This window comes from Tachypleus tridentatus, chromosome 13 (assembly GCF_004210375.1).
Source record: "Tachypleus tridentatus isolate NWPU-2018 chromosome 13, ASM421037v1, whole genome shotgun sequence".
Classification (NCBI taxonomy): domain Eukaryota; kingdom Metazoa; phylum Arthropoda; class Merostomata; order Xiphosura; family Limulidae; genus Tachypleus; species Tachypleus tridentatus.
The window spans coordinates 125650533-125722621 of record NC_134837.1 but is presented as its reverse complement, the minus strand read 5'-3'; the positions used below and the strand labels follow the sequence as shown (position 1 = coordinate 125722621).

At 36.7% G+C, this 72089-nt stretch overlaps 1 protein-coding gene and 1 pseudogene across 5 annotated transcripts; both read left to right on the top strand.

Annotated features, from left to right (window-relative positions):
• Nucleotides 1–10281: 10281 nt before the first annotated feature.
• On the top strand, nt 10282–18442 carry LOC143239084 (hairy/enhancer-of-split related with YRPW motif protein 1-like; annotated as a pseudogene). Its single transcript, XR_013021018.1, has 5 exons — nt 10282–10537; nt 10927–10984; nt 12060–12143; nt 13339–13411; nt 17352–18442. The product of XR_013021018.1 is annotated as a hairy/enhancer-of-split related with YRPW motif protein 1-like (transcript).
• Nucleotides 18443–40039: 21597 nt separating this feature from the next.
• Nucleotides 40040–70136, top strand: LOC143239226 (blastula protease 10-like). Of its 4 annotated transcripts, none has more exons than XM_076480124.1 (15): nt 40040–40120; nt 47746–47926; nt 48049–48175; nt 49705–49771; nt 51340–51534; nt 54292–54424; nt 56347–56466; nt 58035–58138; nt 58571–58716; nt 60538–60680; nt 62592–62710; nt 65842–65960; nt 67213–67438; nt 67658–67803; nt 69183–70136. In XM_076480124.1, the coding sequence occupies exons 2-15, from the start codon at nt 47746–47748 to the stop codon at nt 69298–69300; spliced, it is 1944 nt and encodes a 647-aa protein (XP_076336239.1). In that variant the 5' UTR covers nt 40040–40120; the 3' UTR covers nt 69301–70136. The 4 variants fall into 4 exon arrangements, with proteins under 4 accessions (XP_076336239.1, XP_076336238.1, XP_076336237.1 ...); XM_076480122.1 differs by lacking the exon at nt 40040–40120 and adding an exon at nt 46694–46947 and having other exon boundaries at nt 67213–67354; XM_076480121.1 differs by lacking the exon at nt 40040–40120 and adding an exon at nt 46697–46947.
• The last annotated feature ends 1953 nt before the right edge of the window (nt 70137–72089 follow it).

Sequence of the window (72089 nt, the reverse complement as noted above, 5' to 3'; positions counted from 1 at the left end):
GCATCAAGATTTCCATTCATTGGAACTAAAGAGTCTAGTACAACCCATGAAAAACAGCCCCAGATGATTAATTCCTCCTTCACAAAACTTTAAAGTTGGCACTAGCGTTCTCCTGACATCCGCCAAACCAAGATTCGTCCGTCAGACTGCCAGACAGTGAAGCGTGATTCTTCACTCCAGATAACGCGTCTCCACTTCTCCTGAGTCCTTTACACCACTCCAGCCGACGCTTGGCATGGCGCATGGTGATCTTAGGCTTGTGTGCGACTGCTCGGCCATGGAAACCTATTTCATGAAGCTCCCGACGAACAGTTCTTGTGCTGACGTTGCTTTCAGGAGCAGTTTGGAACTCTGTAGTGAGTGTTGCAATTATGGACAGACGATGTTTACGCGTTGTGAGTTTCAGCACTCGGCAATCCCGTTCTGTGAGCTTGTGTGGCCTACCGCTTCGTGGCTGAGCTGTTGTTGCTTCTGGACGTTTTCACTTTACAATAACAGCACTTACAGTTGACCGTGGCAGCTCTAGCACGGCATAAATTTGACAAACTGACTTGTTAAAAAGGTGGTATCCTATGACAGTGCCATGTTGAAAGTCACCGAGCTCTTCAGTACGACCCATTCTACTGCCAATGTTTGTCAATGGAGATTGCATGGCTGTATGCTTGATTTTATGCACCTGTTAGCAATGGGTGTGGATGAAATAGTTGAGCCCACTAATTAGAAGGGGTGTTCACATATTGTTGGCCATGTAGTGTATATTAATATCAGTGTGTCTTCATTCGTAAGTGCATAAACCTGAAACTTCGTACTGTTCATATTTATATCAACGAAAATTAGAGAATCATTCAACAAGAAAAAAATGAAAAAACTTTGTAACTTGTGACTGATTGCTTGGAATTAAGCACAAAACTACAAAACGGGATTATCTGTGATCTGCACACCACAGATATTGAAACCCGGTTTCTAGCGGCGTGAGTCTGCAGAAATACGGCTGTGCCACTGACGGGGGAGAGCAGTAGCTTGTGACTGGTTAAATAACAACAACAAAATTGTAATGATGAATTTCTTTAGAAAGTCGCACAACCTGGGAGGGGTGTTGTCTCCACAACCAGATTTTCTTTAGCTAAAATCTTCACATCAAAATTACATCACTAGTTAATCATCTACTATAAAGACCGTAAAATTATCAATTATGTTCTATTGTACTCTAAATGAGTAGACTTTTTAAAACTGGATATTTTGCGTCAAAAATATTCTTTTCTGTAGAATCTAATTGATCTAATTATCAGCTCAACTTTGACACTTGTTTCAATATGTCATGTAACCCCGGTCTAAAGAACAGTATAGAAATGTAATCAGACCCCAGAAATAGTCCTATGCTAATACAATCAGGTTCCAGGGTTTGGTTTGGTTTGAATTTCGCGCAAAGCTACTCAAGGGATATCTGCGCTAGCCGTCCCAAATTTAGCAGTGTAAGATTAGATGGGAAGGCAGCTAGTCATCACCACCCACTGCCAACTCTTGGGCTACTCTTTTACCAACGAATAGTGGGATTGACTGTCACATTATAACGCCCCCATGGCTGAAAGGACGAGCATGTTTGGTGTGACAGGGATTCGAACCCGCGATCCTCGGATTACGAGTCGATTGCCTTAACCACCTGGCCATGCCGGGCCCAGGTTCCAGGGATAGTCCTATGCTAATACAGTCAGGTCTCAGTTGTAGTTCTGTGTTAGTAAACTCAGGTTCCAGTATTAGTCCTGTTTTGGTAACAGTCCTGAATTAGTACAATTAGGTCTCATTGGTAGTCATATATAAACAAAATCAGGTCGTAGTAGCAGCACAGCTGGGGTCTCTGGTAATTTTATGTTAGCGCAATCTTACAAAATATTTCTAGTTTATGTAGATAAAACACAATAACATATTCCTACCTAATAGTATGATTGTACATATAGTGAATAAAGGGTTAAATCCTTTAAATAAGCATCACCCTCTAACAGAAAATATTAGAAACGATACATCTCGTACACGTAAGAACATCAATCAATATTTCTTCTGTTCCATTAGAAGTTGTGTTTTAAGCCGTGGCATAACGGCCGGCCGATAGAATAGATCTGAAGTGTTTTTTGTTTCTTCAAGTACAAACTTTTAGCTCATAGCTCAATTTTTTGCCCAATTTAAGATCTAATTATAGTCGCGGCTGCTGACGATTCCCCCCATGTTAACTTGAGTAACACTATGTAACAAAACTTTTGCTTTTTCTTGTACCTGGGCAGAAAGTGTTATTTCCCAATTGCTTATGCTCAAAGTAAATGGAAAATACTTATTTTTCTTCAAACTTTGCTTTTGTGACCTGGGTAATGAAATTTTCAAATTTACCCATTTTCCAGAACCTTTCAGGTAGATTCAGTGCTCAATGACTTGATCAGATATCTTGGTCTAACAAAGTCGAATGCAGAACTTTTGACATCTAGGCTCAAGGAGTGGGATTTGTTAGATGAAAGTGTGCCAATCGCAAATCAGAGGAAGTGTCACCGACATTTTTCAAGCTTCTTCACTCGTCAAGATGGGCTCTTCTTCTGCCACAATGTATCCAGTCTGTGCGAGGCAATTGGAATTGCCTGTAACCCGAACGAGTAGCGCCTCTTCATTGACAGCTCATCCAAAAGCCTCAGAGCTGTGCTGCTCCATAAAGGGAATAAGTATCTATCTCTTTCCTAGCTCATTCGGTGCACCTCAAAGAGGAATACAACAGTGTCAAGACCTTGCTAGAAGCCTTGAAGTATGATGAGTATGGCTGGGAGGTTATCGGAGACTTCAAAATGGTGGCATTCCTGATGGGTCTCCAAGGAGGCTTTACCAAGTTCCCCTGTCATCTTTGCCATTAAGACACCAGGGACACCGCAGCGCACTACAACAGGAAGCACTGGTCACAACGGACCGAGTTTTCTGTGGAGAGGCACAATGTCAAGTGTGAGCCACTAGTGGACCTCCAGAAGGTGTTGTTCTCACCATTGCACATAAAATTGGGTCTTATAAAACAATTTGTCACAGCTCTCGAGAAGGAGTCTGCAGCCTTCAAGAACTTCGAGACTTCTTCCCTAAGCTGTTTGAGGCAAAGGACAAAACTGGTGTCTTCGTTGGACCACAAATAAAGAAGATTCTGGAGTGCACAGAATTCCCTAAGAAACTCAGTAGGAAGGGAAAAAAAAAAGCTTGGGGTAGCTTTGTCGCAGTGGTTTGAGGCTTCTTGGGCAATCACAAAGCCGAAAATTACGTGGAACTGGTTGAGACTCTGGTGAAGAACTGCTGCAGGATGTCCCTGAAAATCCATATCCTTGACGATCATCTTGATAAATTCAACGGGAACATGGTAACATACTCAGAGGAACAAGGCAAACGCTTCCACCAAGAAAGTGATTTACATTACAGTCGCAAATCTCGAAAAACTATTCACTTCTAAACATTTTTGTTCATTTTTTATAACTTTTGTATAAATACATGTAAATCTTGATTCATATGGTGTTTTATTCAGACCTTATGTAAATGAAAATGTGTAAATTTGCCCATTTTTACATAGAAAATAGGTTAATTTCAAATTTCACTATCCAGGTCACAAAAGCAAAGTTTGAAGGGAATAACGGCCATTTTATGTACTTTTACAACATAAGCAACTACGAAATAACACATACTCTCCAGGAACAAAATCTGTGTTACTTAGTGTAATATATTGTTTTCGATTTAAATATTAATGCCCTCTAACACCTAAAAACAATAAAACCTTACACAGACGAAAAATAAAAGTATGATACAGAGAAGTTCTTCTAAGTACCACTAAACCCCTTTATGTGGGATCAACTGTATTGTCCATACAATATAATAATACAGGATTAATGTATAGTGTATTTGTTTCTCTTATTCTTTATTCGTCTTTAATCGTACGTATTTAAAAAGAGCATTAATTGTTTTCCTTATCATTTTTTCTGTAATTTAGTGCAACTGTGAGTTAAACTACCAAGTCAGAGGTCCCAGGGGTCAAGTGTGGCCGCGCCCAATTTTGAATTACTGACCTGAGAAAAAACAGCCAAGTCAGGCGCACCAGAAATCAAAAGATTTCTGTTGGAATTTTAAAAATTGGATAGCAGAACTGGCTATCATTTTTGTTTGTTTGAAGTTAAGCAAAAGGCTACACAATAGGCGATATGTGCTTTACCCCCCACGGGTATCGAAACCAGGTTCCAAGTGTGGTAAGTTCGCAAGAGGGGTTATGACTGTTATAAAGCTGCAAATGCAACGTTTATTCGTCGGCATCACGTCTCGAACCTGGAACTCTTTGATTCGATACCCGATCCCGCAACCACCAGGTCATCCGTGTACCAGTGTATTTTATATTCACCACTACTTACATTCGTCGGTTGTTCGTGTTTAATACTGGAAGCTGTAGCACCGAAAAGCGTATGTAGAAACTCGAAAATAGCCAATACGCAAGCAGTGTTTTTTTTTTTTCCATTGTTATTAAAAACGTCCACAGAAAACTTAGCTGGAAAACTAATTGATATAATGAGTGTAAACTTGTAAGAGCTAAACATAACGCGCGGTTTATTCGAAAGACAACGGAAATAAGTAAGGGTTCTTAAAATTAGATAATAACGACTGCGGCTGCTCGCGTTTTCTCGCAGCATCTCATACGTTTACCGTAACCGCCCAGATATCCCAGAACTATAGAGTCACGCTACGGCGATTTCTCTGGTTGTTCTTATCTGGAATAATCCGTGAAACAAGGAGAAAGAACGTTTAATGAAACATTTACTGTAGAATGGCTCTTGTTAGATACGATAAAAACAATAACAACAACTACAAATGTTGGTATGTGTGCATGTTTGTGGACACATGGAAAAAAGTAATCGAACGAGATTCCCGAGATGTGGCGCTATTAACAGACTTAATAACGACAGAACGGAATACAGATCTGTCGTCTGCTCTGTACGTAAGCCAGTACATGACGTTCTTGCGAGGTCAGAAGTCAGGTAAGGTCATTCTTTTCCCATACACTGGTATTGTGTTCAGACAGCGGAACGAGAAATTAGTGGCATATCCGTGGTGCTTGCTGCCGTTCGCGGTCACAACTGGTTGAGAAGATGAGCACGAGGTTAGAATAGCACGAGTTTTTCACTTCTCTTGTAACGTCGTGCAAACGGTTACGACTAAATCGGTCACGTGCGTCAACGCCCTCAGGCGAAGAATAAATAAACAAAAGCTAGCGTGGGAACGATCAGCGTGAGATCAGGGTTGTAGAAGATGGCCGACAGCAAATAACATGCGCCCTAGCGGCTACGCCCTGTAAAAAGAACAAATTCGGAGTTCAGGTTTGAGGCTAGACGTGTCATTTACAAAAGTCGCCAAATAAGCGAAGAAATAACTATGACTTGTTGGAGTATTTGAGGCGCTTATCCTCAGAAAAAAATAAATCAAAAATGTAAGGGTGGAATTTTTGATGCAAGTTAGTTCATAAAATAGGAGATGACACATGTTTAATGACGTAAGTTTCTTTTTGTCTCTCTCTAAACATGATTTGACATAACCATTTTTTTATGTTTGGATCAAGTAATTCATTTCGACTATAACCACTTTTTTTGGTTAAAAAAACAAAACAAAACCAATTAAAAAAGGTCCGGCCTGGCATGGCCAAGTGCGTTAGGCGTGCGACTCGTAATCCGAGGGTCGCGGGTTCGCGCCCGAGTCGCGCTAAACATGCTCGCCCTCCCAGCCGTGGGGGCGTATAATGTGACGGTCAATCCCACTATTCGTTGGTAAAAGAGTAGCCCAAGAGTTGGCGGTGGGTGGTGATGACTAGCTGCCTTCCCTCTAGTCTTACACTGCTAAATTAGGGACGGCTAGCACAGATAGCCCTCGAGCAGCTTTGTGCGAAATTCCAAAAAACAAACACACAAACAAACAAACAAATAAAAAAGGTCCGGCATGACCAGGTAGTTAAATCACTTGACTCGTAATCTGAGGGTCGCAGGCTCAAATCCCCATCGCACCAAACGTGCTCGCCCTTTCAGCCGTGAAGGTGTTATAATGTACGGTCAATCCCACTATTCGTTGGTAAAAGATTAACCCAAGAGTTGGAGGTGGGTCGTGATAACTAGCTGCCTTTCTTCTAGTCTTACATTGCTAAATTAGGGACGGCTAGTGCAGATAGCCCTTGAGTAGCTTTGCGCGAAATTCAAAACAAACCAAACAAAAAACTAAGAAATCTGGCGATAGACCAGATACATTACTCGTTACGAGTATGAATACTCACGCTTAAGCCTAAAAAGTTACTCATTTTTAAATAGTGTAATTATTTTTACTTTCAGCCAAAAAATGTAGTAACATTAGAGCCCGGGTTTCGATACCCGTCGTGAGCACAGCACAGGTAGCCCGTTGTGTAGTTTTTTTTTTTCCGAGAATGCTATCCAACTGAGTCCATCAGCCCGCTGGGTGATTTTGTGTTGAAACATATTGATAGAGGTCACTCGCAATAGTTTTAAACCTTTTAAAAACTAACCAATTCAAAGAAATATAAGGTACTTTTCAAATTACAGTCTCGTGTGATTGTAAGCTAGTGCTAATGCTTTTTCAGGAGCGAGCTAATACGCTGATTTTTGAATCTTTATCCATAGGAGAGCTACCTTAGAAAATTTTCCCCGTCATTTGGATGGATTCTAGAAACTGGCGAATGAAAGTAATGGGAATTATGATGCATCATGTCAGCCACACATTATATGTCATATCTATTACCGACGATGCTTTTCGCCACTGTATGTTTGTTTTGTTTTATGGCAACGCTAGGGCTATCTCCGCTTGCCATCCGTAATTTAGCAATGTAAAACTAGAAGAAAGGCAGCTAGTCATCACCACCCACCGCCAACTCTTGGGCTACTTTTTTACCAACAAATAGTGGGATTGACCGTGACCTTTAAACGCCTCCACGGCTGAAATGGCGAGCATCTTTGGTGTGACGAGGATTCGAACCCGCGACCTTCAGATCACGAGTCGCACGCCCTAACCAACTGGCCGAGCCTCGCCACTGTAGTAACAAACCTTGTAAGGCAGGATATGAGAATTTGTTTCTGTTTGTTTGTTTGTTTTTTTAATTTCGCCCAAAGCTACACGAGGGCTATCTGTGCTAGCCGTCCCTAATTTAGCAGTGGAAGACTAGAGGGAAGGCAATTAGTCATCACCACCCACCGCCAACTCTTGGACTACTCTTTTACCAACGAATAGTGGGATTTACCGCACATTATAACGTCTTTACGGTTGAAAGGGAGAGCGTGTTTGGTGCGACGGGGATTTGAGCCCTCGACCTTCAGATCACGGGTCGCACGCCTTAACCCACCTGGCCATGCCGGACAAGGATATGAGAGATGCATATGCGGTTGAGGCGAAATAAATATAGTACATTTTATGAAGGGCAACTGTTAGGATGTGAATTAAATTACGCGAGTATATTTTAATTATTGTCAAAATTATTAAAATTACTTACCAATCAGATATTTAGATGAAAATTCAAAACACAGTATTACTTATTTTATTTTACGCTATCGGGATTTCATACAGACATAAAAATAAATGGTTGAACGAACTGTTAACATGGATACAAATAGCAAGAATGAACGGTGGCCTTTTTCTTTTTAATTAATTATTATTTTACATCTTGGAGTTACTGGAACCAATGCTATTTTAGTAAAGGTACGATGGTTATGTTGTTTATGTTTCATTGGTGAAATATGATTTACAATTAACGATTTTCTGAAAGTATAATCAGTATCGATTTTCCGTTTGTGAAGGATTCGTTCTTTTCTTTTGAATGACTCGTTCTGGTGAATCATGAGAATCGAATCCTGTTTGACTCACCAGATTAACAAACTACGTGACAGAAGAAATAGCTTAGATAACACTATGTAACACAAATTTTGTTCCTGGAGAGTATGTGTTATTTCGTAGTTGCTTATGTTGTAAAAGTACAGAAAATGGCCATTATTCTCTTCAAACTTTGCTTTTGTGACCTGGGTGATGAAATTTAGAAATTAACCTATCTTCTATGTAAAAACGGGCAAATTTGCACATTTTTTATTTACATAGGGTATGAATAAAACAACATATGAATCAAAATTTACATGTATTTATACAAAAGTTATGAAAATGAACAAAAATGTCCAGAAGTGAGTAGTTTTTTGAGATTTGTGACTGTAATGTAAATCACTTTCATGTATCAGTCCCCAAAAACAGTCTCCCATCATGTTTTCGTTATACGCTCACGGGTCACAAAAGCAAAGTTTGAAGAGAAATAGGTCTTTTACATTTTGTTTAGGCATAAGCAATTGGGAAATAAAACTTTCTGCCCAGGAACAAGAAAAAGTGAAAATTTATTATTATCGTAATTTATTACTATTGTCATAGTTTATAATTATTATGACTATAATTTATTATTATTATTGTTATCACCATTATTTAGTATTATTATTACCACCATAATTTATTATTATTATTATCACCATTATTTAATATTATTATTACCACAATAATTTATTATTACCATAATTTAATATTATTATCATCATAATTTATTGTTATTGTTATCATAATTTATTATTATTATTATGACCATCATATTTTTACTGCTGCTACTATTATTTCTACAGTGCTACGACAGAAATACACGATGGCCTCACTATTCGTTCGTAAAAGAGTAGCCCAAGAGTTGGAGGTGGATAGTGATGACTAGCTGCCTTCCCTCTAGTCTTACACTGCTAAATTAAGGACGGCTAGTGGAGATACCCCTCGTGTAGTTTTGAGCGAAATTCAAAACAAACCAAACCAATTAAATTGTATATCTAGTCATTATAGGTTCAAATAACCCTTAGTACCCAAGTGCTTTAGACTAGAAGTCTTAGCTTCGTTTCAGTGAATTAAACGAACGAATCTTCTGAATCGACTCATGAAATGAACAGGATTAAACGAATCAGAAATGTCTACCATTATCAAAAAACCGTTTTCTCCAGTGGTTATACCAGTTGACTCAGAGTGTTAGTGGAACAGTAACATGAGATTAATAATAAAACTTCGTCACACAAAGTGTCTTTCGTAAAATAACATTCAAGAAATACTGCTCTTAGTCCTTATAAATAGCAACACTTAATAACTAACTCATTGTTACGATGCTTTTCTGTTCACCGCTGGCCCAACGGTAAGTCTACGGATTCGAACCCACGACTTTTTTGTTTGGCCAGAAGGAAGTTTAAAGTAATCTGTGTAACGAGGTATTCTTTACCTTCTGCAACATTTAAGTTTTAGAGCATTTTGAGTATTATAAAACACAGTTTAGGGAAGGATAAATGAATTATTGGTTCCTGTATTGATCGGAGGCTTTAATAAGTGAAATATTGAGAGATATTTGTTAGTCAACTGCCTTCCAGAGGTTCAAAGGTAAGGCTGCATGAATACGACGCCAAAAAACAGGATTAAATACCTGTGGTAAGCAAAGCACTTATCTGCCGTCCGTTCAGTTAAGTTTCGTTATAAATACTTTGCCTAAACAATCTATCAAGGAACATAGATAGCTCATATTGTGTAGCTTTGACTTTAAATATAAACAACTACAGCATATTGGTAAAAATATATTACCCATGTTTCTTAAAACAAAAACTATTTTAAAAAATAAGACCAGAAAAAGCTTTAAAAATGACTCGTCCTTTTCTCAGCTTTCAGCACCTTTAAGGTCCAGCCTAGATCCTGACTCAGTAACAAGAGCCCACACAATATTTTACCCAAAGTTCCTCAACATTGTAGAATTTCTCGCTGAAGCGTTTGGGATTATATACTTTTAAAAAGTACATTTGTTAATTTCCTGATATGTTTGTGAAGACTCTTGCAGTCGTTTTTGTCTCATAAATATAACAGTCTGTCCAAATAAGGAGTAGCACTGTCAGAAGGGGTGCCATCCTCATTAAGTGGAAACTTACTAAAGAAAATATATGTAAAGCGCGTTGGTAAAACTGGTGCACTTAGCTTTTGCTGCTAATTTACATTTAGGGTGTATACAAATACATTGAAGCAGCCATTAGAGTTCCATTTAGTAGTATCTGTTAAAGCTGCACTTTATTAAGCAGACCGAGTATGTAACTTAAATGCCCGCAAAACGTCCCACGCTTTCTCGCATATCTTGTCCAACACACTTACTGCATATGGCCAATCAGTGCACATCTCGTGCCTTCAATGGGTAGTCACCGTTCAAACAAACCAGAGGGCGGGCCACAAGCGCACGAGGAGCTTTTTAATCGACCTACCGTGGGAAAGCTTGGATCAATAGAAGAACGACGCTGCACGAGAGTAGTCGTGTGTCTAAACAGAGAATTTCCGTTATTTGTGTATTCGACCACCAGCAACCTACAGCCTCTTACTGTTTGGATCGTTGCCACATGATGAAGAGGAACCTAAGTGACATGGATTCCGACTGTGACGATGTCTTTGCTAGCGGTGACAATAAAGAGTAGGTGTCTTTTTTTTTTTTCGTTCGTTATCTTGGACATTTCTAGCACATGCAACAGACACGTGTTAAATAAGGAAACGGAAATCTGATTGATTATTTGGAATTAACACAAAGCTACACTACTGGCTATCTGTGCTTTGCCTACCATGGGTATCGAAACCCGGTTTCTAGCTGTGAGAGTCCGCAGACATTCCGCTGTGCCACTGTGGGGCGAGACTGGAAATGAACTGGTTATATTTGAAAATGGATACGTAGGCCAGTATTTTAGAATCTATTTTGTGAATTTCACAGGGTGCTGACGGATTGAAAGACAACAGATTAGTATTACTAATATTAATTGTGATGTAATTCATAGTAAGTGGTAACACATTTAAATCTTATCTGTATAGGTGTCCAAGTCAAGGTGAGGATGGGCACTACATGATTAATCGCAAGAGAAGAAGAGGGGTGAGTGGAGTTTGTTTAAACCGTAACTAGCAAGAATATCTAAGAAAAACATAAGTATGTAATATCCTTATTAAATTTACTGTTTGTCTTTACCGTTCCTTGTTGAAAGTTAATACATTCAAATGTATTAGGGCTATATCACTTTGTACTAGTATCTTAACAGGACATAACGTGCTAATGACCAACAAACAGTAAAAAACACGTTTTATGGTTGAATTTCGCGCAAATCTACTCGAAAAGCTATCTATGGCGCTAGCTGTCCCTAATTTTGTTGTGATAGAGTGTAGGGAAAGAAAGCCAGTCAACACCAGTCACCGCCAACTCCTGGAGTACACTTTACCAACTAAGTTGAATGGGTAGTTACTTCATAACATTCTTTTGGATGAAAAGGCGAGAATACTGAGCGACGGGTTGTGATCCCGTATATTTCTTACCTGAGCCTTCTTATCACCAACTAAAGCCATACTTACTGAGAAATGTACCAAGTTGTTCGTTTTTCGCTTTCGTTTAAACTTCCTCTCTCTGGTGGTTTTACGTTGGTTTTTTCAGTACGTTTATCGTTTCATAAATGTTTGTTCTTGTTCCGAAACTGACTCTCGTCTATCTTGTTCTGCAACGTGTTATTTGATTATTAAAACAGAATTCTGCAAATTTACTTCCATTGAGCTTGTGCGCTACGACGTTATTGCTAGAACAATGATTTCATCTGGATTATATGACATTATCCTTAAGGAATTTCTGCCAATATTTGATGTTTTCTCTCTCTACGTAATTTTAAGTACGTATTGTACATTTTGGTGTTAATGCAAGCTGAAAGTAATCGTTAGTGCATATTTTTCAGTCGCGGGTCGCAGTTTCGCGCTAAACCTGAAGTTCAAGGCGGGCTTTACACATAATTTTAATACGATTAACGAGAAGCCTAAATAACATACCACAATAAAGGCTTACTTAACAAGCAGAATCCTCCTTTCATATTTGGCGTATTTTTAATGTTGTCTTACATTACATAAACCTGGATATTTTGATGGATTGCTCCAGGAACTGAGTTCCAGTTTTTATTTTCTTACTTTTTTAGGTTATTGAAAAACGAAGACGTGACAGAATCAACAACTGTTTATCTGAACTGCGGCGTCTCGTGCCTGCTGCGTTTGAAAAACAGGTAATTCGAAGCATATCATCGACTGGAATTAAAAGTACCCGAATGTGTGTGTGTTCGTTTACGTTAGGCTGAAATTAGGTCATTCGATGCAAATATCGACTTTTCTCGTCACGTTTGTTTATTTTGCAACTGGTTTATTTCGCATTTAAACTTATTAAATCGGTCTAGGTTTTTGTTTTTAGAACTTTGTTTATAAATAAGTTATTTGTTTCGAATATTGCATGGTTGCAGTTTAAATTTTGTAATGGGTTATAAATATGAAAACATATTTTGATATTTCGTTTATTTATCTTTTGTTACAACCACATACATATATGTCGGATTTATGATTAAAGGCCTTGAAACTTAGGCCTTTGTAAATTAAACATTCGATTAAAAGTTTTTTAACTACATTAACTCATCATTTCTGCAATGTCTTTTGTTATGAACCCCTGATTTATTTTCAAATACCCCTTTTCGAAATATTGTTCACCAAAAATATCATTTACAACCAATCGTGAGCTTTCATCCCCCCCCAAAAAAATACTTACAACCAATCGTGAGCTTTCATCCCCCCCCAAAAATACTTACAACCAATCGTGAGCTTTCATCCCCAAATATATTTACAACCAATCGTGAGCTTCTAGCAAGAATAATTATTTCCAACTGTTTCTCAGATTTCAATAGGTAGAAGATAGTCATTCTTTGGTTTCTAATGAAAAAACATCCATTCACTTTTTATCTCCTTATCAGGACTTTCCGATTATTTGAGTTGGAATTATGATTATTAGTAGAAAATAGTGTTTCTAAAACGCATTCTTTAGTTACAAGTCACGTGGGGGCTAGGAGGAGGGGTGTTCCATAGAAGTGGGCCTAAAGCAGAGAACAACTCCATTTGTGATCCGCTGGGACTACATCTTATGACCCATCGTACATTTTTTACGAATTTAGCGCTGGAATTTAATGTTCCTTTTATCGGACATAAAGATAGCTTTCTAAATTCTATCGTGCTGTTATAAATCCAACAAAATGTACTCAAGTAGACGTAAAACTAAGATTAACAGAAGAAAGATACAAGGACTAGTTGAGTAATAATACTTTGTATTTACACGTTGTATAATAAGGACTAGTCGAGTGATAATACTTTGTATTTACACGTTGTATAATAAGGACTAGTCGAGTGATAATACTTTGTACTTACACGTTGTATATGTAGGGATCAGCGAAACTTGAAAAGGCAGAAATTTTACAGATGACTGTGGAACACCTTAAACTGCTGCATGCTAAAGGTGAGTGGATGTAAGTAAGTCAATGTTTGGTGTTGTTCACTTCTTAAATACACAGATTGTACATATATTTCGAAAACGGCTGATTTGATTATTTGATTTACGAGAGTTCACGATACGCTAATAACAACTGTATTTTGAAACATTCTATATTTAACTGATCATGTTATAAAATGTTCCCCCTGTCCTGATTTCTACACTTACTTCTTGTTTGGATGTTCAGGTTATTCAATATTGAGGGTATTTGGAGATTATAAATATTGTAATTATCAAGTTTATTAAATCCAATTTCTCTACATATAAGTACGAATAATGTATGAAATCTGATGGTAAAAATGTTACTCCTTTTAATAAAACATAAGTGCTTAGCTTAGTTACATAGGGTACCAAGTTACATAAAAAATTACTTTAGAACTAATCTCTGAATACATATACTCAACACTTCTGTCACTTTTGAAAAGGTAATAATTTTATTAATCTGTCAGTGTGTATGTGTGAAGATAAAGCAGTTATATTATGTTTTTTTTATTCCACAATGTTATGGTAAAAAAAACAGAGTACTTTTCCCAGAGTAATATTATGTTGAATAAGATGTCGAACGTTTGAAATTAAAAAGTAAATTCTCGGACGAACTGCAGGTTTCAGGGAACTCTGTCCATCCTTGTCCCTTCTACGTTAATTGCATTCATTTAATTGCACGTTAAATTCTATCAGATAAAAAATGAAAATAACGGAATCCAGTTTTATGAAAAAAAACAACACGTTACTTTAGTGTTGGCCGCTTACCGGCTGCCACAGCGTGAGTTGGTCTGGTAAGCTGTAAAACTGTGGCCTCTTCCCGTAGCCGGGAGGCGCGGGGGGCACCTATCGTTAGCTTAATTGTTAACAGGCGCGAGAGATAATGGCAGGCTGTCATTCAGCGGGTGCGGACCGTTACGCATGACAGCCTCAAGAGCCCTGTAGTTCCCACGGTGTTACGCCTCCCTCGCGCGATTTGAATTGGCCACATTAAAATTACTGCAAAAAATACTTATTATTATCTTTTCATGAGAAGAAAAGGCCAAAATAAGTCCTGACACAAGCTTTCTATAAACTGTCAAGTATTTTTCTATCTCCTGAGAGAAGCAAGAAGTTTAAGTGTTTTCGAAACGAGCGGCTTTCACCGAAACCTGAAGATACACACAGTCGTCCGGAATAATGCGAGAAGTAGATTGCAACAGACGAGTTTTTGTGGAACAGGTACGTGTAGGCGCGTGTACCTCGTATGCGTGGGAACGCAGTTACCAGCCCGACTGAGTGTCTTTTTATACAAACAGTGCACGGATATCTACTGTTGTGAGGGTACAAGCTAAATCCTCCGAAGTAATTAAACACACCCACACATACACATGCTAGTTTACACTGCCGTAAAACTTCGGGGCATCACCTTTCCTTCTGCTGTGTCACCTATCAATATTCGAACCATATGTATAAGACGCTATTAACTGCTGCGCTGAACTAACATTACCTGACGTTTGAAGTAATCTTAGCTGATGTGTCGTCAATAACCACGAGGTTTAGCCTTTCTTTTTTAGCTACCTGTAATCTAATGAAACGTGCACGTGATGAATGCACGAATGACCCAGCTATCACGTTACTTCACGAACTCTTACATCCAGTGTACGTGCGTATCTGACGAAATGTATTTATCACGAAACTAGCGTATAAAGTTCGAAGGGTGAAATGAAAGAACGAAGGAGGGTGGAGGAAGATCTCTGGTCTTTCTCTCTGTGCAGCGAAATAAATTGTGATGATGTAAAAATTCAAAATATTTTGTGTTCTATTGAACCCTAACCTGTGGTTAACTAATAGTTTGCAAGACCGCTGGTGTTGATTTAAATGAATAGTCTTTACTTAAGTTCAAACCTTCGTCTGAAATACATCGCTCATCTTAAGTTGCGTTGAGTAAGATGAATCGAATTAAGTGAAAGGCTGTTGAAAAAAAAAATGAGATTCCAATGCACAATGAGAAATGTTCCATTCATTACACGCTTAAATAGGATATTTAACAAATAATAATATACACAGACTTCAGTACTGTCTGAAGGGAATATTTTGTTAGTATTGTTTGTTTGTTTTTGAATTTCGCGCAAAGCTACTCGAGGGTTATATGCACTAGCCGTCCCTAATTTAGTGTAAGAAGACAACTAGTCATCACCACCCACCGCCAACTCTTTGACTACTCTTTTACCAACGAATAGTGGGATTGACCATCTCATTATAACGCCCCCACAGCTGAAAGAGCGAGCATGTTTGGTGCGAAGGGAATTCGAACCCGCGACCCTCAGATTACGAGTCGAACGCCTTAACCATGTGGCCATACCGGGCCGATTTTGTTAGTATACCCTGACCTCGGTACTGTTTGAAAGGAATATTTAGTTAGCATACACTGAGTTCGGTATTGTCTGGTTGTAAGTATATAAATATAGTCGTCCATTGATTTTTACTTTAGAACTTTGACACTCGTATTTCAACATTTACACCCAAGTAAGTGTATAATTAACTTCTCAAGAGTGTAATCAATCAAATCACCGAAAGAAGCTAAAGAACCAGTTTTGCACCAACATTTGATCAGTGACGTATCCGGAAAACAAATTGGAGATGGAGTTGTTCAGCAAATAATTTAATGATTTGTGTTGTAAAGAAATTAAGAAACATCTTTCTCTCCGATTTCTTTTTCGGGGTTGGGTAGTTAAAGTCACGTCGTCCCTTAGAGGTTACATCTATATAAACTGTATGCTTCTATTTCAGTCCCAGCAGTAGCAGGTGTGCTAAGGGTCATCCACTTATTTACAGGAGGCAGATTTTGACAAGAGTAACCGGAATCGATTAGCACATATTAATTACTATTACGCCTCTCTGTACGTTAATTAATAAACCTCGTGACAGCACACTATTATTTTAAAGTACTGTTAATTGTAAACTGCCTTCTCTTCCATTTTTGTAGGTGGTCGTCGTTGAGCAGAGAATCAACATCGTGTGTGTTGTCTCTCTGTGTGTCTGTTTGGTTTTTGAACTTCGCGCAAAACTGCACGAGGGATATCTGCGCTAGCCGTCCCTAGTTTAGCAGTGTAAGACTAGAGGGAAGGCAATTAGCTAGTCATCACCACCCACCGCCAACTCTGGGGCTACTCTTTTACCAACAAATGGGGATTGACCGTAACATTATAACGCCCCCATGACTGAGAGGGCGAGCATGTTTGGCGTGACGGGAATTCGAACCAGCGACTCTCAGATAACGAGTCGAGTGCCATAACCACCTAGCCATGCCGGACCCTATAGTGTAAAGAGAGACCTGTGTCGAGTGCAAATGAAAAACAAAAACATTAAAATCACAGCAGTAGTTTGTAAACAAACGAAAAAACATACATAGATATATATTTGTGTGATGTAAGGATTTATAATGCTATGATGTACGTTTCTGATTATTGGACCATTGTTTTCGGTTGGGTTTGAATTTCGCGCAAAGTTAAACGAGGGCTATCTGCGTTAGCCGACCTTGCTTTAGCACTGAAAGACATGAGGGAAGACAGCTAGTTATCACCACCCACCATCAACACTTGAGCTACTCTTTTATTTACGAATAGTGTGATTGACCGTAACATTATAATGGTTATATTTCCTTCCGCTGCATATTAAGCAACAGTACTATAGGTCAAGTGAGTCTGCTCATAAAAACTAATTTGTGTAATTAATGTGTTAATTGATTCCGGTTACTCTTGCCAAAATCTGCAGCAGACGAAAAGATAACCAATACACGCTTGATCTGTAATAGAGTTTATTTAATATTATAAAATATTTTAAAACAGTTTTTAAAGCGTTTATCGAATTGTTCATATGAATATTTCTACACTTCCGAGGATTTGACTCCAAAGCTTATTTTATTCTTCTATTTTTGTTTCAGGGGTTGATCCGTTTTCTCTGGAACCCCACAAACTGTTTATGGATTACCACAGCATCGGATTTCGAGAATGTGCCTCCGAAGTAGCGCGCTACCTGGTGGCGATAGAAGGTTTAGATCTTCAAGACCCCTTGCGGCTGCGTCTTATGAGTCACCTTCAATGTTACTCTGCTCAGAGGGATTTGGTCATAAAATCTGCAACTGTCCACAGTCCGTGGAATACTTCGTCATCATCTCTAGCGACCCTTCCCCAACGCCTCAGTATCTTTCTCAACCAGTAGCGCCACCTGTTGTTCCAAATTCCTCTTCCATAAACTTAGAAGCGACACCTATAGCTCCCTATTCACCTAGTGAATTAAGAGTTCCTCACCAATCTCTTTCAGCTGACAATATTTCATCCTCGTGTCTCCTTCCACCACATCTGGAACACCAAGTACCTAGAGCGCTATCCAACTCGGTGACTTCCATATCGTCCTCCACAATGCAGCCTTCCATAAACTCTAGCAGCTCTCCAACGAATTCCTCTCATCTTCATATGGCGACCACTCAATACCCCACGACACAGGTATTTTCAACCAATGGTTATGGGTGGTCAAGTGGATCGCCACAGCCATCATCTTCCACGAAACCTTACAGACCATGGGGAGCTGAGTTAGCTTACTAGCCAATGGTTAAAACTGGTCACTTTAAAGGTTATACAAATGAGTCGACGTGATCTCGAAATTTCATGGGAAGAGAGTTGTTGGTACATTCAGATAAGATTTAGAGTGCGACCTCGCGTCTGGAAGGTAATCACAGACATTCCTCTAACAGTTTGTAACAAGACAGGTTCTGTGTGACTTGAAATCTGTCGACACGTAGACTGGTCTTTAGTTAGAATGATTGTTTTGATTTTGTTCTTCTCCTACAGATCTCATAGATATATTAATGCACTATTTTCTTCTTTTTTATGTATATAAACATTATATGTATTTTTCCAACATCAAAACTATTAATTTTAACAACATATATCGAGAAATTATTTATTTTGATTGAAATATCGCTTCTCATCGTGTTAAAAAGTGAATGTATTTGATAATAAAGGAAATCTAGTCTATTTAGATATATGCTTGAAATGCTCTTATTTTTAACGGCTCTCGAGAAAGAAAAAAGAAGCAAAATGCCAGTTTATTAATTCAGTCTGGACACTCGATGGTTCAAATCCCCATCCCATCCAACATTCTTGTCCTTTCAGCCGTGGGGGCGTTATAATGTGACAGTCGATCTCACTCTTCGTTGCTAAAAGAATAGATCTAGAGTTGGCGGTGGGTGTTATACGTTTTCACTGTTTAAATTAAAGACGGCTAGCGCAGATATCTGTAGTGAGCTTTGCGTTAAATTAAAAACAAACAATTTATTAATTTTCGAAAAAAAAAGTGTATATTTATTTTGAAATCAAATGGAACTTGCCGCAATCGTCTTTATTTTGGGGGCAGGCGTATCCTACTAGTAGCGTGCCCGGCTATGGATCAGAAGTTTCAAGTCACGATATGCTACTGAAAACATTGCGTCTATCAGGTTTATGTAGAGGAGGTTGGGCTTATTATATAATCATGAGAATGAAATTCCTGTTATTTGATTGAAAGTAGTCGTTTAAATGGACGATGCTATTTAATGTTCGTCTTCCCTCTGGTCAAGAGTTTTTAATTAGGACTGTCTGTGCATCATTCTTAAAGTCTCCGATCTGTGTGTTTAGTTCACGTGTCGCAACTTACAAACAACTTCAATTTAATCGCTTGTTTCAGAACCAAGTTGCAAAGTAGGCGGCGTGAGCTTTCTGTCCAATACTGGGTATCGAACGTCAGATTTTAGCATTATAAGTCCATAAACTTTTCGCTTACCCACCAGTTTTGAAAGGAAGTGCCCAAGTGCTAAACCTTGTAAACATTTAAATAGTCAAATATACGTCTTTACGTGGCTTGCACATAATCATTCTATACAGAATTGCTTTAGCTAAAGTACATCTTCCGCCACTGATTGGCTTAGCTAAGATTAAAATGGCTTAATAATGTAAAAAGAAATTTGATTGGTTTCCACAAAAGTGTTTGTGATTCAGTTATAAATATTCATTTGTAATACTTTTTGTAATAGCATTTATTTTTATTATTTTTTCGTTTGTTTTAGGGCAAAGCCACATTGAGATATCTGTTGTATCCGCCATGGGGAACCGAACCCTGGATTATAACGTTCCACTGAAAAACTTATTTCATTACTGAAACTGAAACCTCCCACCCTATACCCCAGTTAAACCGGTGAGGTTTAGATTAAAGACTTGGTTTGACGTGATATCCAAAGGATCCTAATAATAATATCCTGCTGCTAAACATGCCACAAAGTTTGGACCTGCTTTGACGTGACATCTAGCGAAACCATGTATTAATGTTTTGTTGCTAACAACGTTACAATATTCAGATCTGAATCTGATTTAATGTAACATCCAGAGAACCCTTATAATTATGGTTTAACGCGTATCTTCCAGATAGCTTATACTGTTGTTTCCTTCTTAATCATATGAAAGATTAGATCTGATGTACTTACTGGTAGTTATAATTTCGTAAGTTGGAGTTAACAGAAGAGTTAATACAAATTAACATTAAAGGTTTTATCTCTTTTTTCTCTTTTTTTTTCTTCTGAAAAACTGGAAGTTACACATTAACTATAACTTCCTACCTGTTACAAACGTCCTAATCCACTAAAATGAAAATCCACTGAAGCCAAGCGGTGATTGTTTCTTTTTTTTTGTGTACACCTTAATCATGTGTTTGTTTGTTCGAATTTTGCACAAACATACATAAGGGCTATCGACACCAGCCATCCCTAATTTAGTAGTGTAAGACTAGAGGGTAGGCAGCTAGTCATCACCACCCACGACCAGCTCTTGGGCTACTATTTTACACTAAAGAATAGTGGGTTTGACTGTCACATAATAATGCTCCCAAGGCTTAAGGGGTGATCATGCTTGGTGTAATAAGGATTCGAACCCTAACCACCTGGCCATGCCGCGCCCCCTCGATCACGTGGTCAGTATTACTTGTACTAGCGCTCAAATTACCGACTTCGTTTTTATGGCGCCACTATACGCAGTTTGTATCACAGTGAGTAGCTTTGTGCGCTTGTTACTTACAATAACAAAATAATAATTAATTGTACAAGATGTTACAATAAATACATAAATATGTTCAAGCAATCTTCACCCTAATTCCCGTTTCTTGTGATATGAATAACTTTGATGATAAATTACAATTAATTCACTAACTTTATTTGCGTACTGAAGTTGGTTTTAGACAACCTTTATAATTAGCAGTTTTATTATTACTCCGACAAAGAAGTAAATCCAACACAATTGTTTGACAATCGGTAATGGTTTTGTAATATTACAGAAATCAGCACAAGTCCACAGTCGATCAGGTGCCTTCAAATGCGGGTGTATGAGCCACTTAAGATTTATTATGGGAGAACTAAACAAATATACAAAAAGCTAGCACATTTCAAGACAGCTTGTGAAATGCTACTAACGCGTTACGTTCGTCAACGTAAGCTGTAGGTCACCCCCTAGAGTCAGTAATACAAATTCAGATCTACTGAGTAACAGCCTTTCGACAAGCATAATAATGTTTGTCGTCTTAATATGTAGGTAAGGAATTAGAGGTAGGCACAGACTCATACGCTTAACAGACATTCAGCTACGCGGTGCACTTCGATTGGTAGGAAACATGAAAACGAAGGAGGGCAGGCACGCGGATCGATGGTGTGACAGCGTGCGGCGCGTGTTTCCCACGGCCGAATGCTATTCACGATTCCTCCCCCATATATGCCACCCCATCCACCTTTGTCCGCTTGCTCGCTCACGAAATGCCCCCTGTGCAACAAAAGTCTACACCTGGATTATTCTAGATTTTTTTTTTTATCAAAGCACGTGGCTCCCACAATTCAGTTTATACAGTTAGGGTATTCTGGGCATAATCATTAGAGACGAAGAAAGCTACTATTGCTCTTTTGTTAAACAAAAATAGATAAAATAGCGGTCGTTTACAAAGGAATTTTTAAGCCTACAGTGTTAAAAGATTTTTTCACTTGTAGCTATAAAGGTACGTCATTTCATTCCCTACATGACCATAGACTCACATGGTTATCATGTTCTATTGTGGTAAAAATCTTTCTAACATTTAGTCCTGATATAGAAGGTATGCCACTCTACTCTCTACATAACGTCATATGTGAGATTTTATTATATGGAGCGGGTTATTCACAGTAAGTGTCTGTGACTTGTTGGCGATAAATTTCAACAATAAATAAACAGCATATAGTCCATTTGTTTTAAAATAATAAATTGAAACAAGTCGTATGCTCTGCTCACCACGGATATCGAGACCCTGATTCTAGCGTTGTAAGTCCGCAGACATGCCGCTGTGTGGTTGGATATGATGTACAAGGGATTTATTATGACTGACAAGTGAACACAATGTGACACTCGACAAATGGTTTGCATTAAGAATCTTGAGCGACATGCCTATGAAATGACGTAAGAAATAATATATATATAAATATATGTATGTATGTATACATTCTTTGAAAGATTGTTTAGGCAGAGTATTTATGATGGAACTTTGTAGAATGGACAGCAACTGCCTGTTGTGGAGACACAAGTGTAGAGGATAACGTTTCGAAAGTCTTCCTCTTTCACTGGCCTGAAGACGAAAGGCGGAAGACTTTCGAAATGTCGTCCTCTACACTTGTGTCTCCACAACAGGCAGTTGCCGTTCTTTCTACAAAGTGTTATATGTATACATTATTGTTATAGTGTTCAACGCATTACAGAATCAGTCATAAAAGTGTATGCGTGTGTATGTATATATGTAGTTCCTCTTAACTGAGGAATTACAAAATCACTCATATATCAATCCAAGTCTTAAGTACTTGTTCTAAGGTCGTGGTGACCTGATATCAATCGTTTCAAGGTTTTTGTAACGTGTATACGAACATCAATCTGAATATTAATTAGTGATTAATACATTTTTATTAATAACACGACGTGTTGAAATCCGACTTCAATTTATTGTTCATTTCCTATGCTACTCTGCTGCCATTTTCAGGGAAGTTTGAAAAATGGAGAATGGCTACTTATGTGATGGTAATGGTTCCACTTGTCTGTCAGGTCATTGTTGACCACAACAAGAATATATAAAGCAGTTGCTTGTGGTTTGCGTGTGTAACGATTTGTAAAACAGTATGTATATACACAGTTACGACAAAAAGTGTTTGTACCCCTGCGTCGTGAGTAGTTTTTTCCTCATAACTTAAAAAGTATCACGATTAGGATAATGAAAGTATAGTGTATTATAAATATTATACTAACACACACCTAAGTACAATTTTATGTAAATTGAACGACAAATAAACTGTTTATAAACAAATAACCAAACATAGGAGGGGCAGAAAGTGTTCGTGCGTCTACTTTATTGGTCAGTTGTGCAGCCTTTCAGGTGAATTACTTGGCGCAATCTCTCCTTATAGCCCTCCATGATCGTTTGACAGTACTCGACTGGTATTTTCTTCCATTCTTCTTCACAGAAGGCCTTCAACTCTTGCAAGTTTTTCGGATGACGCTGATGAATCCTGGTGTTCAACTCATGCCAAACGTTTTCAATTGGGTTGAGATCGGGTGACTGCGATAGCCACTCCAGAAGAGCGTAACATGTTCGTAACTGTAGAGGTGCTTACTTCAACCCCAAAAAAATAACTTGATATTATCGTTCGTCAAACTTATAAACTAAATAAAGATATTCAAGATTTCAATTATTTTATGTTTAAAAATTAGAAGTTACACTTTGAATCAATTTCAGCCCCTCTATTGTAAAACAAACTAATGTGATCAAATAATTTGTTTTCCCTCTTCTGTCGTATACTTATATTCAGGGCTTTCAGTTCAAAGGTGAAAGTAAAAAACAAACAAAAAAAACAACGACAAAGAACGTGCATTTCACGTGCATTAATTAAAATTCTTTTTAACTCTCAAGTACGTATATGTACATGATTAGAACAGTTGATTTTTAGGTCCTCTAGTGGCCAGCACTATTTACCTCGCTTCATCTCTTATCTCGGAATTTGAAATTGAAAATGAAGCTACCACTTATTCTGAGTCCTATATCCTCTGTCATGAAAACATATTTCTAACATAATCATAAATTAGTGTCTCTTATTTAACTTAAATTAAAATGATAGGTTAGTTTGTGATTTGAATTTCGCGCAAAGCTAAACGAGGGCTATCTGCGCTAGTCGTCCCTAATTAAGCAGCGTGAGACTAGAGGGAAAGCAGTTAGTCATCATTACCCATCGCCAACTCTTGGACTACTCTTTTACCAACGAATAGAGATTGACCGTTACACTATAACGCCCGCATGGCTGAAAGGGCAAGCATGTTAGGTGTAACAGGAATTCGAACCTGCGACGCTCAGATTACGAGTCAAGCGCTCCCTAACCACTTGGCCATGCCGAGCCGTAAAATCATAGGAAGGGTTTGTAAAAACGTAAACGAACCAATCGTGGTTTAATAAGACTTCGATTTCGCGTGAATATTTGTAGCTCATAAAACTAATCTTTCAGTTAGCCTACAGAGAGCTGCCAGACCACCAACTGATATTCTGAATTTTTTTTTTTAGAAGATGCATATTGCGATGATAGGTGTGAGAATTCGGATTGGCCTATTAGTGAAGCTCTGATTTTAGAGCTGTCCAACCAAGTTCCAGTAAGTGCAATAGCATTAAAATATTACCCGCATTTGAAGCTGTGGGAACATTGTAGGAGTAACAGCTACTCCCTTAGCGTGGATTGGTAGGGCGCTGCAGCTAGGCATGATTGTGTTTCCTCTGGCCAGTGGTTGATAATTAGAGAGGCTAGAAGGTGTAATATACAACATACAAACCCACAGCTGTAAGTTACACTGGATTTATGATAAATAAATTTAGAATAGAAATTCTGAACCAGATATAATAATCCTTTCCATTTCCGTGTGATAATCATTATCCAAGCATTTATTGTAAGTAGTATGTGTTTGGCAAGCAGATAATAAAAAAATGCAACACCAAACAAAAATCAAACGTCTTACCACCACTTGTTGACTATTTGAATACTACACTGGTAAACCATTGGAGTCCTTGAATCATTTTACGTATATTATCTTCATCTTTACACTGGCGTTGAAAAATGCAGCAAAATATTATTTATAAATGAGTTCTCTAGACCTTGCACTTTGATATAAACTGGAACTTGGACCGACTCACCTTGTTCTTACGTCAAGAGAGATCACTCGTGAGTTGCTGCCTTAAAAAAAATAATTGACATCCTGTGTTGCATATTAACTTGTTTCTTTTCACCGAGAACGAGATTAAGCGAAACAGAGTTCCTTTCTTTTATGTTCGATGAAATAAACGCGTGAATGTCGATGTAGTAAATGCATTGCACAGCTAGCTATCAATAAAATAGTAACACCTACGATAGCCATCTTCCCAGGTCCGATATAAAATTATGTCTCTAAAGTTAGGACTTGCCAAAGGCAACGTGCTAATCCAAAGTCTAAGCCTTGAACGGAATGTTAATGAGTCACCTGCTGGACTTAATCTTTTGGAAACGTGACTTTTATAAAGTTTAACTTACCTCTAAAGGCTGTTTTAGATATGTTTAACGTTATACATCATTAACGAACATATTGAACGACTTACTGATGTGACGTTTAAAGGTATTATGTAGTCCAATTTTTGCGACTCAAGGGGCAATTGACATTCCTCGTCAAACAATACTTATAAATTGACTTAGTATGTGTGATAAAATATTTTAAATTGCAGATGTGTGAAATAGCACTTCAAATCTACACGTACCTTTACTTTCCCACAAGTCACTACCCAAGAGGCTTTCTTTCCCTAAATACCATAAAATTTATCTGAAACGCTACTTATATGTACAGAATACGTTTAAAAGTTTGTGTTTGAAACGCCTAAAGCTGTTGAATCATTATTGGCTAGGCTTAAATTTTGTGATAAAATCAGCAAAAATGTGGTAAACACTTTAAGTGACTTTTATCACAAATATTGATTTCCAATACTTTGTCAATATTTGGCTTTTAAAACGAATATTACAAAGTTTCTAATAACTGGTATAAAATATATAAGGTAAAATTTATCTTCCAACCCCATAACACCAAACATGTTCGCTCTCTCAACCGTGGGTACTTTATAAGTTACGGTCAATCCCATTATTCGTTGGTAAAAGAGTAGCCCAAGAATTGGTGGTGGGTGGTGATGACTAACTGCCTTCTCTCTAGTCTGACACTGCAAAATTAGGAATGGCTAGCGCAGATAGCTTTTTTGTAGCTTTGCGCGAAATAAAAAACACAACAAACGATACAATTTCTAGTGAGAAATCTAAAATTTAGTCTAAATGACATGTTTTTCCAAAGCCAGATAGCCCTCGTGCGTGTAGTTTTGCACGAAGTTCAAAACAAACAAACAATAAAATAGAAAGAATAATAAGTGACACGAGTTTTTATAGTGTAAGTTTTTATGCTCAAATTAATAATAAAAATCTTAAAATTCAATACACATAAGTTTTCTCTGAAAGCACTATACAAAAGATCGGATTTTGAATTTCGCCTTATGGCTACAGAAAGCAATTCGCGAAGTTTCAGATCATAGATTTCACAGCAAGAGTGGCTTTGGAAAAACATGTCATTTAGACTGAATTTTAGAGTTCTCACAAGAAATTTCCTCAGAAAACAAGCCACAGAATACTGAATCTTAAATTTTACACTACAAGTGGCACTGACAGATATTTCATGTGAATTGGGTGTTGGATTCCACATTAAAAGAGACGTTGGAAAACACTTTACTAAATTGGATCTTGGATTCTGCACTACAGGGACATTGGGAAACTCTTTGCAAAAGACAAGTTATTCGAAGGTTACCTATCGGAAGTGTCGTAAACTAAATGTGTCCAATAATTGTAATGATTTTTATACGCTGTCTCTTTCCGTATGAATTCGCCCATATTGTATCCTGTCTCTTTAAACTTAAATCCTATTAAGTACCAATAAATGAGGTTCGTGTGCAGTAAATTAGAGCCTGGCATTCTTTGTTTTTCTCTTTTTTTTTCGCGCGTATGACTTTTGGGTCACTTTTATTTTTTGTTGTTAACCACAAAGCCGCATAATGAGCTATCTGTGCTCTCATCACCACTGATGTCGAAACCTAGTTTCTAGCATTGTAAGTGCTGTGCCAGTGGGGTAGAGGCGCCTTATAGATCAATATGTTTGTATCAGAAACTCTTTCATTAACTAACTGCTACTGTAACGTCTTAATAATCAAACAATAAATTATTGTTTGTTTGCATGTTTGTATCGTTTGTTTGTTTTTAATTTCGCGAAAAGCTACACGAGGACTATCTGCGCTAGCCGTCCCTAATTTTGCAGTGCCAGACTAGAAAGAAGGTAGTTAGTCGTCATCACCCACCGCCAACTCTTGGGCTACTCTTTTACCAGCGAATAGTGTTACATTATAACGCCCCCACGGCTAAAATTTTGTTTGTTTTGGAATTTCGCACAAAGCTACTCGAGGGCTATCTGTGCTAGCTGTCCCTAATTTAACAATGTAAGACTAGAGGGAATGTAGCTAGTCATCACCACCCACCGCCAACTCTTGGGCTACTCTTTTACCAACGAATAGTGGGATTGACCGTCACATTATAACGCCCCCACGGCGGGAGGGCGAGCATGTTTAGCGCGACGCGTACGCGAACCCGCGACCCTCGGATTACGAGTCGCACGCCTTACGCGCTAGGCCATGCCAGGCCCCCACGGCTAAAAGGGTGAGCATTCCACTACATCACAAAACCTTTTCATAAAATTCACTTTCCTTTTTAGGTTTAAGAATAATTTTGTGAGAACACGTTTCTTGTAATTTTCATTTTGTTGTACCTATGTTGTATATTAGTGCTTGTTCCTGTATTGACCAGTTTTGTATCAATCAAATTTAACAGATGCATAACAGCTCTTTTATTGTTTTTTTTTTTTTGGTTTTGTTTATCGGGAAGGGGGATTCTACATCTCCTTTCAAGATAGATATATAATTTTTTATAAAAAAATAATACTAAGTAAGATTTCATTGCATATTTAATTTTTTAAAACAAAATTCAAATGCAAGTGAAATAGAAAACGACTTAGTTTTCACTTCCGGTATTTGATTATTCAAAATCGAGGTGTTGTAATCAACCACACTCCCCAGGGCTAACACTGAAACATTTGACAGTTGGATGTTTGTTTCCTCGAAGGACGATTCCTGGTGAGTAGTTTACGACTTCCGGTGGCCTTTACCTTGTATTGAGTTATTACCATTTCATTTTTGGTGGTAGTTTGATGGCAGTTGCTCTGCCTTATTTGCAGCTACGTAATCACTTTGAAGGAGCTTAATAAGTACAGACAACTCTCAGGGTTGGACCACCCTAAGAACTCGTGAATTGAGGCTAGAGCAGAAAGAATTAGAAAACTACGCAATATAAGCAGCCAAGAAAGCGTTGATTAGCTTCCCTAATGAGCCACTATAACGTACTATGATTATTATTTTATATTCTAGAAAGTGGCATGACCACCCCACTCCCACGTTCTATCGGACATAAAGAATATGAAACAAGGTGTCTGACCGCAGAATTAAAAGCAGATTCGAAACTAAACCACACTAACTTATGCGATACGCAAAGGGTATAAGTTTATATCCGTAATGAGTTTAATATTTTTGGATCACTGGAACTTTCTTTTTTCACCGACCCCCAGTGACACAGTAGAATGTGTAGACTTATGCCACTAGAAACCGAGTTTCGATAGCCCTTTTTGTAGTTTTGTGTTTAAAAACAAATAACAAAAACAACTTACTCTACTTGTTTAGCTTTGTCGATGCGTACATAAGGGGTATCAAAACCCGATTTTTAGCGTTATAAGCCTCCAAACGTACTGTCGAGCGTCTTTCTTCATGAAGAATGAAACAGAAATGAAAATATTAATACTGTGGTTTTTAGTAAAGCTGGTGGCCCACCGTTTCAATAAGACAGTGTTGTTTTCAAGGCAAGGGATGTGTAAGAGAGTTTGCAGTTGATATTAAAAATTCAATAAAATAACTGTCTCTGATTTAGAAGTGATAGACCAGAGAAAAGGTAACTCGTTAACACCACCCTACTCCAACTCTTGGGGTACTATTTAACATCGAAAAATGTGATTGACAGTCAAGTTATAACGCCCCAAAGTTGAAAGGTTTAGCATATACAGTTACGGAATATTCGAACCCGGAAACCGTACATTGTGACTCGATTAGTTGAACCGCCAGACCATGTCAGACCAATAACTTATGAAATAAGGTAAAACAACTTGAAGTTAAACCATAAAAACTGATACTTACCAAGTTTTTTATATTTTAATTGTTAAAAAAATGTTGGTTCTACTGATATCATTTAGATATATCTTAATATAGGGGATGCTCATTGTGTAAGCAGTGTTTTTGCTTTCATGTGTGACCTGTTTATGTCGCCACCTAGTGGAACATTGGTATGTCTGCGGACTTACACTGTTATAAACTGAGTTTCGATACCTTTGGTGAGCAGAGCACAGATAGCACATTGTGTAGCTTTGTCTTTAATTTTAAACACACACACACACCATGTTTATGATCTCGATTAATTTCTGTAATTCGTAATATCTGGCGCGCAAAGTTGAATCGATTTCAGTTAAAAATATATGAATTTCCATCCTAACTTACAAACTGTTAATTTATATCAAACCTTTCAAGTTATATTCTCATTTATAAAATTATTTTTTTCTGAAAAAAGCAAAAAAACAAACAAATTAACACATTAGATCTTCTTAACATTTCAAAAAATTTAAATGTCAGTTACTTTCCTAGTTTATTTGTTTTAAATATGAATAACGGATAAACTAACATAAGTTATAATATGAGGGTCGCGGGTTCGAATCTCCATCACACCAAACATGCTCGCCCTTTCAGCCGTAGGGGCTTTATAAGTGACGGTCAGTCCAACTATTCGTTTGTAAAATAATAGCTCAAGAATTGGCGGCGGGTGGTGATGACTAGCTGTCTTCCCTCTAGCCTTACACTGCAAAATTAGGGACGGCTAGCGCAGATAGCTCTTGTGTCGCTTTGCACGAAATTCAAACCAAACCAAATGTACACGTAAGTGTACTCTGAAAAAAATTCATAAAAAGTGTCCACATGAATTAAAATTATCTGCCTAATACTTTACTTAGATTAATAAAATTCATAACTGTGAGGCATGAAATTTAAATGTTTATCCTTTTTTAAAATAATACTTGAATTTCCACAGTTTAACTCCTGGCGGATTTAGTATAATGTATCTGTTGTTTTAATAACGATGTTCGTTTAAATTAAATTTTTATTTACATAACATATACTGTTAAAATTCTATTGCGAAATTCCCACCTATTTACTAAAATTGTAGAAAATTCTCAAGTGTAGGAATCAACAATGTGTACGTTGTCTATTGTCTGTATTGTTGTTTAAGATGAAATTTCGAGAAACACTTCTTATATTTATAAGTATGACCAACGCGACGAGAGACAGTGTATATTACTGGTTTGCTATAACCCTCGGAAAATTTAGCTGTAATTGATATAACGCTTATTAGCCGGGAAGTTCAGATATTTGGCCAGAAACATTTATAGATTTCGAACATTTCACACCATTTAACTTCATCGGGCATTAGTAATTTCACGAAAACATCACATAACTTCAGCGGTGGGAAAACTCGGTGTGTGATTGCCAAAAGAAAAAAATACAGAGTTAGTTAGCTCTCTGTTAATTAAATTATACCTGCATCAACTCGAAATTAGCTCGTTCATCGTGAACCCTTGACAAGATATCAAAGAAGTTCCGACCAGATATAATAATCAATATTGTTTATGCGTAGTAAACATTTTGTATATAGTTCATTATTTATTTGTAATAACCGTTACTGTAAATTATTATTGTTCCTATATTAAAATATATTTGTACTAAAAAAGAAAACTAAGTGTATCGATCTTGTCGGCAAGTAACACTAATTGGATACACTTCGACATTTATTTAACTTCTAAATTTAGATTATCACTTAACCCAGTTTCAGACAATTAGAAATTATTACGTCACCCAATAAACTGGGGGTTCCATTTAAACCAATTGGTTTCATTTAAACCAATCCATTTTTCCATGAAAGATAAAAAAAAATCTACGTTGATCGTTGCGTCATCTGTTGTTTTAAAATGTAAATAGAAAAATTATCTACACACTGTTTAAAAACACAGCTGTTATATAATAGTTGTTTTTGAATTTTGCGCAAAGCTACATGAGGGCTATCTGCGCTAGCCGTCCCTAATTTAGTAGTGTAAGACCAGAGGGCTACTCTTTTACCAACGAATTGTTTATGTGAAGTAAGCACAGAGTAATACAATGGGCTATCTGTGCTCTGCCCGTCACGGGTATCGAAACCCAGATTCCGGCGTTATAATTTAGCAGGCATTCCGCTGTGCCACTAGGGGTAGGGGCTGTAACTAAGCAAAAGCTAAATAATGAACTATCTGCTCTCTTCACACGACGAGTATCGAAACCAGATTTCTAGCTTTGTAAGTCCGCAGACATATCACTGTTCCACCCAGAATATTGATACATAACTGAAATCTTAACACGATTCGCACAAAAATATATAATTATATGAATCTTACTCGCATTTTCAGCACCACTAGATCAACAAATTATTTAACAGGGACACACACTTTTTTATTATTTCTTACTTGTCTTTTTTCTTCTAAGATACAAAGTATCAATCTATACAGAAGTTGCCTAGAGATTTTTTTCCCACGAAAAGCTAACCATGCCTTGCATACACAAATTGTAACATCCTTGGTCCCGAAAATGCCCGTGTAATACCCAATATTATTGAACAGATTGATTATTATGAGGTCCTTACTAGGATTTTTACTCCTTTATCAATATATTTACTTTCTTATTTACAGTGCTTTACACTTTACTTGTTTCTTTTGTCCCTCAGAAGTTTTGTATTGATTTATGCTTTGATTTGATACGATGTGTCCAATAATTTACTTTCATTTCAATTTAAGAAAACAGAGCATACTGGATATGAATGTGATTACACTGTTAAAGGTGCCATAATTTCAAGTGATCACTTTCTTGATCATTGGTCACTTGATTGTATGCTGCCTCCTCATTTGATCATTGGTTTATTTGTTTTGAATTTCGCGCAAAGCTACATGAGAGCTATCTGCGCTAGCCGCCTCTAATTTTGGAGTATAAGACTAGAAGAATGGTAGCTAGTTATCACCACCCATCGCCAACTCTTGGGATACTCTTTTACCAACGAATTGTGGGATTGACGGCACATTATAACGCCCCATGGCTGAAAGGACGAACATGTTTGGTGCGACAAGGATTTGAACCCACGACCCTCAGATTACGAGTCGAACGCCTTAACCTACCTGGCCATGCCGGGCTACATTTGATCAATGCAACTGGTTACGTTTGAGTGCTGGTGGTTTCAATCAACCAATAACGCTCATTATAACTATGGTATATACCTACAGGGTTATTTGTACCTATAAGGTTATAAAAAAACATAATTAATACAATCAGTACCAGGTGAGATATCATAATTACAGACAATTTAATAGAGAATTTAAACTCGTGTAGTATTAAGCATTTGAAAATATTTTACCAGCAGAAAATTCATTGTCAGGAAACTCGATATTTATAGTTCATACAGTTAGTTAAGTGGATGTGCTGGACTAAGAATCTTCCTACAGTAGGTGCCTGTGATTTGTTGGTGATAAATTCGACAATACGTGAACGGCACGCATTCCATTGGTTTACAATAATATCTTCAAAACAAGTTAAACGTACATACAAAATTTTTTACACTATTTATATCATAATTGTATCTTAAATACTATACGGTTCTCATCTTCTTACCAAAAAAATCCACTCAGGTTAATTCAGTTGCTTTAGAATTCAATTGTCAAGCCAAACTTTTTTTTCTATTTTCATCAAATCAGTATCAGTGTATAATTCACTTACGTTGTTTTTGTGTTACCATAGTTATATGCTGAACTTTCGATACTTATTTGCTTTTTTCATACAGGCCTGCTTCTAAATACTCGTCTGCTTTTGGTCAAAGTTCACAGAGGCGGGTTAAGTTGACAAGAAAAAATATTCTTCTAAACAGTTTATCTCACTTTAACATATCAATTGTTTGGCTGTTCACTTCTACAATGATTAACTTTACGTTTTATAACTTTTTTATGACCAAAACTCTTTCATTTGACTTTACTTTTGGCTCTCTTCCCGCTCTCTCAATATCTTCGTGCCGCCACTTATACGTTTATCACTCAGGCTTTCTAGAAGTCTTTATATCCTCAATATCAATAACTAACAAACACAACTTCCAATAATTGCCTGCTTTCAAATCTCTGATAAAAAAAAAACACACTAGACAATAATGAAATATTAACTCACCAAATATATTAATTAATACTACCTACACTAAATAGTATTTTATATCTGACATTCATATTTGGACATGTTGCACTACCAATTGAATGTTCATATTTAGTAATGTATGTGAAATCGTTATACGTTACATTGCCAGACACATAAAATAATACTATCTTAGTTTACTATGTGCTTCAGGTATGGTCATCGTAATAAAAACGAAAAATTCAAATTTAGTAAAATCGTTGAATTTCCTCCTGGTAACATCCAGCCAAAAGTGCAGTAACGTTTTAAATATCATCCGGTGACATCAAGACATACATATTGCAACATGTTCTAATATCGCCTAGTAACACCAAGATAGGCAAGTAATGAGATTTTCTAAGTATCACGTGGTAACACCAAGACAGACTTGTAGTGGCATGTTATATGTATCATTTAGTGACATCAAGACAGACTTGTAGTGGCATGCTCTATGTATCATTTAGTGACACCAAGACCGACTTGTAGTGGCATGTTCTATGTATCATTTAGTAACACCAAGACAGACTTGTAGTGGCATGTTCTATGCATCATTTAGTGACATCAAGACAGACTTGTAGTGGCATGTTCTATGTATCATTTAGTGACATCAAGACAGACTTGTAGTGGCATGTTCTATGTATCATTTAGTGACATCAAGACAGACTTGTAGTGGCATGCTCTATTCATTTAGTGACACCAAGACCGACTTATAGTGACATGCTCTATGTATCATTTAGTGACACCAAGACCGACTTGTCGTGGCATGTTCTATGTATCATTTAGTAACACCAAGACAGACTTGTAGTGGCATGTTCTATGTATCATTTAGTAACATCAAGACAGACTTGTTGTGGCATGTTCTATGTATCATTTAGTGACATCAAGACAGATACACGATAACACGTTCTTGTATCATTTAATGACATTAACACAAACGTACGATGACGTGCTTAAAGTGTATTAAAGTACATCACAACAATATATGTAACTGATATTTGAATACGTTACCTTCAACGTGAGCACACTTAAATATATAGACTGAAAAATATTACACCAACAAGAACAAGGATTCTAACAAAGTATTTACTATCATATTAATTGAAGCTACTCATTGTTCAGGGCTCTTGTACAATAGCAACATGTATGTAAGCTTTTAGGTTATCTCAGAAATTTTGAAAAAGTTACTTTTGATCGTTTCAGTTCAACCATAAACGTTACGTGACGAAACGCTGTAACTTACGTGTTCTCAATCCGAAGCAAAACAGTGAATAATTAATGATATTACATATAATTGTGTTACCCTTTAAGTTATATCTCGTTATTAACGAGTACAATACCCGCATCTGCCATTTAATCACATAATTTATTATCATATGGTTCAAATATCTCTCCTCACTCACACACGCACGTGTTTTCAAGTAAGACTTAATGTGGGTTCACTTTCATGTGTTTACGTTCATACGTCCATCTACATAATATTCTATATATTAGTCATTATTTTAATCTCTACACCCCCGTCCTACTATCTGTCTACTGACCCTGGTAAATCTACTTCTGTGTTACGAGATAACACTGACGTGATTATTCGTTATCATAATTTCTTTTCTCAGAATGAATCTCCTTTTAACAATTTCAGCTTTCTTTTCATTATTCACCACAACTCTTTTAGGGAACACCAACTTCTGAGAACAGTTAGTGATTAAATAACCTTACTAAAGCTTTTGGTCCTTCGGTGATACTTATACACCCTGTTCTTTCTTTCACCTTTTCGTCTAAAGCTGCTTAAGGGGTAATCTGTGCATAACCTGTATTAATTTTGAGCTAGAGATAAGATTTCTTACCAGCTTTTGAGCTTCTTTTATCTCACAGAATAGTGAGATTTGAACATTCTCTTTCATAGCACGTTTTCAGCCCCAAAGTGTGAAGCGCATATTCTGCGGCAACGAGACGTGAATCTCAAGTTTACTGTCCTGGAACACTAGCTAAACGATACTCTAGGCCTGGTTCGTTAAGTAATGATAACAATGTAAATGAGTACTAAGTTAGATTTATCCAGCTGAAGTGGGATAACTAGACATTGTTCTGGAGTAGGAGTGAACCTTTCAAGTTCATAGGTTTAACCTCGCAGTCATTCAGACGTCCACCACAACCATGAGGTTCGTTCATAACTCTAACTACCTAACCACGTACGCGAGTACTCTAGACAGGTCAGTTAACTGTCTTAATCACTGTTAAACACACAGCACTGCTTTCACACTTTACAAACTGCATGAATTCAAATACAAAATACCATGGCCATGCATGGCCAGGTGGTAAGGGAGCGCTCGACTCTTAATCTGAGGATTGCGGTTTCGAATCTTCCTTGCACCAAACATGCTTGTCTTTTCAGCCGTGGGGGGGGGGGTGGGGTGAATTATATGCGACGGTCAATCCCACTATTCGAGTAGCCGAAGAGTTGGCGGTGGGTGACGATGACTAGCTGTTTTTTTTCTAGTCTTACACTGCTAAATTAGAGACGGCTAGCACAGATAGTCCTCGTGTAGGTTTGCTCGAAGTTAAAAATAACAAAAACGAAATACCATAAAAAAAAAAAAAAATCACAAAACATCAACACTGACAGTCGCTGAGTAGAAAACTGATACGTCGACTGGAACAGTAAAAAATGAATGAAACATTTCTTTCTTTACAGTATTATAGCTTGTTTGATGCCTAAGTTTGTAACACCGGCAGCGAATATGTCTGACTCAGAAAATGTTTGAGAAACATTTATCGTAAGCCTAATACTGTATGAAATAATATGTAAGAATCCTTTATTAGTCAACAAAGGTGTGTTTATTTCTGTTTTGTTAAAAATAAAACTTCATTCCATAGTCTTCCGCACTTTATATATTGTACATTGTGTTAGGATTTAAAAACCTTTCTATCCCCCCCAAAAAAAAATTGGGGGTATCTAGTGTTCAATATTATTGTTGGTGTAAAACTATTTGAGCGTTATTTGAGCGTTATTTGCGCTAGCCGTCTTTAACTGAGCAGTGAAAGACTAGAAGGAAGGCAATTACTCATCATCACCCTCCGCCAACTCTTGGGCTGTTCTTTTATTGGCGTATAGTGGGACTGACCACACATTATGACGTACCCACGGTCAAAAGGGCAAGAATGTTTGGTGGGACGTATATTTAAAGCCGTGACCCTCAATCTGCGAGTTCAGCGTCCGATAAACTAGGAGGGGGATAGTAAGCCAACACAACTCTTAGCTTACCTTCTCACAACGAATAGGTGGACTGACCATCACATTACAATGCGTCCAATGGCTAAAAGGGTGAGCGATTCGGTGAAGTGGATTTGACCCCGCAACCCACAGATTTCAAGTCGCGCAACCACTGACCACATATAATATGTTACTCAGGTAGACATCCGTTATTAAAATTCTCAGCTCATGTATATTCCATCAAATACGTTTCTTACTCAAGTAATGAAGTAGCATATGGAAGTTGCTAAATACTGTTGTTGGTTTCAAGTCGTTAATAAACAAAAAGGACCGACAAGAAATATTTTTTAATCTAAACACAAATACAAAACTAGAAACACAAATTTGATGTAGACTAAAATAAAAATATTTATATCGATATTTGTTCTTTATTTAACTGTGGCTGAAAGTTTAATTTCTAGTTCCTAGATACACTAAATGATAATTCTTCATACATTCAGCTCCTCGTCGGTCAACTGAAGATAAATCCCATGCCAAGACATTTCACCTCTTTAGCGTAGTTAACGAAAGAGTAGCTTTACCAACAAAGTTTGTTTGTATCACAGCAAAGCCACACTGGGGGAATCAGATCCCGGATTTTACCATTGTAAATCTGTAAACTCACCGTTGTCTCGCCAGGAGGGGGAACACCAACCGAGTAAACTTCCGTGTAGAAGTGGAACGCCTTGCTAATCTGTATGTCCGTTAAAGAAATGACACGTCTTGATAATCTGTACGCCCCTTAAAGAAGTGGAACGTCTTGCTAATATCTATGTCCTTTACAGAAGTGACACGCTTTGTCTGCCTAGGCACCTTAAAAAATTAAAACGTCTTGCTGATCTCTAGATCTCCTAAAGAAGTGAAACGTCTTACTAGTCTGGTACTTTAAAGAATTAAAACGTCTTGCTAATCTCCAGATACCCTAAAGAAGTGAAACGTCTTACTAGTCTGGTACTTTAAATAATTAAAACGTCTTGCTAATCTCCAGATACCCAAAAGAAGTGAAACGTCTTAACGTCTTGCTAGTCTGGTACTTTAAAGAATTAAAACGTCTTGCTGATCTCTAGATCTCCTAAAGAAGTGAAACGTCTTAGTAGTCAGGTACTTTAAAGAATTAAAACGTCTTGCTGATCTCTAGATCTCCTAAAGAAGTGAATCATCTTGCTTATCTCTTTAATTTAAAGACATAATTCACATTTCTGAAAGGCCTAAGCTTCCTTTTGGGAACTGAGAAGAAATCTTATACCAAAATGTTTCGCTTCTTCAGGAACTAAAAATCTGAGACGTTTTGAGAAACACTTGTCAAATATGTACTTAATTTCAATAAGTACAAAAAATTGTGGAATAAATTTAACATTTGTCTTCGTTATCGTATCTTTTAAAAGACTTTTTTGTTTAACCTGAAGATTAGTAATAATAATAAAAAAAGAGAACACACGAAGTTTGGCGTTGTACCCCGTATCATGACAGTGATATATCCTGCTGTTCCAATGACTACAATGTATCTGTCAGTCATCTTTTCATTGGCACCTGTTATCTCTTCCATGTGCGGGTATTCATACACACAGTTTGTTGCGGGTTCAAACTGCACCAACGGTACGTTACCTGTAGGTAGGATGGCGAAGAAACACGCAAACTTTTTTATTACAATTCCTCTACCTAACCCTGATGTGTCTTGTCAACTTTGATCGTCAAGGTGTTGTTTGTTTTCTTTTGTTTTTCTTCACTGTAAGTAAAAGCTATGTACAACTTTTCTTTGGATGCCTTTGTCACTGCTTAGTAAGTACAATAAAAGCGTATGAATATTTTTCAGCCTGATACTATACTATAGTATACCTTATGTACATACTATAGTATACCTCATTACATATTATACTGTAGTATACCTTATGTACATACTATAGTATACCTCATGTACATACTATAGTATACCTCAAGTACATATTATACTGTAGTATACCTTATGTACATACTATAGTATACTTTATGTACATACTACAGCATACGTTACATACAGTTCCGACAGAAAGTGTTTGTACCCTTGCATCGTGAGTAGTTTTTCCTCATAACTTAAAAAGTATCATGATTAGGCTAATAGAAGTATAGTATGTTATAAATATTATACTACCACAATTGTACAACAAATAAACTGTTTATAAATAAGCAATCAAACATAGGAGGGGCAGAAAGTGTTCGTGCGTCTACTTTATTGGTCAGTTGTGTAGTCTTTCAGGTGAATTACTTGGCCCAATCTCTCCTCATAGTCCTCCATGGTCATTTGACAGTACTGGACTGGTATTTTCTTCCATTCTTCTTTACAGAAGCCCTCCAACTCTTGCAAGTTTTTCGGATGACGCTGATGAACCCTGGTGTTCAACTCATGCCAAACGTTTTTAATTGGGTTGAGATCGGGTGACTGCGATGGCCACTCCAGAACGCTTATATGGTTCCTTTTCAACCAGAATTGCACATATTTCGATGTGTGCTTAGGGTCACTGTCGTGCTGGAAGATCCAACGACGCCCAAGCCGCAAGTTCCGAGCATCATTCTTGATACAAGTGCCTAATATATCAACGTACTCTTCTTTTTTCATGATTTCGTTGACGCGGTAAAAGCTGCCTACATCAGAAGAGCTGAAGGAACCCCATATCATGATCAAGCCACCTCTGTGTTTAGCTGTAAGGACGGTGTTCTTTGGAAGATTTCCTTCCCCCTTCTTACGAAAAATATTGCGAACATCATTGTGACCGAAAAGCTCGATTTCAGTCTCGTCTGACCAAAGAATACTCTTCCAAGGGGTAAAAGGTTTATTTACATGCTTTCTTGCATACCTCAATCGTGCTTCTAAATGAACAGGCTTTAAATATGGAGTTCTACGAGAACGACATGCTTTGAACACAGAAGAGCGTAACATGTTCGTAACTGTAGAGGTGCTTACTTCAACCCCAGTTTCCCTTACCTGTTTCTGTATGTCATTACGTGTTAAACGAGGGTTCCTACTAACTTCTCTGAGAACCTTCCTCTTGGTTCTCTCTGGAATTTTGTTGGGCCGTCCGAAACGAGAGAGATTAGCAGTTGATCCTGTGAGCTTAAACTTGGCAATTATGCTTTGAACAGCAGATTTCAGCACATTAAGTTGTGTAGCAATACCTGAAAGAGACACACGTGACTTGTATTTTACAATAATTCTGTTTTTTAAATCACTGGACAGTTGTTTCCTGTTCGCCATGATGACCAAGCAGATAATGACAGAGACGGCGCTAAATTGCCGGAAGTACATTTTTTGCTGGCTAAATTCCAATAATTATGAACCAAGTGTCTAGTTATGGAATGGTATAATGTAGTTTATTCGCCAAACTGAACAAAATTTTTACGGGAATACCAGTTTTTTATCACGTTCTGAAATGTACGAACACTTTCTGCTCCTCCTATATTTGGTTATTTGTTTATAAACAGTTTATTTCTCGTTTAATTTACAGAAAAATTTATGTAGATGTGTGTTAGTATAATATTTATAATATACTATACTTCTATTAGCCTAATCGTGATACTTTTTATCTTATAAGCCAAAACCCACTCGGGACGCAGGAGTACGAACACTTTCTGTCGTAACTGTGTATACTATACTACATACTAAGAAGCAGTAGGGTAGTAATCCATAAAAATAATCAAAAATACATTACAAACCTTCTCCTTACATACACACACCATACCGTCAAAACGAAATTAAACGTTATACAACCAGAACATTGCATACAGAGAAACGATGACAAAGTAACTTTAAATCTGTAAAAAAAAAAAAGATTTGTCCTGGTCCCACAGTTTCCTGTAGGCGGCGCTACACTGCAGGTTCAGGTCAGCTGAGGCTGACAGTGAAGAGGTTGATATGACAGATTCTTATACCAACTTATTTTGTAAGTATGACAAATTCTTATACTAACTTAGTTTGTAAGTATGACAGATTCTTATACTAACTTATTTTGTAAGTATGACAAATTCTTATACTAACTTAGTTTGTAAGTATGACAGATTCTTATACTAACTTATTTTGTAAGTATGACAGATTTTTACACTAACTTATTTTGTAAGTATGACAGATTCTTACACTAACTTATTTTGTAAGTATGACAGATTCTTACACTAACTTATTTTGTAAGTATGACAGATTCTCATACTAACTTATTTTGTAAGTATGACAGATTTTTATACTAACTTATTTTGAATTATTGTCTCTTCAAGTGGCATGCTGTCAGTCTGTTTTAACACAGAGTGCATTAGTTAACTTGCTTTAAGTAGTTTCCTGCAATTATCTAAAAGAAAAAAAAGAAACTATCTACTTCCGTCAATTAGAAACCACACTATTATCTGACACTTCAACCATTTTGTTTCATGAGATTTAGCAAGGCCTGATTCTGGAAATCTAATCTATAAAATAGAGTTTTGTTTAAAAAATAATAATTTTTAATTGTTCAACCAGTACTAGGTTTTTGCATCTTTCAACCTGTACTTTAGTGAAACATATCTAGTGTATTTTTAACCTAGATCTGTAAAATATTCATAAACCACATTTATTTAACAAAGCTTAAATATCTTCAATGTATTTTATTTGACTTCATAAAATTTAAACATCGTGTTACTTTAATATTTTGTTTGTTTGTTGTTGTCCCTCCCCCTACTGGCACAGTGATATGTCTGCTGGCTTACAACATTAGGAATTGGGTTTCGACATCCGTGGAAGGCAAAGTAAATATGACCCATTGTGTAGGTTTATGCTTAACTGTAAAGAAAGAAAGAAACGATTCTTTGTTTTCAGTCTAACCCTACACAATAAGTTATCTTCCCACCACGGATGTTGAAATTCGATTTCTATCATTATAAGCCCTTAGAATTGCTACCGAACCCCCGAATGACTTTATAACAAAGACTTTTAGCAAAACTAGGCATCACGTTTCTCTAAGTTTGGATCTTATATAATTTTAGGCCTTATGGATTTTTAATGCAGACCTAATACAAACCAAGTGTTGGAGTGTTTTTAATCAATTTAAATGTAGGTTAGCATTTGGTATACAAAAAGGCGCTTTATTTACATTATAAAAATATATAAAATGAGGTTTATTCGAAATATTAAATGATGTTGAAATAATCTTTGAAGTATTTTACATTTCTTACATCAGACATTCAGATGAGATGATTTCAATTAAAAGATTAGGTTTTATCGTTTCTTTAATTATGCGAAAAACTGGGTTTCTAGATATACTTGGCTGTTCAGATAAGACTGCTTTGAGTCTTCAAGAAAGTTCGCGTGCTGTGCCAGTTGTCTCCCGCTGGGACAGCGGTAAGTCTGTACATTTGTAACGCTAAAATCAGAGATTTGATTTCCCTCGGTGGGCACAGCAGATAGTTGGATGTGGCTTTGTTATAAGAAAAACACACACAAACAAACTGTGTCAGATAGGTTTGGTTTGTTTTGAATTTCGCGCAGATCTATCTAATTTAGCAGCGTAAAACTACTACTCACCGTTAATTCTTGGACTCTTTTACGAAAGAATAGTAGGATTGAGTGTAACATTATAACGCCCCCACGGCTCAAAGGGCGAGCATGTTTGGTGTTATAGGGATTCGAACCCGCGACCCTCGAACTGCGAGTTGAGCGCCCTAACCACCTGGCCATGCCGGCTTTATTAGTGAGTTATTAGTGAGCCCACATTTTTGTATTTTTAGAACTTTCGATTCTATCAGCCCGCTCCCCAGTGGCTCCCAAGTAAGTCTGAAGTCTTATAACGCTAAAATTTGGGTTTTGACACCCGTGATGGGTACAGCACAGATGGCTCATTGTAGTAGCTTAAAGCGTAGCAACAAATAAACCTAGCAGATTCATAACGACTTAAAAGGTTTGATAAATTTTGTAATTTAATAGGGATCTGTCAAGTTTGCAGTTTCTATGTCTATTTAATTACGTTTGAAGAACATAACATATATATTTTATTTACTCAGAAAAATGATGAATATGAATAAAAGTTTAGAAATCCGGAAAATATCTATTGATACGCCTTTTTTTTTTACCGTTTGTTATCCGAAGTTCTTAGATAGACTGGTAATTTTAACACCTCGAAGGGCAACATCACGAAGGACATGATATCGAGCAATCTTAAGGCTTTGGATATTAAAACAGTTAACATAAAGAACTAATCAAAAGAAATTGGATGAAAAAACGTATATTCTACATAAAATACGCAAGAGGCTCTAGCAGATTTTAATGGAAATAATTGCAAACGTGATGGCGGTTTCTTCATATTCCTGTGACTTATATGCCAGGGAGATTAATTTATGGAGGGCCCGGCATGGCCACGTGAGTTAAGGCGTTCGACTCGTAATCTGAGTGTCGCGGGTTCTAATCCCAGTCGCACCAAATATGCTCGCCTTTTCAGTCGTGGGGCTTTATAATGGTACGGTCAATCCCATTATTCGTTGGTAAAAGAGTAGCCCAAGAGTTGGCGGTGGGTGGTGATGACTAGCTGCCTTCCCTCTAGTCTTACACTACTAAATTAGGAATGGCTAGCGCAGATAGCCCTAGAGTAGCTTTGCGCGAAATTCAAAATATATAAACCCTCTAAAATTAATGACTAGCTACGTTAAGATACATAATCTTAATTGAACTGTTATCTGTGTTAAGATTTAATCGCACTAGCAGGAATAACTTTCCTGGTTTCCTTGAAACTACTTTCTCCATCATTGGATAAAAATTCTCAATCTTATTATCATAATTACGAAGTATTACTTCATACCACAACTTGTCTCGTAATAAACTTCTACATAGGACAACTATACTACTCTTAATACTGTGGTACTTCCATATAAACCGGTTTCCTCGACAAATTTATATAAGCCACTAGTAACAAGAGGTTTGGACAAAGATTGTAATGTGAAGTTAAACTGAATTATCTTGACTTTGACTGAGTTATGGTAAAGAAGTACACTGAACACAACCTAAGTCACAGCGAAGAGTGATCTTCATTGAATGCACACACACAAAATCAAAATAATGAGTGCGAAAACAACTCTCTTTATTAGAGGTTGAGAGCTCTAATTCTATATAACTGAGAAAACATGGCATTGTATAAACAGTTGTACAATGTTATCTTTCTCAACTTATGAGCTTTCTAGAATATCATCTCTTTGTATACCATTTTATTATCGGTGCTAAGAGATACTGTTAGATTCATTGCAATGACATTTGTTTTTCTTTGTTTGTTTCTTCCTCTTTTTATAAGGGGCGGTGGAAGGGGCTTACGCCATGTTGTACTCGTATGTGATTTTAGAGTCCGTTGGTGTCTTAAATGTAACGTATTATATTTTCTACTGTTTGTGAATACATAGTAAGTAGTCCATATACTACTCAGGTGATATCCTGACAACTGAGGTGTTTTACAATGTTAAATATCCCTGTTACCATTGTTTGTTTCATTTTTAGAAGCTATACCATGCCTCCCAGTTGCACCGCGGATTTCGATACGCGTGGTGTACAGAGTACAGCACATTGTGAAGCTTGGTGCTAACTACAAAGAAACGAAAATGAAGCTAGAAAATTAATATATATGTAAAAAAAGTATTATGAAAATATTTTGGTTGTTTGTTGTTAAATACAAAACTGTAAAATGGGTTATATTTGCTCTGCTCATAGCGGGTATCGAATGTCGATTTTCAGCGTTATAAGCCCTCAAACTTGCAGCTGAGTCAAAGGGCTTTTCTAAAGAGAGCCAAATTGTCTTTGTAATTGAAATTCCTTAGGGTGCTGGTATTTATTTATTATTAAACAATCTCCACTCCCTGTGAGTCAGCGGTAAGTTTACGGGCTTACAACGGATATCGAAACTCGGTTTCTAACAACAGAAGTCCGCAGACAAATCGTTCTGCCGCTGGCAAATAAGTTTTGAAAAGCTTCTTAATATAGTATTGAAGTTTTGATTTCTTTTTTCTAAATACGGATCTCTCTGTTTTTATTTCACGGTGTTTATAATCCTGTAGTTAAAGATTATCGCTAAACAGTTATTTGAAAACATGGTTATCCATATACTAGTTAAAGCTGTAAGTCTTATTATGTTAAAAGTATTTTACTATCGTTATTTTATTTGTAGATTCCAAACAGGTCCGGTATGGCCAGGTGGTTAAGGCATTCGACTCGTAATCTGAGGGTTGCGGGTTCGAATCCCCATCACACCGAACAGGCTTGCTAGTTCAGCCCTAGGGACGTTATAATGTTACGGTAAATCCCACTATTCGTTGGTAAAAGAGCAGCCCAAAAGTTGTAGTCTTACACTGCAAAATTAGGAAGGGCTAGCACGGACAGTTCTCGTGTAGCTTTGTGCGAAATTAAAAAAAAAACGACACAAAAACACACAAAGTTCTGAAGAAATGTTGTGATGTATCACAGATTAATAATGTTGATTAAAATACAAAACCCCAATCCAATGCTGTGACTGGTTATTTAGAATATACAAGTCCAATTATTAGTATTAAACCCAAATCACAGTCTGCGTCACACTTTGTTACCTGATGGGTCATCGGATATTTATAGGCTTACAATATTAAAATCCTGGGTTCCATTCCTTGAGGTAGACAACGCAAATACCTGTGTGTAACTTTACGCAAAAAAAAAATGAGCAATACTATAATAACTTAAGTTGTCTTAGAACACTCAAATCCAATTATTATTACCTAAACAACATCAATACATTTATTACATTTCTGGTTAGTCTAGAAAACCCGACTATCAATATCAAAATAATGGCAACAGAAAACAGAAACTTTTTGACTACTTGAAATAAAAATAACATTTTTTCGCTAATTTTGAAGTCATATATCGAAGGTCATTTACACTTTGAAAATGTTGGTTATAGAAGACTGTATTATCTTCCTTGAGGCAATGTTTACATGAGATCAGACTTTTTCTAAGAACAGGAATCTTAATCCTGTCCCACTCCTTTTGTACAGGTGAAAGTTTTTGGTCTCTGACTTCCAATGTCCATTGGAACTACTACGGAAGGGGGGAGAACTTTGTAGGTGTGTAGTTGCATAATACTGTTGTAATTCCCTAGTTTTACTTGTTTCATATTCCTTATAATTTATACGTATAAATTATACATAATCTAATTTTCATATGTGATATAAGCACATAGGCAAGGACAGTTTGCCACACGAATTGAGTGTTTCTTTGTAAAATACACAACTATAGAACAGGCTATCTGAGCTCTGCCCAGCGAGGGTATCGAAACAAGACTTTTAGGGTTGTAAGTCTACTGACTTGCTTCTGAGCCATGAAGGACTTGTCACACGCGCAGATAGCCTTCGTGTAGCTTTGCGAAAACTTCAAAACAAACAAAATCAAACTTGTCACACAAATCGCACGATGTTTGGTAAAAAATATATTTTAAGAAGATACCGTGTCTTTAAAACGTTATATCCGCATAAAAAGATAAATATTGAATATTAATAATATAGTATATAATATAATAACACGTTTTCTGTAGTCCTACAAGTACATAAAGCTAATCACAGCGAGATAATGATTTACTGTAATACCTTACAAACATCCGTACGTATTTCTCGTCATGATCCATCCTTATCAGAACCACAATTTATTTTTCAGACCTAAACATTTCAGAAACAAAAGTAATTACCGAAAAAGTTTGGTTTGGTTAGAATTTCGCGCAAAGTTACACGAGGGCTATCTGCGCTAGCCGTCCCTAAGTTAGCAATGAAATACCGAGAGAAGGCAGCTTGTCATCACCACCCACCGCCAATTCTTGGACTAATCTATTGCCAACGAATAGTGGGATGGACTGTAACATGATAACGCTATCACGGGTGAGAGTGGGAGCATGTTTGATGTGACGGAGATTCAAACCCATAGAACAGAATGCGAGTCGAGCGCCCTAACTACCTGGCAATTTTTTTTAATTCAACGGATTTTCATAGTCCATGTATTAATGTTTCGTTCACAAGTTTGCTTATATGCTGTTTTCCATAACTTCATTACCAACCCCCCAAGTTCAAACCCGTCTTGTAATACCTCCCATCCATGTGCCGTAAGGGGAAAATAACGTATTTAGACACGGAGAGCGATAACAGAGTTCGAAATAAACCGTCATGCGCGTTTTCGTGCGCGCAACATGAATCTAAAAGCTGTTATCAAAAACAGCTTCCATACCCACTCCCAAATCTTCTGCAATGTTGTCACGTATCTGCCACATGCATGCTCGCGACAATAAAGACGTCTTAGAACCAAATTAATCGTTTGTGAATTGTGAGTTTTTGTCCCAATTACCTTTTATTTGTGACAGTTAGTAATGGGGGTGTTTAAAGGAAAGACGCTTTCCATTGTATTATCCACAGATTCCATACACGTACTATAGTGTCTTTACCCTTATGAGTTCACATAACTCAGCGAGATATTGCACGGCTCTCACGTAGCCATCCATGTCTTCGGAATTCCTGGTAATAATGTACTATCATGAGGGCATGGCGTTTTGAAGAAATGAATACTTTAAATCATAAGTAGCCCATATGAAACCACGAGAAACAAAACCCACTTCCGTTCTTCTGCTATAAAAGCAGAAAGATGGGTTTATTTGTTGAAAGAGTTTCACTTCAAGCCACTGTCATCGTCATGGCAACATCTAAACCGCTAATTATTTTCTTCTACTCATGGTTATTACCATTATTCGCTCTTCAACCACAATCGGTAAGTTGGGATATTCACAACAATGGAAATATTAAACAATCGTTGTTGTCTTTGTTTCTTTTGTTTTTTTTTAATTTCGCGCAAAGCTACACAAGGGCTATTTGCGCTAGCCGTCCCTAATTTTGCAGTGTAAGACCAGAGGGAAGGCAGCTAGTCATCACCACTCACCTACAACTCTTGGGCTACTCTTCTACCAACGAATAGTGGGATTAACCGTTACATTATAACGGACACACGGCAGTAAATGATGAGCATGTTTGGTTCCATAGGGATTCGAACCCGCGACCCTCAGTCGAGCGTCTTAACCACCTGGCATTGCCGGGCCCTTCAGTATAGAAGCCGAAACTTCGTCTTTTTCTTTTAACGAATGATTACAGTCCATTAAAGTTTTCAGAACTACTGTGTTTAGTCTGGAGTTTCATTAAACCAGATATAGTTTGTACGACTGATGTATTGTGATCGTTTTTCTTCGTGTGCTTTTTTTTCGTATTGAATACACATTTGGTAAAAGAGTTGGCGGTGAGTGGTGATGACTAGCTACCAGCTACCTTCCCTCTGGTCTTACACTGCTAAATTATGGACGGCTAGCGCAGATAGCCCTTGTGTAGCTTTGCGCGAAATTCAAAAACAAACAAACCTGATGATGTCAAATAAACATAGTGAACCATTGTAAATAAAATAAAATTCCATTTTGGCCAAACGATAAAACGTTTCGTGTAAGTAGATTTGGTTGGTTTGTTGTTGTTTTTCGTTTTATTATAAACATAAAGACGTTTAGCTCTTCGATTTTATTTAAAGATGGATTTCTTGAATAAAAACATTGCAATGACAGAGGATAAAGTTCTAGTCCAAGGAGACATGGTCGTAACCCTGGAACAATTTGGGAAGTTTTATGGTGGAAGAACTGGCAGGAAGGCAACATACAAGGACGAATATCTTTGGCCAAATGGAGAAATTCCTTACAAACTGAGCACACAATGCAAGTATATCTTTATCTAATACACTATAGTAATCGCTAAGGCTTATTTGTCTTTGGAAGCATACCTTAAAAACTGACATAACGTTGATAAATGAAAAAATATTCAATTTGTTTAACAACAGCCAAACTGGACAAGGATGTTATCAAGTCTGCTCTCCAGGTCTGGATGGACCGTACTTGTGTGAAGTTCAAAGAGATTAAGGACTACGAGAAAGCCCCAAACTATCTTTATTTTGTCCGAGAAAACGGGTACGTAGGGATCTTGCGTGATATTTTTACTTCACTAATTTTATATAGGCTCGGCATGGCCAGGTGGGTTGAGATGTCCGACTCGTAATCTGAGGGTCGCGGGTTTGAATCCCGGTCGCACCAAACATGCTCGCCATTTCAGCCATGGGCACGTTATAATGTGACGGTGAATCCCACAATTTGTTGGTAAACAAGTAGACCAAGAGTTGATGGTGGGTTGTGATGACTAGCTGCCTTCCCTCTAGTCTTACACTGCTAAATTAGGGACGGCTAGCGCAGATAGCCCTTGTGTAGCTTTGCGCGAAATTAAAATAAAACAAAAAAACACTTTATATATTTTACACGATCTTATCATTATTGTAACTTAATTTGAACGTGAGTAATTAGTGTTAATTCCAGACCCACTTTGCTCCACCACTTCACTATAATTACAGTAATCAACTCTCTGTATGGATGTTATTAACGAAGTTTAAAATTAACCAAACACGTTAGCTTCTCCAAACAGCCGCTTGAGAACGTGCAGCAAATCTCCTATTTCCTTCTTTTTTTAAAAAAAAATTATCATTCGTTATAACCGCGCATGTGCATTCTATTCAATCATTTATGGTATATGAAAAAATTTTATATTGCACTCTATCACTAAATATCCTCTGTGGGCTTGTAACGGTAAAAATCAGATTTTAGTACCTGCAACTGGCAGTGCACAGATGTTTTACTGTGTAGACTTGCGCTTAGCAACAAAAACAAAACAAGCTTTTTTAAAGAACAAACTAACTGCCCCGTACCCCGGTGGGTCAGCGATAAGTTTATGTACTTATAATACTAAAACTCCGGGGTTCAATTACCCGCAGTGAACAGAGTGCGGCTAGCCTATTTTGAAGCTATACACTGACGACAACAGCAACTTGATATAAATGAATAAAAATCATATGCCCCGACTATTTCTTGTATCTCACCTGATGATGCAAAACAAACATGGTGAGTCATTGTGAATAAAATAATGTTTCGCTTTGTACATCCGATAAAACGTTTCGAGAGGTTAGCTTTGGTTGGTTTTGGAAGAAGAAAGCTCAACCTTTCAAAAGCGCTAGTGTTATGGGTTTTTATTCATCTCTGTCAAACCTTCTTGAACCTACGTGTTTTTCTAACATCATAAACAACAATGACTAAATACTCCCTGGTGGCTAAGCGGTAAGTTTGAGAATTTATAACACTAAAGTTCGAAGTGGGCGGAGGGTAGGTAACCAATCGTGCAACTTTGCGCTTAAAATAAATAAACAACTGCCATTAAACTAAAAAACAAAGAGAAGCATGATATACAAAAATATGCTAATAATATCTATTACTCTAATACTAAAAACTTACCTAACCATCTAGAAAATCTTTCAAGAGCAATAACAATTAAATTCTCAATGTTGAATGTGGGAAAATATTTTGGAAGACAGGCTAAGTTGTTAATCTATTTAAAACAAGAAGCAATTTCTTTAAAACTAATACTATGAAAACAAAACCGTTTTACCCTTTCGCAGGTGCTGGTCTTCTGTTGGTATGGTTGACATCGAACAAAAAATATCTATAGGTCCAGGTTGTGACAAGGTAAGTTTATAACCTTTAAAATCTTACACAGATGACGAAATATGAAGGGTATATATATTAGTTCAGTCTGTTGTACTTGTCATCCATCTACTTTACAGGGTGTGGATGGATCTTCACCAAAGTTGGTATAACAGTTCATGAAGTCCATGCAGGGGTACATACATATTTTCAGTTTCGCATTTTGCAGTTTTTATGGGCTTTTGACATTACATGTGAGAGAAGCAACTTTTGACGTCCTGAGATAACCTTTCATTAATCGTGAGTTTACATAACTTCCTTCCAGGGGACGGGTGCTCCCCCTAGATGTCACTATAATCATTACTGCTGTATTGTTACATTGAGATGGTGTTATCATGTTAAACCATAATGCTCTTCCTCCATTGTTTAACATCACAAGGAGTTGCCAATTTTCTGGTATTAAAATTGCGTTTTTTAACACGCTAAGTAGTGAGCATTTCCCTCAGTGGACCCCCTTAACTGTCCGACCCCTTGTGACGGTCAATCCCACTATTTGTTGGTAAAAATCGTAGCCCAAGAGTTGAAGGTGTGTGATGATGACCAAATGCCTTTCTTCTAGTTTTACATTGCTCAATTATGAATGGCTGGCGCAGATAGCTTTCCTACAGCTTTGGGCGACAAAGTACAGAGTATTTTTTTGTGTAGCTTTGTGGTTAATAAGAAACAAACTAGTTTTGGATTAATTTCAAAACAGGTCAAACTACATCTTAATTTAGAAACTCTGCATCGTACAACACATTTTAAAAAATCACACAACAAACATGTTCAACAAATCTATTATATTATTTATTTCGGAATTTCCAGTTTGTTTTTTTAACAACAGCAAATAAAAAACACCCTTGATTATTTCATCCCATGTCTTAAATAGTTTATTAAGAAACATAAACTATAAAGCATAGTGGTCTTGTACCATTTCTATTCGAGCTTAATAAAGAACATCTAAGATTAACAAATATTTTTGAACGATAATTTAATATATTCACCTTTCTAGCTAGCAGTGTGTGTGCGTGTGTGTGTATTTTCTTACAGCAAAGCCACATCGGACTATCTACTGTGTCCATCGAGGGAAATCGAACCCTTAGTTTTAGCGTTGTAAATCCATAGACTTGCCGTTGTATCAGCGGAGGACCTCGATAACAGATAAAAAAGAAATGGATTTCCCGAATCAGGCTTTAAAGCTGGTTGCTTATTAATAAATTAATATTTGTTTGCTAGTTCAATTTAGCGCAAAGCTACTCGAGGGATATCTACGCTAACCGTCTCTAATTTAGAAGCAATAGATTACAGGAAAAGTAATTAATCAACACTACCAGTCACCAACTGTTGGAAAACGTTTTTACCAACGATAAGTGGAATTTTACCATCACACTATGACGCTGAAAATGTTGAAAATGTGAGCACGTTCGGTGAGGGAATTCGTACTCCCAACCCACAGACTGCGAATTGAGCACCCTAACTACTAAGTCGTGACAGGCTATTAAGTTAATAAGATAGTGGTTTAGTTTAAGAGTTGTAAACTTTATTTATATAATACTTCCGTATGCCTCCAGGAACAGGTAATTATGCACGAAGTTGGTCACGCCCTTGGCTTCCACCACGAACAGTCCAGAAGTGATCGAGACAGCCATGTTGTTCTCTTCCTGGAGAATGTGGATCCTGACATGAGATTCAACTTTAAGAAAGAGCAAGATAAAAATTACTCTGTGGAGTATGACTATACGTCTCTAATGCACTACCAACTAAATGTAAGTTGATTTAATTAGAATTCGATAATAACCAACTGACGAAATGATACTATTAGTCTTAACACCTATTTGGTTTTTCACTTAATTTTTGCATAACATTTATGTTTAAGGCCTTTGGAGTCCAAGTATTATACAAAGGAAAATAACGTAAAGTGAAACAACGTACGACTTCTTTCTGAAGTTAAATCTTTTCAGTCAAAAACTTAACTTATAACTTTGATTCAAAATAAAATCAAGAATGCCTCACCTTTTTTCTTTTTTTTTTGAGGGGGGGGAGAAGAAGAGAGAAAAAAGTCTTAGGTTAGGATGTAAATACTTACCAATACATTTAAACGGCGTCGCAGGGAATTTTTCAGTAAGCCTATGTCTAAAGTCAGCACTACATGAAGGCCCAGTTAAGTCACTAGTCAGGAGAGGTCCATTAAATAGCCCATAGTATGTTTCGTGTCAGATTGAAGAAACACATTAGCGAACGAAAGTACTTACGAATATAAAATTATAATTTCATGTTCAGCAGTTTTTGAAGTAGTTGATTTAACTTTCTGTGACCATCAAAATGTCATACGATTGCGAACTACCTTCGCCCTCTGGCGACTCATAAGTCCCTTATATAAATCAAATTTTAATACATTTGGCGAGTTCCTTGGAACGATATCAATAATTTATGGTTATGAAACGAGATCCAATGGACAATGAAAATTCACAAGTGTCGACAGCTTGTAGTTTTTAGTTTTTCTTCCTGATGAATGAAGCGTTGGTAAAATCTGACTTCACTTCTATCTTCATTTTTGCTGTTTGTCTCATATGTAGATGTCGTCAGGATTTTCTTAGGAGAAAAAGTTCATTTGTATTTATAATACATTTCTCTTATTAATAGGAACAACTGAGCAAAAGTAAACAAAGAAACATACACAAAGACACGTTTAGGAGTATGTTGACATATGTACATAAAGTTATATGAAAAAGTTAGGACACCCTATGAAAACCTGTAACATTTTTGGACATATAGATATTTAATCTCAATTTCAACAATACTGAGAGATTATAGAAATATAACTAAACAATTGAAACTGAAGAAAAGACATTTCAAGATCTTCTGTAAATGTAATTCTACAAAAATGCATATTCTAACTGAGGAAAAAGTCAGGACACTTTACCCCTAATAGCTAGAGTTACCCCCTTTGGTTGAAATAACTGCAGTGAGATGCTTCTTGTAGCCATCTACCCGTCTCTGAGATTGGTCTGAAGAAAGTTTGCCCCACTCCTCAATGCAGAATTCTTTCAGCTGTGAGATGTTTGAGGGGTTTCTTGCATGTACAGCCCATTTCAAGTCACCCCACAGCATCTCAATGGGATTAAGATCTGGACTTTGACTCAGCCGTTCCAGGACTCTCCATTTCTTAGTTTTCAGCCAGTCCTTGGTGGATTTACAGGTATGTTTTGGGTCATTGTCGTGTTGCAGGGTCCAGTTCCGCTTCAGGTTTAATTTTCGTACAGATGGTCTCCCATGATCCTCAAGCACCCTCTGATACACAGTAGAATTCATGGTGGATTCTATGATTGTGAGCTGTCCAGGTCCTGCTGCAGCAAAGCAGCCCCAAACCATGACACTTCCACCTCCATGCTTCACAGTTGGTATGAGGTTCTTTTCCTGGAATGCTGTATTTGGTTTATGCCAAACATGTCCTCTGTTTTGGTGTCTAAATAATTCAATTTTGGACTCATCTGTCCAAAGAACATTATTCCAGAAGTCCTGGTCTTTGTCTACATTCTCTCTGGCAAATTTCAGTCCGGCCTTGATGTTTCTCTTAGAGAGCAAAGGTTTCCTCCTTGCACACATCCCATGCAAGTTAAACTTGTGCAGTCTCTTTCTGATTGTAGAGGCATGCACTTTCACATCAACAGTAGCCAAAGTCTGCTGTAGGTCCCGTGATGACATGTTAGGGTGTTTGGAGACCTCTTTTAGCAGCTTGCGGTCTGCTCTCGGGGTCAACTTGCTTGGACGACCAGACATGGGCATGTTGGCAGTTGTTTTGAAAGCCCTCCAATTGTTGACTATTTTCCGGACAGTGAAATGGCTGATTTCAAAATATTTTGGGATCTGTTTAAATCCCTTATCAGACTCATAAGCTGTTACAATTTTCTTTCTGAAGGTCTCAGACAGCTATTTTGCTCTCACCATGGTGCTCACTATCACTTCAAAAGTCAGGAGCACACCAAACTAAATGTCTGAGGTTTAAATAGGGCAAGCCTCATTCAAAATGCTGAGTAACGATCTTCTAATCATGTGCATCTGGTGTGATACACATGTGTGTGAGTTGAACCACTTTAGGTGGGAATAAATGTGGGGGTGTCCTAAAATTTTCCTCAGTTAGAATATGCATTTTTGTAGAATTACATTTACAGAAGATCTTGAAAAGTCTTTTGTTCAGTTTAAATTGTTTAGGTATATTCCTATAATCTCCCAGTATTGTTAAAATTGAGATTAAATACCTATATATCTAAAAATGTTACAAAAATGCACAGGCTTTCATAGGGTGCCCTAACTTTTCACATGACTGTAGATACACATAAAATTACACACATTATGACGAGAATACAAGGCTTAACAAGTTATATTGAGATAACTTCCAATCAAAGCAAGTTATACTTTTAGATTAATGCTATTTAATTGCAACTTTCTTACGTTTCTAGTTATAACTGTAAGAAACTTTGAGCCTAATTGATATAGCATTATTATTCGTTCTCTACTTATAGGGATACAGTATTGATCCATTTGAAGTTCGGACCCTGATGCCCAAAAATCCACTTGATGCTTATTTGATTACAGAGAAGAGTGGTCTCAGTTTCCGCGACATAAAGTTAGCAAACCTGATGTACAAATGTGGCAGTAAGTATTCCTTGAACATAAGCAAAGCAGCTTTTAATGTCACAGTAGTAACTATTCCTTGGACATAAGCAAAGCAACTTTTAATGTCACAGTAGTAACTATTCCTTGGACATAAGCAAAGCAGCTTTTAATGTCACAGTAGTAACTATTCCTTGGACACAAGCAAAGCAGCTTTTAATGTCACAGTATTAACTATTCCTTGGATATAAGCAAAGCAACATTTAGTGAGATCTTACTTACAGATGCATCACTTTCTAACGTTATGCTCTACATAACATAACGCAGGAAAATGCGACCTTACTCGTATTCAACTCCTTTACGTTACGTTTATCCATCTTGATATCAATATTATTACAAAAAGTATTTCATTTCTCAGTAACGAAGTTTCAATAACATTGTTTATTAAAGAGATTTTTAAAATAGATGAAAATGTTGATTTTGTTCAATATATAAATCTGCGTTTATTTAGTCAATACTCTTTTCATGAACATCTACGTGAAAACCGATAGGCCAGGTGGTTAGGATACTCGACTCTCAATCTGAGAGTCGTGAACTCGAATCCCCGTCACTGAACACGCTCACGCTTTCACTTGTTGGGGTGTTATAAAGTAACGACCAATCCCACTAGTTGTTGGTAAAAAATAGTAACCTAACAGTTGGCGGTAGGTGGTATTGGCTAATTGTCTCATTCTGGTATATCCTTGATAGAGTTGGAACGACTAGAGAAGACAGCCCTCTCGTAGTTTGTCACGAAATTAAGAAACAAAAAACACAAATTATGAAAGGGAGTTTAAATGTCTGCAAATGTATTGTTTGGGTCTCGTTTAACATCGAACTAATTAACCAGTATTGATAAATATCAGTTTAAACTATTCCTTTTCAACAGAATTATGTTGAGGCAGTGGGTTAAAATATCTTTGATATAATTTATTGTGTTTTGCTTACCTCGCAGAGTGTACAAACTATTCTCATGGCAATAACCTAATTTCATAAAAACATATCCGTCATAAGCTAAAACAAAATATATGCCTAAAAAAGTTGTTACTGTCATCGGAGCTGAATCCTTCTGTTAGATTTTGAACGTTTTGGAAAATTTTTACCATTGTCCTGGCTGAATCCTTCTATTTCATTCTGAACGATTCGGAAAATTGTCTGTTATTATAGTAGTTTAATCTTTTTGTTACATTCTGAACGTCTTGGAAAGTTGTCACTGTAATTATAGTAGTTTAATCTTTACGTTACATTATGAATGTTTCGGAAAGTTGTCGCTGTAATTATAGTAGTTAAATATTTCTGTTACATTCTGAACGTTTCAGAAAGTTGTCAGTGTAATAATAATTGAACTTCATTTACGTCACTTTTCAAAACATGGTTACTGTCATCATAACCAAATCCTTCACTTACACACTGTACATTTCGAAACATTGTTACTGTCATTATAATAAAACCCTTCAACTACATACACACGTTTCGTTTTCATAGTAACTGAATATGTTAGTTATGTTCTGCAAGTTTTAAAACAATGCCACCAATATTGCGACTGAATTTTTCAGACATTCCTAAGCAATAAGACAATAGTTCGCAAATATCAAGTTTGACTTCACCATGAAAAATTATGCGTGAAATGCTTCTAGTACTAAAAACAATTAAAATCAGAACTCCTTGTTTAAAGTCTTAAATGTTTGTCACAATGAATATAGTATTGCTTACACCTTTTAATATTATTTTTTATATTGAATATAACTAAGAAAAACAATTGGTTATTTATCTGTTTACCAAGATTGAAAGGCAGTTCTAAAGTCGCAGAAGCGAGCCTTAGCAATTAAAGTTAAATACAATTTTTGTTTTCAAGTTTGTTTTATGGAAACATTCCACGTAACTAACTTATTAAAACTAGCTTTCTGATTTTACTAACTATATAGGTCACTGTAGTAACAGCTTGACTTGCTACCATGGTGGCTATATTGGATCTGATTGTGCTTGTAAGTGTCCTCCAGGCACTAGAGGGCGTCAGTGTGAAAATAAATTCCGAGATTACTATCGTAAGTTAAATTCATAATGTGCATGATATATATATATATATATATACATTGTAGAAGGCAGTGATATTTACGTTAAAGAAAACGAAATAAAGAAAAAAATTAAAATTTAGTTAGCGAAAATTAATAGAAATATGGATATGGAAACAAAAATGCATTACATGAATGGAACTGAAACTAACTCTCGAACGAAAATGAAAAATCCCAAAAAGGTAAGAAACGTTTCCGTTTCTTTGTAAGAATGTATTGCTTACATGTAGATTGTCACAATAATTACTCTTAATTATACACTTAAAATAATTACTCTACAAACAAGTCATTTTGATTTAAAACTCAAAACGGAATGGAAACGAAAAATATCGATATCACTACAAGCAAAATTTGGTACATTATTTTACACCCTCAAAGATATCGGAATCACTGTAAGTAAAATTTGGTATTATTTTACATCCTAGAAGATAACGAAATCACAGTAAGCAAAATTTGGTCCATTATTTTACACTCTCAAAGATATCGAAATCACTGTAATTAAATCTGGTATTATTTTACATCCTAGATGATAAAGAAATCACAGTAAGCAAAATTTGGTCCATTATTTTACACCCTAGAAGATATCAAACTCACTTTTAAGCAAACTTTGGTCCATTATTTTACACCCTAGAAGATATCAAAGTCACTGTAAGCAAAATTTGGTCCATTATTTTACACCCTTAAAGATATCGGAATCACTGTAAGCAAAATTTGGTTCATTATTTACACCTTAGAAGATATCAAAGTCACTTTAAGCAAACCTTGATCCATTATTTTACACCTTCGAAGGTATCAAAATCACTTTAAACATAATTTGGTCCATTATTGTACATTCTCGAAGACAATAGGTGTGGGGGAGAGAGGACAACTTTGAGCTTACTTAACCTCGTAAAATAAAGTAAACATTTAAATAAAGTGTTATTGTGTGCAGCGATTCCAGCTGTTAAAGTAAACGTGGACACCTACAGAAATATTTTTCGGTAAGGGGGCAAAACATATAAGTAGGGGATCATCTTTTACAGTGTTGTGCGTGCTTAAACGCAAACTCATATTTTACAATTTTGATAAAAATTACTAAAATATTTAGTTTAAACATGATGTTAAGTTTAAATAATAATACGAACAATGTTTTTCTGAAATGTAAGGGGGTGCAAATGTTCCCTCTTGCGACTTCCTGTAGACGCCTATGAAAGTAAACCTGCAGTAATGTATAGGTGTATAATTTGTTTGTTTTTGAACAAAGCCACATTGAGCTATCTGTTGTCTCTATCTTGGGGAATCAAACCTCGAATTTTAGCGATGTAAGTCCATAAGCTTACCGCTGACACACCGGGAGACAAGTAAGTGAAATTAAATTCATGCGTATTTATAATTCGCTTTGTTTGTTTGCTTTAGAGCAGGGCCGCTGTTTCTACCGCGAAGAATCGAATCTCAGATTCGCGTGTCTTTAAGTCTGTAAACTTACCGCTGACCCTCTCAAAAGACTATGTATTTGTGTATTGCAAAGTTTTGTTAAATTTTATTAAAACTGTTATTTCCAGCTCCCAATGTCTGCGGTGAAATGGTGAGGTCTGAACGGATAATCTCGTCACCAGGGTTTCCCGATCAACAGAAAACAGACATTACGTGCATTTGGTGGATACAGGTATTGTATGAGGAATAATATACTACACACATTAATATTCGTCTTAACTTGTAATATTAAAATAACTTTCATCAACGAAACAGATAATGAACCTAATATTCGAGAAAGAACGAAATAAATCAAAAGGCTGAAGTCCACTTCCACTATAAAAATTCGTTCATCTGTCAGATAAATATTGTGTTCATCTGTCAGTTAAATATTGTGTTTTTTCTCGCGGGAACTGAACAGTAGGGTGTGTTTGAACTAGGTTAACTACACTGCAACTGCTTTTACAATAGCTCAGGACACCTAATCGGATTTATGAAAAAGTATATGTCGTCTGGTAACCACTCGGTCTAGTTTTAAAATTACTTTTTTTGATATAACATTGTTAAATGTCTGAGAAAAGTTTCCAGTCAGTATAGACCAATAATGTATATTCTCTCACAACAGGCACCCTACGGAAAAAGAGTCAGGCTTGTCACTAAAGCGTTCGAACTTGAGAACAGATACGTGGGAACTGGAAACACCATGATGCACAAAAAGTGTATCTGGGATAAGCTAGATATCCGAACTGATAATCTGTACATGGGAACAATGTAAGAAACGTTTTTCATAATAGGCAGGTAGATAAACATAGAACTAAATTGTTTTACGGCTCGTCTGTTCTTTCTTTCTAATTCATGCCACAACGGTTACCTTTAATATCACAATTTAGAGAACTTAGTTCTAGTAATCGCTAATTATTGTTGTCGAAAGAAGCAGTTTTCAAATGGCCACGACACAGCCACATCTAAACAATGTGTAAAAAGAACACCACCGTTTCTCGGGAGGGTCTATGGGCATGATGCCCCCCCCCCAGAAAAATATTGAAAATTTAATATTACAAGATTGACTCTTGAGCCATTTTCACTAGACATCCATAACGTAATGTACTGAATTAGAGAAAGCAAGTCTTAATACATAAAGTGTAGATGTACATCACACGAAAAAGTGGTCAGACTACGGCCTGACTCGCCTTTGTGATTCCTAAGTCCCTGATAAAACTTACTTAACATAAGTTGTTTTGTTTGTCAATTCGTACAAAGTACTGCCAGATTTCATAGAAATTAAACTAAATCTTTACAAAATTAGCAGCAGTTTACTGCCAGATACTACATCAAACCTTCTTAAGTACACTGATTGGTTACTCCAGATACTACATCAAACCTTCTTAAGTACACTGATTGGTTACTCCAGATACTACATCAAACCTTCTTAAGTACACTGATTGGTTACTCCTCGATCTGCTTAAGAGTGCATGCTCAGTCCGTGGGAGGGTGGTGGGCCTTGGGTCTCTGACTTGGCCGTGTCCTTCATATGTCGAAAATGCCAAATACGAAACATGTGCCTAACTTCATAAATACCATTATGTGCCACACTTGTAGCAAATATAAATTATATTGAGTATTCAATGTGATCTTGGTTTGGTTTGTTTTTAATTTCGCGCAAAGCTACACGAGGGCTATCTGCGCTAGCTATCCCTAATTTTAGCAGTGTAAGATTAGAAGGAAGGCAGCTAATCATCACCACTCACCGCCAACTGTTGGGCTACTCTTTTACCAACGAATAGTGGGATTGATTATCACATTATAACGCCCCCACGGCTGAAAGAGCAAGCATGTTTGGTGTGACAGGGATTCAAATCCGCGACCCTCAGATTACAAGTCGAGTGCCTGCCTTAACCACTGGCCTTCCAAGGCCAGATGTATCAAAATCCGGTTTTTTAAAGTTATAAGCCTTCATACTAAATGCGTTTGTGTGTAGTTTTTATAGCAAAGCCACATCGAACTGTCTACTGTGTTCACCGAGAAGAACTGAGCCCCTGATTTTAGAGTTGTAAATCCGAAGACTTACCGCTGCGCCACTGGGGAGCCCTTTTTTGTTCTTTTCCTAAGTTTAAAAAAAAAGTTATTCAATAAATGTCATATTAACTTCAGCCAATGTTTTTATTATAAGATAAATCTTTAGTGGTGAGTTTTTTAAAGAGCTAACACTTGGATTGTCGAGATGGAAACGTACGTCACTGGTTCCACTTAGTTCCATTGTTTTTTGTTTCCTAGTGGCCCAGCAGTAAATCTGAAGACTTATAACGCTCAAAACCAAGTTTCGATACCCATGGTTGGAACAGCACAGTATAGATCTGTGCTTAAAAACAAAAGACGAAATTTCTTTCTATTTTATGTGTCTATTTTCTTATTGTAAAACTATTCTGATTTAATTGTACCAAACATCAGATCTTTTAACACAACTATAACATCAAATATTAATTGGTCTGAAAGCGAAAAAAGTCAAGTACACAATTAGTAGCTTCGAGTCTTAGGAGAGAAACATATATTAATATAGCGACCCTTGTCAGCATTTCCGTGCATCCATTTCAGATACTGTGGCGAAGAAATCAAGAAAGGAGAGATATTTACCTCTTCTGACAGAGACCTGGTTCTAGAGTATCACGCCATGTCTCCGTACAGGAAGGGATTTCAGTTCAATGTCGAATTCTTACCGGCTCAAAGATTCAATGCAGGTGGGATGGATTACTGAACATTCAAGTATAAATTAACTGAAGAAATAACTTATGACTGGTTTATAAATAGTCGTTGATAAGAAGCCTTGTACTTGTACTTATTAGGCAAGTCTCTGCATAATAGTAATGTCATTTCAAAGCCACTTCATGCATTCTACATGCGTATAACTCGTATTAGTTGATGGAATTAGGTATGTATACACTCGGGGATGTCACTTACGCTATGTGTATATTTGTTTGTTGTTCAGCACAAAGCTACACAATGGCGATTATCAGCGTTATAAATCCGCAGACAGCAATAAATATAATACATGGTAGTTCTATCTCATATTTGAGGAGTTGTTTAAGGTACATGTGGTTTCAATGGCCTTGCATAATTTTATTCATAATTTTGAGAAAACAGGGCCTGTGGCTTAAGTAACAATGTAGTCCGATGGCCTTCCTTAATCTCATCCATAATAAGTTGGAAGAGACTGGATCTATGGCGTAATTACTCGTGTAACCCAATTGCCTTGCTTATTCTTATTCATAATAAGTTGGAAGAGACAGGATCTATGGCTTAAGTGCTCATGTAACATAAGTTTTCATTGCTTAATTTCATCCATAATTGGAAGAAGGCAGGATCTGTGGATTGAGCACCATGGTCAAGGTGAGAATTAGGTTAGCACTCGTGTGATGTTTCATTTATTATGATCAGTTTTTATCTTGGCAGATTGTCTTAAAACACGTGTATGTTGGTGACTATAGGCATTTATGGAGTATGATTATGTGAATTAGATTTGATTGATCAATGAAAGTTTTGTATAGATCAATATTTTTTGCTATATTTGATTTTTAAAGATAGAGAAAAAGAGCTATCTTATATTTAACAATATGCTGAACTCGACTAACTCATTTTGTAGTATTAATAAAATTTACATTTTCTTGATGTAAAAACACACGGTACATACCTACACACAACTGACCACTGTGAATGGAGAGAATGTGACTCTGAATAACGTTCGTAGGCTCAACAGAAATCTATGGATGAGTGTACATCCACACTTTCAGATAAACCGGTTATCATAAATCCATACGTGTGAGATCTGGAATTGGTTAAATGTGACAATAGCCTTTCTTGCTTGAATAGATTGTCCTGTTGAATACCCCTCTCTTGCAAAGTGAGTTACATCTTGTTAACTAATATAAATTAATGATGTGCATCGGTGAGAAGTAGGCTCTGAAAACAAAACACCAAAAAAACCTGATAATGATACTTGTGGTTAACCCTAACCACACAGTCATCTTTAGGTTATGAAAGAGCTTACCACTGAATGCATGTGGATTGCTCTTAACCCTAGATGATAGGATTATAAGTGTTCAAGTGATCATGGAGGTGGTAGTGGATCTAGTAGTCCATAAAAAGTTGTCACACCGAATCTCATTTACGTTAAAACATGAAATTAATCCCAAATCAAGGTTCAACTGCTTCTATGAATCGACTGGAAGCAGTTAGTGTAGTCTTTCAATCTACAATAAACAAGCTTTAGTGTATAACACATCAGCTTACACATAGTTTCTTTTAATCAACCAGTAGGTTTCAATGCTTGATGGTACTTAGTCCTCCTTGTGGATCACCTTGTCTGATGAAAATTATTAAATTTCACCAACAGTTTCCACATTCACTCTTGATTAATTTTGGGTAAATTTTCGAACGTTTGGTACTGCTCTTGTTTGGTATTATGCACAAAGCTACGCAAAAGTTGTTTGTACTCTCTCTCTCTCTCGGGAAATCGAACCCCCAGACTTCAGAAATACAAATCCGTACATTCACCGCTGACCGACATTTTTATTTAGAACAAAATATAGTGTGATATAGTGTACTATCTGAAGTCGTAATACGCTAGTATCTTCTTATTGTGTCTGTTTCAGACATCGGCAAAAGTTGCGGAAGCAGTTTTAAAATGAAATACGACGTCAGCTATCACGTGACTACTCCTAAGTATCCTGACAACTATAAACCAGAGACAAAATGTGAATACACATTCTGGGTGAGCGTCATCTTTTAAGTTCCTCCAAAGAAACTCAACCATTAAAACATTTTCGTGTAATAAAATAAATGTGATATTGAGATGCTGTCATCAGTACCCACTAATAATTATAAGTGTTTTAGTTTGTTTAAAAATGAAGACAATAAATATAACTAATAATAATCAATTAATAGTTTATTTTATACATTGACATCAAATTAATGAGAGCAATTTATTCTTACCATTTAATTATACTCTTCAAAAAAAGAAACGCTAAAGGGATATTTTTGTTATTTTAAAGAGAAATACATGTAATAACGTTACAAGCTCAGAGTATGTGATGTTACACGTGTTGAGGCACTGATTGTCAGACCAAAATGACAATAAAAGTTGTGCACTTTGAAAACGGAGGAAAACATCGGATTTTTCGCCAAAACGCATTCGTGTCCAATAAATTTGTTTGAGAGATCTGCATGTTCTGCAAGTGCAACATGTGCAAAATCCCTATAAAAGTGACGGATTCTCGGTTTCCATAGCTCAGTGTTAAGCCACCGACACGCAATACAGTTACGCCAAGACTGACTGAAGCACAACGCAACAAAGCCATTGGTCGCTTGGAAGCAGACAAATCTCGATCAGATGTTGCCAGAGCTGTGAATGTTCACCCAAGCACCATCACAAGGCTATGGAATCGTCACCAACAACATGGATCAACTTGTGACCGTCCACGATCTGGCAGACCTCGTGTGACCACGCCCGCACAAGATCGCTACATTCGGTTACGTCACCTTCGGGATAGGACCACCACTGCGATGTCTACTGCCTCAACCATACCAGGGCTGCGTAGGATTTCCGATCAGACCGTACGCAACCGTCGACGAGATTCTTAGGCCCCTTGTGCAACCCATCATGGTGAACGTCAATGACGTTTTTCAACATGACAACGCCCCTCCTCACACAGCCCGACTCACCACTGTCTTCTTGAGACACCACAACATCAACGTTCTTCCCTGGCCCTCCAGATCACCAGATTTAAACCTTATCGAACATCTTTGGGACGAGTTGGACAGACGTCTGCGACGGCGACAACCTCAACCGCAGACTCTACCTCAGCTTGCAGCAGCTTTGCAGGTTGAGTGGACAGCCATTCCACAGGATGTGATTCGTCATCTCATCGCTTCCATGGGCAGGAGATGCCAAGCAGTTATTGATGCTCACGGGGGGCATACTCGTTATTGACGTTGAGTGACGTTAAACTTCACCTAGTGAGCGTGGACGTCGCCTTTGCAGACTTTGGATGTTCAGCAGTGAATGTGCAAAGTTTAACACAAGTCATACAGAACTACCTGTAATAAACTTGTTAACAATATGTCTCAAATTTTGCCTTTTGCGTTTCTTTTTTTGAAGAGTTTATAAATAAAACCATACATTTAACAAGATATCCCAATACTTAAACAATAAGATTATATTTATCCAAAGCTAATTATCCCTAATTTTGAGACATGGTCAGGTGGTTAAGGCACTCGACTCGTAATCCGAGGGTCGCGGGTTCGATTCCCTGTCAAACCAAACATGCTCGCCCTTTCAGCCGTGGGGGCGTTATGACGTGACTATTCGTTAGCAAAAGAATAGCCCAAGAGTTGGTGGTGGATTGTGATGACTTCCCTCTACTTACACTGCTAAATTATGGATGGCTAACGCATATAGCCTTCGTGTAGCTTTGCGCAAAATTCAAAACAAACTAAGAGTAGCCCTAATTTTGAATTGATAAACTGAAAGGGAAGTAGCTAGTCAACAGCACCTACCATCAATTCTTGAATAATCTTATAGTAAATTGTAACTCTTGTAACGCACCCATGAACCTAAAATGCTCAGGGAGATTTTTCTTGCATCAATGGGACGAGAACCATAGACCCTTTGATCCACAGTCAGGCTAATCACGTCCGAGTAGCGCTGAAGGACAACATTCACTAAAATATACGGTTGTGATGTAGCATACATATTTGTTTTTATAAATGCAATGTCTACACATTAAACGATTGTAATTGGTATATAACGGTACTTTTTTTGCATAAAATGCTAAGTAGTATCACCATTGAGAATGCTTGATATGAAACTCAAGCGTTAAAAAAAGCTACAGAGTGAGCTATCTGCACAGTGTCTTCTGTGAGGAATCGAACCTCGGGTTCTAGAGTAAAATAACCCTCAAGGTTAAAGTTGACCTCTCTGGGGACAAAGAATTTCGAAATAGTTTATTTGTCACAAAGACATATAGTGTTAAGTATTGGCTTTAAAATTTTCGTACCAAAGCACTCAAGAATTATCTACGCATAGACATCTCTAATTTGAAGTGATAAGACTAAAGGGAAGGCAGCTATTCAACAACAGCCACCGCTAACGTTTAGAATACTCTCGTATTTGACCATCACTCATATAGTGTACAAATGTTTCCAAAGCGTGTAGCGCTTATTTGCGGAAAAGTGACTCGAACCACGAACCTTCTAATTCAAAGTCATGATGTGCTATACATTAGCCCATACTAAACCCAAACATATCATAAAGGCTTATTTGTTTGTTTGTTTGTAGCTGAGCACAAAGATATACAAATGGCTATCTGCATTCTGCCCACCACGGTGTCGAAACTCGGTTCCTATCGTCGTAAGTCTGCTGGCATACCACTATGTCACTATGGGAACTAAAGCATTTGTACCTATTCCAGGAGACATATTTCTCATAAGGTATCTATTATCATAGGACGGTTATATTTACTATAACTTTTTTGTTTTTTATTTATTTCGTTGTTGTTGTTTAAAGGCTGCCATAACCAGGTGGTTAGGGCGCTTGACTCGTAATCTGGGGGGTTACCGATTCGAATCTTCTTCCCACCAAATATGCTCGCCCTTTTATCTGTGGGAAGGGTTATAACATTACGATCAGCTGCTGTTCGTCAGTAAAAAGAGTAGTCCAAGAGTCAGCGGTGGGTGATATCGACTAGTTGTCTTCCATCTAGTCTTTCACTGGCTAACTTTGCGCAGAATTAATAAGAAACAAACAAACAAATTTTTATCTAACGTATTTAATATTTATTATTACTTTGTCAGAGTTTTTCTTTTTATTACTTATTGATTTTATTTATATATTTTCAAAAACAGGCACCTTCTTCAACAGACCGTTTGAGTTTGCGTTTCTATGATTTCATTTTTGAGAAGAGTCTGAATTGCTCAAAGGATAATGTAACAATTGAGTCCCTTGTTACAGGAGATACACATGTGTAAGAAACTGGATTTCTTTATTTAATAAAATATGGGTAGGGCCATAATTGGCCCACACGAGATTTGGGTGAAGATGTGTAAAAATATGATAAGTTGCTTATAGCTTGTTATGTTACCCGTTTAATTAATATTCCCAAGATGGCGGTAGCTGGCACATGCAGATCTTTTTTTTTTTTTAGACTTCACAGACATTTGCACCATAATATTTAAGAATGAGTGGAGAAATGTCAGTACTTGTTATCTGTGCATTGTACGATGTCCACTAGACACAAATCTTCTGTTCAGACCTCTTATAAATCTACACATTGTAACTGCAATCATTTACCTTCAGTCATTAATTTAATTACAGTCCTTATCATCGTCAAGTGATGATGAAAAACTTAAAACAGAGGCAACATGAGTAAAGTAAACCAGGTGTCACTCATGACACTGGTGAGTCAAGCCACAGAACAAGTAGCCAAATGATTCTATTTTTTACCATTGTTTCTGTCCCTGAATGGCATTTATCATTCACCTACACAGTGAGCAGATAAATGATACTCTTTCCTACCATTTTCTCTGTCCCTGAGTGACATTTACAACCCCCTACACAGTGAGCAATCAAATTATGCTATTTTCTACCATTGTCCCTGTCCCCTGAGTTACATTTAGAACCTCCCTACACAATAAGCAGTCAAATGATGCTATTTCTTACCATTGTTCCTGTCCCTAAGTGATATTTACAACTCATCTTCACAGATGGCAGTCAAATATTGCTATTTCTTTGCACTGTCCCTGTTCCAGAATGATATTCACCACTCTAGCCACATGGTGCTGTTTCTTAGCATTGTTCCTGTCACAGAGTGACATTGATAACTCTAGCCACACAGTAGTTAGCCAAATGAAGCTGGTTTTTAACACTGTCCCTATCTCTAAGTGTTTTGACAAATCTAGCCACATGTGGATAACCAACTGGTGTTATTTCTTAGTACTATCCTTGTTTCTGAGTGACACGCAGAGTGGAAATAATTTGTACTATAAAACTAGCCAAACGAATTAAGCTGTCTCTCGACCAGCCGTTGTAAATCAATTTAATAAATTTCACACCATAAATATAATTTTTAACTCTACTTATGTGTAAATTTAAGTAAAACCAATGAAATAGATCAAATGATAATGTAACATTAACGACTTTCGAAACAGTCATATTTGTTTGGATTGAATCGAATGGTAATTAGAAGCTTTGAACAATAAGAATTTATTTTCATTCAGTTTCTGTGGAGAAGATCTGAAGAAGCAAAACTTTGTGACGAAAGGTGGTTTCCTTAGAATCGTCGTAAATACAGACAAAAATGAACAGTATCCTGGATTCCGGATGAAAGCCTTGGTAGAACGTCCCCCATGCGGGGGTCAGGTGAATTTAACTCTGGATAAAAAGTATGAATTATTACTTTTACCTCTAACAGACGGCGAAATGTGGTGCATGTGGGCGTTTCAGGTATTGTTGGCCTAATTCTGTGTTAATGTATCGAAGTTTGTCATCTGTAAGTTAATACTGTTATGTTATGTCTTACAAATGGAAATTTCAGGAATTGTTAAACATATTTGACGTACTTTTGTGTTGATATATAGTAACTGTTATCTAGATTAATACTGCTGTAGACAACTAAATCTATGCAGTTATTTTAAAACTTTCCATAAATATTTTTGTACACAGGCGTCACCTAGCAAGAAGATCTCCGTTAGTCTGAGTAAGAGAGACATTGCGAATGATAAACACAGTGAGAAAAAACCAGCAGATTGTGAAGACGTTATGCTACGGGTGAACACGAAAGGGTTATCTAATGTAATAGAGAGTGAAAAGTAAGTTACTATTCCAACCATTTTAAAAATAAATACAAAAATGCTAAAAGATAAATAACACTTATTCTGATACAATAATCTGGACTTTTGTATTTGTACACTGTCGCAGTTTGAATTTATATGGATTTCTTGACACTGGAACTTTATTGCGGTAGGCCTATCAATTCAAGTTACTGTTAAGCATACGTTTTCAACGCAATAATCAGATGAAACAGTAGCTTACTGTTAATTTCAATCGTCATCTATTATTACCCGGTGATGGAAGAATTTAAATTCTGGCCAAATACTAGGGGTATTTTAAATAAACGTTATTAATGTATTTATTAATTTTTACTTTTTGTGTATCAATTTCACATCTAAATAAATAATGTACCAGTTACAATGTGTTTTTATCTTTTTAATAAACAATGTAAAATATTTACAGTGTACTTATATTTTATGAATAAACAATATAACATACAGTGTGTTTTTATCTTTTTAATAACTGAATAAACTTTATAACAGTTACAGTCTGTTTTTACCTTATTAATAAATACACAATTATTTTAACTTCTTAGACTTATAACGTGAATACTAATATTCGTCTTAACTTATTTGTTTCGACTGTTTATAGGTTATTTTACATTTTGTACATGCAAAAAAAAAGAGACTATAAACAGTCAAATGCATATTTCGAATAAACACTAAGTTATGAAAATTAAATAAACTTAACCAAGTGAAAACGCCTTCTCTTGAATAAGTAACTCTACAAAAAGTATATATAAAAACCTTTTTACTTTCTTGAATATGTGTACTATTTATGTAAAAACATTTTTTAAAATTAGGTTAAAGGTTATAGCTGAAAAGTATATCAACAAAGTTCATAATTTCGCACATCAAAGTATATGAAACTAACAGAATAAGTTTAGTGATAATATATTATTAGATAAAATACGAAATAACTTTTATTAAAACATAATTACTACGTGCAGTTACAAAATGTTCAATTCCGAAAATTAACGCAATGATTTCAGAAAATGCAATTTACAGTCATTAGATAGTGCTACAAAACGTTTCTAAATTTGTTTTGTTTATTGTTTTTTGTGTGGTTTTTTTGTCAGTTCTTGGCACATATCTTTAGATATTTTCGGTTTGTTTCCTAGTTTATCGAATATGGTCCTAACAATAAATAACCCGATAGCAGAACGTTTCTGTTTACCTACTCTGACATTTCTTAACTGTTTCTCTTAATTAACCCAAATAAAATTAATTCAGGCCAGTTTTGTAAAGCCAGCAAATAAGTAAACGGAGCTTTACAAACGTTATCTCTGAGTGTTAAATATTATGTTTATTTTTATTTATCTTTTTATAAAATTCCTTTTATACCTTTTTTTCTTCAGGTTTTGCGGTTCAGATATACCAGAAACTATCGTATCTGATGAGAACAACCTGTTCCTTTTTATTTCAGGAAAACCTGGCAGTTTAAGTAAATTAACAGGATCTGTTGGCACAATATAATTTCGTTTATTGTAACGTTTTGAGATATTGCGTGAATAATTACTACAAATGTTTTCGTGAGTAACGTCAAAAATCGATTGTTTAATTCAACAGTAAATATGCTACAGAACGAAATGGAATTTGAACAATTATAAAAGCCTACCAATCTTTAATTAAGAATTATTTTCACTTAGTTCTATAATGAACCATATGAAGCTTCTTTCTTTCTTTTTTTTACTTCTTACAAACATTAAAAGAAGTTATTGATTCAGTTTATTTAAAATATTATAGTATAGCGTAGTTATATGTATAAAATAAATTTCACGAATTATATTATGATACTGAACGTGGCGAATATAAGATAATTACCCTGCTTGACCCTGATTTAAACGAAAGCTCGAAAGGGTGTGATGCAAGACATCAATCGATTAATTGGAGTCAAATTGCAAATTTTTCCATATTAAAAGAATTTTCCATTTAAGATAATAATTGTTGTTATTTTGTTTCGTAAAATATTTCTTTCTTTCATTATTATAATAAACATTTATACACGAGTTATCTGTATCTTGGGAAATGTTAAGCCAAGGTTAATGAAATATTTATATATATATATGTATGTACACACATTATATTTACGCTTTTTTGTGTTCAATCTTGTGATTTGAAGAGACACATGAATTTAAAACAATAAGGACTTTATATGCTATACACCTGAATAAATTTTATGTGGATATACTAATTAACATTATTTTAAGAGCTTACACATTTTGTAGTGGACTAAAGCGTTAGCACTGTATCAATTAGTACTGAAGGGTTCTTATGTGATAAAACTAATTAAGCTGTAAAACCAATTAAATAAAGTGGTATTTACACTTTGTGGTTTGGATGAAATCTTTTTTTCGGGAATATTAGTTTACCGTTTGGCTGTCGAATATAAGTGAGATGAAACAGTATTTCTGTGAGTTATAATAAATGTGTGGCATTTGCAGTTCTAACTGATTTCCCGACAAGCATATCTGATAGAAATTTCCGCGAATAGCCACAGGTGCTACTGCTCAAGGGTTCAATTACACTTCCAGAGTGAAAATGTTCGACTGAGTTTTCGGAGTACGTGTGGGAATAAAAGAATAAGGAAACTTGAAATAAAGTAAACAAAACGATTTATTACAGCAAGAAAACTAAAAATTGAGCGCATGTCCACGTGCGATAACAAATAGTTTTCATTACGAGTATTTGTTTGTTTTTAAAATGTGCGCAAAGTTACACGAGGGCTATCTGTGCAAGTTTTGTTTGTTTTGAATTTCGCGTAAAGCTACACGACGACTATCTGCACTAACCATCACTAATTTTGCAATGTAAGACTAGAGGGAAGGAAGCTAGTCATCACCACCCACCTCCAAGTCTTAGGCTACTCTTTTACTAACGAATAGTGGGATTGACTTAACATTATAACGCCCCCACAGCTGAAAGGACGAGCATTTTGGTGTGTCGGGGATTCGAACCCGCTGCCCTCAGATTACGAGTCGAGCGCCCTAATCACTTGGCAATGCTGGGCCCTTCACTACGAGTAATACGACCGTTGTTCCTGAAGTTTTACTTCACGTGAGATGAATTACCACAACAATATAAAAAAGGACAGTATCACCTTGTGATCTGTGTTCTCTGATAACATTGTTGGCCTATCGGTTTTACTTCACGTGAGATGGATTACCACAACATTAAAACTGTTAACCTATCAGTTCCTGTTGACGTCATACTCCGACCAGCAAATAATATTCCTGTTCTAAGTAGCTTCAATTAAGGCCCAAAACACATTAAAATATCCTTGTGGACAGAAGCTGTAATATAACAAAAACAAAGGGCTGGGATGGCTTGAAAAAGATGGTATTAGACACTTTGGACCATATATTGCCGCCATGACAGCGCAAAGAATCTAAATATCAATTTGAACATGTTACATCGTCATATGTCATAGGATAACACTGTACGCCTGTATATCACAAACATCAAAACAATCAAAAGCCTCCCGCTGTGGCATCAGTAGGTCTTCAGATTTACACTGCTAAAATTAAGGGTTCGATGGACACAGCAGATAGCCCGACATGACTTTGCTCTAAGAAAATACAGAGCAACCAAAAATGTTTAACTTCGTGTACTGTCAAGATTCCATTCATCCTCTCAGTAAGGTGTATTAACTCGTTCACAAGTTATAAATACATGTAATAAAATCACATTTTGAAAAGAAATATAGAATAGTAAACAATACAGCGTCTTCTGTTTGTTGTTAAACATGAAGTTACCAAATGGACTACCTGTGCTGAGTCCAGAGCGAGGAACAAAATCCAATTTTTAGAGTTATAATCTCTCAGATGCAAGGGCTCAACATGATCAGATGGTTGGGGCGCTGGACTCACACACTGAGGGTCACGGGCTCAAATCTCCGTCACACTAAACATGCTCACCATTTCCGCCGTAGGGACATTATAATATTACGCTCAATCCCACAATTTTTTGATTAAAATAATAACCCAAGATTGGTGGTGATGACTAGTTGCCTTCCCTGCAGTCTTAAACTGTTACATTAAGGAAATCTAGTACAGATAACTCTCGTGTAGTTTTGCCCGAAACTAAAAAATAAGCCAAACTTCAGAGTTTCCCAAACTCAACGACATACAATACAAAATCACTGGTAAACGAAATAGAATTGTACTGCGATAAGTTGAGAATTTAAATAAATATGAATAAAACCCAAGTCATATTATTTAAAAGTGTAGTTGATTGTTTGTAGTTAGCGCAAATCAGTCTGTGCT

Excerpts from the sequence above, each read along its gene's own strand:
- LOC143239226 (XM_076480121.1), top strand. The coding sequence starts at position 46,825 with ATGGGTTTATTTGTTGAAAGAGTTTCACTTCAAGCCACTGTCATCGTC. Across the intron at positions 47,927-48,048 it reads TTACAAACTGAGCACACAAT|CCAAACTGGACAAGGATGTT; the intron begins GCAAGTATATCT and ends GTTTAACAACAG. Across the intron at positions 58,717-60,537 it reads AATCTGTACATGGGAACAAT|ATACTGTGGCGAAGAAATCA; the intron begins GTAAGAAACGTT and ends CATCCATTTCAG.